The 60,948-nt window shown below is 46.8% G+C and overlaps 1 long non-coding RNA gene across 1 annotated transcript; it reads right to left on the reverse strand.

The window, feature by feature from the left end:
• Positions 1–36,923: 36,923 nt before the first annotated feature.
• On the reverse strand, positions 36,924–59,064 carry LOC309686662. Its single transcript, XR_014270560.1, has 3 exons — positions 58,960–59,064; positions 41,665–41,809; positions 36,924–36,971 (listed from the first exon to the last, which is right to left on the reverse strand). It is a non-coding gene; the product is annotated as an uncharacterized lncRNA (long non-coding RNA).
• Positions 59,065–60,948: the final 1,884 nt, after the last annotated feature.

Here is a 60,948-nt window from a genome sequence, read left to right on the forward strand (position 1 = left end):
CTCTCCACAAGGCCCCTTTTAACCTCTACAACAACTGGCTCGGTTCAAACAGTAATCTTGCTGATGGTCTCCTGAGGACTCCCAGCTGATGGACTTATTTCCATTTAGATACCCAAGCAGTAAAGCATCTATGAACTTCATAATCCTGATCATCTTCAGCCCAGGGAGCCAGAGACAATTGTTTCCATTAAGGCAAAAAAAAACCACTTGAAACACCAATATGGGGAAAAACAGTTAACTCTTTAAACTGCCTGCCAATGTCCAATGGCAGCTGTCATGTTTCACACACTCTGTTTTTAGAAACAATAGGTTGAAAGGTACTTTTTTAGTGTAGGAACAAGTGGACCTGCTGAAGCACTGAACCAAGAAACCTTTAATTTCATGTATACAGGACATGGAAGAAAAAACAAAGGGTGCACTTGACAGCCCTGGTCACCCCAAGAAGCTCCAATAACCTCCCATGGCATGGAAGCCTTCCTCCATCCCCATGTCTCCCCGAAGCATGTTCCCAACAGTGTCCTGGTGTACAGCTTTAGTCCCTACAGAAGTTGTGTGAAACAAAGCAGTGTTTTGTAGTCTGTGCTGTGGACTACTCATGTCATGTCACATCAGCCATTGCTAATGAAGTGATTGAAGCTACTGGAAGCTTAACTAACTCCATACTTGGGATCCAGAGGCTCCGACTTACTAGGGACCCTTCCACCCACAGCCCTGAGCTAAACAATCACACTAATATCTCTCTTTCACAGACAAATGAGAACTAGAGCAACTATATGACCAGCCCCAAAAGTGCAGCCTGGGGCCCGGATCTGAACCCCAGGCATGTTCCTTCACCATGGGATCCTCCTCTCTGCCTGGCTCTCCCTTACTCACAGATGCTATAACTCAACTAGTTCTGCTGGATTTTGAGACCAGATGCCCCACAACAGCATTTGGCTCTAGGGTTCGATTTTCCGGATTAGCAAAGAGCCCAGTGTGAGTCACCATACAGACCAGACAGTACAGACCTGGAGTGTCATCGTGGGGTATTTTTCCAGACACAGTTGTCAGACAAGCTCTTAGAAGCCTAAAGAGTCAACGTGTACAGCACCTACATGCATATTTTTGGTATCTAATAAAAGGTCTGACTTTTGGTATCTAATAAAGGTCTGAAAGCGGCTGAGCTGTCTCAGCTCTCATTAGCGTTCAAAAAAATCAAGTGAAAGTTGCGGGGGTGCTTGAATGGCTCATTTCTGCCTCCAAGTTTACACTCACGGGTGCTCAGTTTCAGACGCAGCAGTGGAGTTGGATGCATCAACACAAGGCGGCTTTGCAATATCTCAGCATCTCTTTATTCTACCCCTACAGCTGGGCCACCGTGCAACTTGTCGTTTAACGCTGTGCCTCGGCATTCTGAACAGTTACCTCCAGGTTAGCGGGAGTGTACCAGCTCCGTATTGATCATTTGTCAAATATCATGCAGCTGGTTAAGAAGCATTTCCTCTAAAAGTCAATATTTATTCATTAACAACCTTTTAGCTGGTTAATTGAAAGTGACAGGATGCATTTTGCCGAACAGATTGCATTTTACTGAGTAATTTCTAATTTACAGTAAATATGATTGAAAATACAAGTTCATTTCTGGTATCAGTTTAAAAATGGTTTGTGCTTCCAACAATTGTACCACAGGGAACTGCTGGGCACCAGTTTATTTGTGTGCGTGTGCATGTTTTTTAAATTGCAGCAACTTAGCCGAGTTTGTCTCTTAATTCTGGGTATCAGAGCAAAGGGACCTTGTGGTGAAGGTGACAGCAAATTGTGTTAAAGAGTGATTATTCTGCTATTTCACCTTCTGGCTCTTTTTTTAAGCAGGATTAGATATTTTTTTTTTTCCCCTCTCCCTCCCCGTGGCATCTCTTATACATTTAAAAACCTAAGTACCTAGGGGTTAATATGCTCCAGATAATACTATAACAGAGATTTAAAAAACAACTCAGATGCAGAGAACTCTGAACAACACCACTTGCATTGTGGAAACACTTATAAATGGGCACAGAAAGGAATAATAGGCACAAAGAGATTTTATTCCCTCAGTAACAAAGGCATGCGGCTTGTTAGCATGCTGAGCTCCTGCCTTCCCCTCGGCTCCTCTCACTCTTGCAGGTGAAGAGCACGATCCCTTTTGCTTGAAGTGTGTATTACAGAGCAGAAGAGAGACTGAAGCCTCCCAGTCTGTATCCCCAGCTCAGCCAGACTCCCGTGGGGTGTGGGAGCTGCTACGAAGGCTGACTCTGTAAAGGTACCCTCATGAACTCCATTTTATTATCATCCCAAAAAGTTACACCCAATGTGCTCCATTTCCAAATAAATCAATAAGGGAGGGTCTCCTCTCCCCCTACCAACCACCTTACAAATTCATCCTCAGTTTTGGATGTCCACTGGATTATGTACCGAGGAACAAGAAAGCGCCCAAGGCTTGAGCTCAGGAAACACACCCGCCGAGGGGGCAGGCACCGGCCGAGAGCCCGCTCACTCCCCGGCTGGGAGCAGGATGGGCTCGGCAGGGTGCAGCCCATCTACCCTAATTTAAGTACCCAAAACTCCAACTGAGACATATTCACCCTCGGCCTCATTTACAGCCGACGGTGAGACGGGAAGTGATCTCATCCTAAAATAAGCATCTAAGAGAGGTCAGAAGAACTGCCCTCTAGAAAGGGATGTTTTTCTCCACCGAGAAAATGTAAAAGGATCCTGGAGTGATTGTTCCAGTGAACATAAAAGAAACCCACAATTGCCAACTTTAAACTTAAGCACCTCTAAACTTTGCCATCGAGAGCATATCTAAAGCAGATTAAATGACTCCTGCTTCTAATTGGTCAGTTATCCCACTGAAGTCCTTTGATCCTGAGCATATATTCATCAGGCAGCTCCCGTACGAGGCTGAGCCGCAGAGGCAGGAGCTGCCCCCAGCTGATGGAGTGGGCAGATGTACCTCCGATTACAGGTAGTTAGCAGATCAGCGCAACAAAAAGATTATATTTTTTAACTGAGATATTCCTCTGAGTCTGAGCCATGCTTTTTAATCTCCATAGGAATGGATAATTAACTAGGAAGATAATCCATGCACAACGTTTAAATACCAGGCAGAATTGTTATGCAATTTAATTAATAACCACTTCGTGGGGTGGGAGGGAAGGTATATCACAATTGCAATAGCCTTACATTTCAGCAGAGATTGCTTAGGAATCACTTTTTGGCAATATTACCCATGCTAAGACAGCAAGCATGGATGGACCAGGGAACCTGAGGGAGCTAGTCCTTTACGGGACAGTTTGTCCCCTGTTTTCTGGACGGGTTTCTAGGATTTCCCTTTACTTCCAAGGAACAGAACCAGAGAGATAAGGTTGTGCTATGCAAATCCTAGGAGCATTTTACCCCTCCATATCCACTCCCTTATCCCCATCACATAACCAGTAACATAGGAAATGTATCATAACAAGTACTTTCCATGTATCAATCCTAAAACGGAGTAACATTTACCAAGCAGAGTTTCTTCTTTCTTTATCCAGGACCTATTAGGTTTCACCATAAATCTCTGTGATTTTATGGCGGATTTGTCAATAAGTAAAATTATAAAAGCCAATATACATTTTTTTCTTTATTTTTTCATTTCGGACCATTTGATTTCCTCAATGATTTTATTTTTTTTTTTAAGACAATCATAGAATCATCAAATATCTCAAACTGGAAGGGATCCATAAGGATCATCAAGTCCAACTCCCTGCTCCTCAAGGACTACCTAAAACTAAACTATATGACTAAGAGTGTCATCCAGATGTTCCTTGAACTCTGATAGGCAACGTTTTCATTGGTTGTGATCTCAAAAGAAAAAAGAATCATATTGTCATTCAGTCCAAGTTATCTCTTTTCCTTCTACTCCAGTCACTCATTTACACCAACAGAAAAGAAAAATCAACTCTTCATCTGGCTGCAACCCACATGCAGCCACAGTTCACATTTCCTACACTAGAGCTGATGTGTTCACCCTTCACCTAAGAAATAACCGCCCATCAAGGTGCTGTTATAAATGGATGGAGGAAAGAGCCAGATGCTCCTCCCTTGACATTTTGGGGCCTTACAGAGGAAGAAGACGAAGTACCAGCACTCCAAACCTTTAGTACAACTCTCTCAGGACCTTCAATAACGGATAGGAACCCATAGTTGTTTATCCCGTAGTGTTGTTTATCCAAAATTTTTTGTGACCATTACTAGGGCTGACTGTCCAGTTACCTGCTCTTCCACAGATACCCAGAATGTATCTTCTGCCCTTTCACCAGCTCTACCCATCGCAAAGCCAACACTAGAGGTGTCCACTCCAGGTAGCAAGGGACATATGTCAGCTTTTGGGGATGAAAATGTGTGCCTCCTAAGGCACCAAAGAAATCCTTCCCTCCTCCTGGGCATCCAACCCTTTCAATTCACCTCTTAACTTATGACCCTAGTTAATATAATACTGCAACAGTAACAGGGACAAATATGTCAGTCCTATAACCAACTTAACAGCAGTTTTCAATGGTTTTTGCTTCAATAACGAGGGTTCTATTTCAACATTTTGCTTCCTGAACCATCCCCCTGAAATCCTCATAATGCTCACAGGACAAAGTCCAAGGTGGACTAATAACCTCATTCAAGGACACTGGTAGCTTGAATAGCTCATCCAGTATCTTTTACGGATCAGGAGACAAGAAATGCCATCCTTCCAGCATGACATTACAGGGAGGGGAGCAGTATGTTAAAACAGCACGTTGGGCTCAGTGGAGTGTAGTATCGCTGCCAAGTATCACAGCTCAGCCTGGAGACAGACCACTTTTGTTTTAAACCTCTCTGGCTACACTTCCTTTGGGATGATGCAATCCTCAAAGCAAATTAGTGTACACAGGAATCTCCATTGCACTGGAATATGTCATTAGAAATAACTATTTTTAATGGCGTTTTACCGGGGCTATGACGGACTCAGCGAGTCATCTGAATACAGAGATGTTGCTCCTCTGCAGTAGCTCAAGCACTGCCAGAAATCCAGACCCTGTGAATAGTCTTTGAGTCCTTGTTGTTCTTTAAATGCCCCCAGTTTGAAAGTGGGGGAAAAAGAGGGGGAAAAGAGAAAGAAAAAAAAAAAAAAGCTATTCTTATTGCAGACCAATCTGAGTTGGAGGTTACTGTTATTTTTGCCCTGCTTGTACTGGTCCCATTGCGCAAGAAAGATTTACCTCCATAGCCTTTAAGGAGGTTTGAAGAAGTGAGGTTTTGCTCTTGGAAATCCCTACCTCTCCTCTCTCCCGTTCCTACAGAAGAAACTACCGATAATCCCCTGTTTAGGGCACTACCATGGGAGTCGGGAGACCAGAGTTCAGTTGTCACTGCCACAGATGTCTTGGGTGACCCTTGGCAAGGCATTTAGGCTGGCTTTTTTAAGGTTGATATCAACTGGAGAATATGTCTGAAGACTTGAGCTTCAGCTGATGCCTCAGCTGGTAATCTCCAAACGCCTTCTACTTTCTCTGGCTGCAAAAAGTATAATTTCAACATAGTGCAAAAAACAGTCATGTGATGGTCAGGTAAGAAGCAACCTCAGTGGGGACACCAGTGGCTGATGCAGACTTTGAACGCATCAAGATAAGGAGAACAGTAGACGTGTGAGCTGTCAGCTGATGAGAGGTGGTAATTCACTCTGGTTTGTGTCTAAAGGACCCTCCGCGGAGTTTCCTTAAACAGGACAAACTGCTTCCCCAGCAAGCAGCCAAAAAGGCTGCTTTTCCTCCTGATATTGATTGCTGTCTCTAGAGCTAAGAGACGAGACATCATATCCAGAGGAAATTAGAGGGAGGTGGGAATGTGTTGTCAACAGAGCTGTAAGAAATTAGGAAAAACTGCCTGGGGAAACAAGCTGGCTTGTATTTCTTCTTAGAAAGGTCATCAAGATTAGGAGTCTTGGGAAAGCTTCATTAAAGTCAGTAGAAAAAATTACAAGCGGGGAAATTAATTTGGGCAGCAAGAAATTAAACATACACGGAAAGAGACCTTGAAGTCAGTCAAAAAGGCTCCAAGAGAGAGATGCTGATACTATTCACCCCAGATACGGTAGTGCAAGAAGTCAAGGGCAGTGAAGGTCTCCGTTACACAGAATAACGAGGTGCGCGCCCTCGCTGCTGGCGCACATCCTCTCGCCCTGCAGACGTGTGGCTTGCAGTGCTTGGAAATGAACCTGCAGATCAGGAACCAGGGGAAGGCAACCCTGCCCCATAGTTAGGACCAGGTGTGCATTGCTTAATTGGACACTGCGAGTCAAGGCTGGTTGCAAACAGATCTTGCCAAGACATGCAGCAGCATACGTGGAGGATAAATCTCTCTCCTAGAGTGGGGCTACACAAGATGGCTTGGAAGCAGAGCTGCAGCAAGTTGGTCAAGGTACAAGTCTTGTCCGGCGCAGCTCATCGAAGAAAAGACACAGTGAAAGACCCCTGCTCAGGGGAAGTAGGCTGGTGAAAATATAAACTTTTAACCTGGGAAAGAACTGTCTGCATTGAATGACAGAGTGGGGGGTTGTTTAAAAGTCAGAGAGACCAAACAAAGGCTGACTGACTTGCTCTTCTTCATCAAACTACTGAAAAAGCCGGAGGGTAGGATGCTGGGCTCGTGACACCTCACAACCCAGAGCAGGTCTCGAAGGCAATCCTTGCAGGTCCAAGCCAAGTATCTTACACGTATTATTGCTTAGTTGGCAGGAGTCGGTATCCACATGTCCCTTTCCTATTTTCTATCACTCTTACATTGAGAAACTTACCCTTCAAAAGTCTCACTGAGGCATATTTGTTTCTGGGATAAACTTGCTTTTGAAAGATGTGTGTTTCCTGAGTGGAAATTTCTTTGGAAGATTACAATTAAGATCAAATCATAACAGAAGTGGAGAAGTAACTGCATTTTTAAAGCATAAATCCACTGCGTGCCTTCAAAGAGAACCCCTGAAGATGCATCTTTCTTCTGGGTTTTCACTGCACAAAGTGAGCCAGGACTGAAACTTGAACCAATGCACCACTGTGTGTTACTAAGGTCCCATTTCAGCTGGATTTCAGCTTTGCTGCCTAAGCCTATAGTAGCTTCATTATCCTAGGTGAAGCTTAAAACAGCAAAAAATGTAAGAATAGAAAATGACCTTAGGTTTCTCCTGATCATTTTCTCGAGGGATTATCAGTTATAAATAGAGCATCCCTACTAGGAAATACCAAAGAGGCCTCTTCTCCTGAGAAGGGCAGAAAACGACCTTCTGCTCATCCCAGGGCAGGACCAGGCTGGCACGGGGTGACTGACACCAGTGGAGCTGGCTTATACCAGCTTCTGAGCCACGGCCGTGTGATCCTCTAAGAAAAGGCACAGGTCAGACGACTCCCCTCTTTTCATCTTTGTGATTTCTAGCACTACCTAAAAAAGAGCTTGACACCAAAGAGGTGTGAGACAGCACGTCAGAAGTGAGGCTAATTTAGGACAATTTGGGGCTGTTTTCTGCATATTCAGAAAAACAAAAGTTAAAAATAGAAAAGAAGAGACATCTTGGCCTGTTAAAGTTTATAGGTAGCTCTGTTTTGGCAGGGGACTATAAATCACCCAGCACCTAAGCGCAGTGCAGGGAAAGCACTGCCTTCTCAACGCCCTCTCCACCACTCAGCAGGACCAAAGAGCCATGTGCTCTGTCACCTTCCATTTCCACATTCACGTACCCAGAAATGAAGGGGCAAAGCTGGCAGAATAAACTAAAGTCTCCACGTGCACCGCAGACTTGATAGTTTCCTCTAAAGAGATGCCAGCTCTCTTTCTTGGGCAACTCGGTTACTTTCTCAAATGCTTTTTCTACATCTTTGCCACCCCTATGCACGGAAAACGATGCCTATGAACACGCACAGTTAGGAGCGGACACTAAAAGTCTTTCCCTCCAGGGCTTGGGTATTGCATCATTTCTTTGGCCTGACTCCTACCTGCCTTGTGCTCTCCGGCCAGCCCGTACCGCTGTGGAGGCGCAGGAGAGTGGCCAGGCATCTCCTCTATGCTCGTAGCAATATGAAGCTCTGGTCCAGGGGACGTACAAGGCACAGGGAGCTGTGCCCTCTCTTTCGCAGGGCACGGAGAAACCCAAGTCGTACAGAGCTGGGTGACATAGTGTCTTGCCAGTTCCTCCACGTGCTGCAGAGTGATTAGGAAGACAAAAATACAGGTACCTTTGTCTAAAAAAGAGAACAAACAAGCAAAACTGTTTGAAAAAGCTACCTTTGTCATGAAAGAGGAACATAATTAACGGCCTTTTATGTGGCACTAAATATGGAGAGTAAATGAGCACCTTCTGATCTCCAGACTTTTGTGTTTATTTCTCTATTTTGCTATTGCTGGGGGACAAGAGTTGCCTTTTCCCAACAAGCAGGGCCTCTCACAATAGCAGGTAATTAGTCAAGGGGCCCAAAGGGATCGAACCTTGTCAAGGGAAACTCATTTATACCATCAGGTGATTAAGCCACATGATTGCAGCTGAACACTGCAGTAGCCTATTGAGATACAACTGCATGCTTGTCACATGCCCTCGGTCGCGTTGGGAAATCGCTATTTTCAGACAACCCCTTTCCCCTGCAAGCAACCAGAAAGTGCAGCGATAAGTTTGGGTACCCAGACAGGAATTGCATGCTGGGGCAGGGGTGGGATGGGGACACTGGTACTCGCCTGCTGCAGGGGAGCGATGCTGCACAGTCCAGGAAAGGGTTTGTGTAGTGTCGGTCCCCATAATGGCTCTCGCAGTAACCACCATAACGCGCCTCGCTTTAAGAACCCTTTTCCTGGGAAGATTGTGGGTCTGTTTATAAATATTACCTATAAATAAGCCTCATTCTACCTCATGTGAGCCACTCGAGAGCTATAATTAGGGCTGTGATGAACCCACATTGTTATGGACGCGCCGGACACCAGATATCAGGCCTTAAATTTCCATGGATGCCAAATATGAATGTGGCAGATCAGACACCCTATCCCATTTGTTGAAAATAAATGTCTCATTTACATTGCCCTGGTTGTAATCTCTATCCCCAAGCCACTATTATTAACTAACACGAGTTTTCTCGCTGAGCGGCATCGGATAGCCAAGCAGGAGACAAAGATCTTTGGGGGGGCAGGAATGTCACGGGAGAGGCAGGATTAGGAGCACGCTTTACTCAGAGAATTATTTCCAAAGCCTGTGGACATTTAGGCCTTTATGATCTCCCTAAGGGCAGCACGGCCTCTCTCTGCCTCTAGACACCGAGGTGTGACCAGCTGCTTTTGCAGCATAATTCCCCGTACGCGGAAAGCGTAGGCAGTTTTCCTGTGCTGAAACGGGGAGGATATTCTGCAGCACCCAGCACTGATATAACTCTCTTCCTCCCATGCCCCGCTGGTCCATCTCCATCACCTCTGAGTCCACCCTCCAGTCCAGGTCCACCCAGCGCTGGTCTGGTTTGCACTTAAGCTCTGCTCCAGAGGGCTCTGGCAGGGGAAGAGCATAAACCCAAAACCCCATCCATGGACGCTGGCTAAAGTAAAACCAAGCTCAGCTTTCCTTAAGCACCATGGAGGTGTTGAACTCAAGCCACCAACCACTGGTGATATGGACTGGTCAGAAGAGTCAGGAGTATTGTCACAGCTGGTAGCTGCCCATGGGTCTGAGCATCGTCTCACAACGCAGCCCTGAGCTGTGCCCTGGGGCAGAAGTGAGGGTAATTTTGAGCATTGCCTAAGAGCCACCCCGAGCTTTTACCTGCTGACATCGGGAGCCAAAGCTGCAGCATCAAATGAGGAGCCGGAATTCATGCTGCAGGCACCTTCCCCCTGTGTGCCGAAGAGGCTTTCCTCTGGAGTAATTTAAAACTCAAGGCTGATTATTCTTTGCTTTGGGAACCATCCCAATTAAAATGGTCTATCTGAAACTAAGCTATGAGCTTAAAGCCTTTCCATCTGGGGCCACGGCATGATCTCTTCCTTGCAAACACAGGTCCCAGGGAAGCTTTCCTGGCCAGGGGAGAGTACTGCTAAGTACAGTCATAAAGATGGAGAAAGCCAGGGTTGAACTCGCCTTTGCCGTTGTGTCTGCAAAACGCCTAACTGCATGCATAAGCACCTTGTTTGCGCAGGCAAATATGGATTTAACATGCACAGCCAGGCTCCATGAAGTAATTTTACAGTCAGTATGTACGTGCCAACCTCTGAAAATTTGTCCTCAAACATCCTTTAGATTCCAGAGTTTATCCGTCCAGGAGTCAAAGCAACTTCTATATTTGCACTTGTCATGAAGTGCCTCCTCGGCAGAAATGAGGCAGAACCAATTTCAACCTTTCCTTTTTATTGGACTGGACTTGGGAAAGCGTAGAGCTGGAAACGCTGGTCACCCGGGAGCTCCGCGCAGCCCTTGAGCGCTGGGATGAAATGTTGCTCAGACACACACGCAGACGACAGCCGAGTAGCTTTGAGAAGCTGACTGAAAACCTGCCTCGCCAGCCCAGGGCTCTGTCGGCAGCTGGAGGTATGAAGGTATGCTGGTGGGACGTGCAGAAATGTAGGGTATCACAAGCCCCGTGTGCTGGGGGATGGCGGGTCAGGATGAGGGCACGGGGAAGGCTTTCTCCATTGCTCATTTTTAAAATCCCTTGTCATGCACAACCAGCCTCTAGCTGTAGTGATAAGTTCCCAGAGGCCACAAGAGGCCAAGGCAGCAGGTGGGTATTTAGGTTAAACCTACACGGCATGTTTTCGTAAAGTCTGCACTTCTGTCCTTTATGGTGTCCCCTTTCCTTCCTGTAACCTTCCTCCCACTCTCACCATCCTCTGTCCCACTGGGATCACCGGAGAGGCTCGCGGGGCTGTAGGATGTATTTCTTCATCTCACCTCCTACTTTCCCAGCTGCCTCAAAGAGTCAGAGACCAAGAACCCCAAATGCAGTTTGAGTTGCCCTTGCAGTGATACTGCTGAGCCAAAGGCAGCAACCTCACCGTGGAGGCTATTGGGCACAAAAGTCCACTCCTGGGGACCAGTGGTCTGACTCGTGGCTGCTGTAGTGCAACTCCACTGACTTCTGTGCAAGCAGACCATGGCCTCCAACATAAAGGTCACGCAAATATATGTATATTCTCCCATGCTAAAAAAGAAGAGGAGAAAGAGACAGCGGATCTTAGCATGGACATGTATTCATGACCGGTTATTGACACCGAGACACTGACATCATCAGAGCATGTTATTTAGGATACGCGAGCTCTGGATAACTAGCAAAAGGGATGGTAATAGCCCATTCTGAATTGATACAGTCTGTCCGGTCAATGCTAACATAAAGCCAAATTCAATAAAGCTGCTTTCTTCAGCATGACAAAAGCTTACATCAGGCAAGGTATTAAACACTGAAAAGTAAAACACCCGGGATACAAAGGGTAGATAAATTTGGCTGGCCTGAGTTGTTACATTGACAGACTGCGTATGCTGCTCCGGGCTTGGCCCAGCTTCAGATCCTAGCTGGAGACTGCAGTCAGCCGACGGGACAGAATCCAGCAGCCCAGGGAAGTCCTCACCCCCACTGAAGTCACTTAATGTTAGTAAAGGTAGGATTTCACCCAGCTTCTCCTAAGGGCTGCACAAATTATTCACAGTCAGCTGCTGAAAATCTCCTCATATAGATTTAAGTTTTCAACTGCTGGAGTTGGGGCAATCCAGCCTGAAGCATCTAGAGGTGATTTGATCTCCAGAAAGCACAAAACACCTCTCCTGGGACAGGGCCTTTAACAGGTCATCCTAAAATTAATACCACTCTGAAATTACTAACCACCACGGACCACGTTTTCCATAACTCTTCTTAGATCGACTGCCCAATTTGCAGGAAATGATCCAAATCTAGAGGAAACCAGCACATTTTTCTCCTTCCCTTGAAGATCATACAGCCCATGTTCAAACTGCGGCTGGTGGGAGTTTTCGCGTTTAAAAATACACGTCCCCATCCTCTCTCACATACGTGCACGGCTTGCGCGTGACGATCATTTATTAAAACTCCTCACTCAGAGGCGAGTGGCTGTTCCAGACGAATTGTTGCAGGAGAGCTGGCGACGGAGGAGGTGAGCGCATACCCACGCCATCGTCAGAGGTGTCTGCTGAGCTGTGCACGGCGGGTGGGCTTTCTCTCCCTCCTGGGTCCCCATTTCTCGGAGCGGGAGCAGGAGGAACCTCACTGGAGCCCCGTCGTGGTCCTTATGTTCTTCCTCCCAGTTGCTGTCTTATTTGCTCATGTTATTCTGCCTCTTAGTTAATGATGAGCTCTGATGCGATTAAACACTGACACAGCCAGTGATACTGACGACAGTGATATATTTTTATTATTTCTTTTGTACAGCGCTTCATTTACAGTGGTTCATATTATACCAGGAATCAGTTTTCAACACACTCCAGGGTCTCTTCTTCCTATTCACTGCATCCCATTAATGCATCCTGAAAGGGATTCGCGCATGCACACACTTTCTGTGGTTACTATTTTCTACCCTTTCTTCCCTTTACCAATCTGCATCTCTCCATCCTGCCGGGGGATTAGGGCCATTGTTGCTATTTAAAACAGCATCGCTTTGGTCTGTGCTCTGAAGGCTGGACGCTGGCCTGTCACTTTCCCACCTGCTTGGACAGTCTCTGCTTGGGACTGAAATACTGAAATCCCTCATTATGTCCTTCACTTCAATGACATGAATCTGCCGGGGAATCAGGGCCATAAATAATAGGCAGTCCGTGTGGTCCTGCCTCCACAAGTACCAAATCAGTGCAGCCTTTGAACTGATCCAGTTGGCCCAATGAAACTGAGAAATGATGGCTTTGTCTCCACCATTGCGCAGAGGGTGGGCTTGTCTTCTCTTGCTTACAGCATCAGTCCTGAACCACACGGGTACAAAGAGATGCGAGTCCATTGATTGAACCACATCTCCACTTCCAGCTGCGCTCACCACGGTGCAAGATCTGGGATGGGACTTTGAGGGTTGAGGGGGTAAGAAAAGAGCAATCAAGAGAAGAGTTCAAGCCTTCTTATATACCTACACACCATATATATAAGATACGGGGAGGAAACCAGCTTCTGTGCAAGTTCAGCAAGAGTAACCTCCACCAGCTGTGACTCCTCTTGCGTTCATCTCCCTCCAGCCTGCACACAGAGGAGATACAAGTAGGGGCTGCCTCATCTTTATGCCACCTTAACATTAAGATGACAAGCCAATCTCTGACTGCAAGACTAACGCAGCTCTCCATCCTTTTACTGTTGCTGGAGCAGTTTAAGAGATGGATCTAGGTGCTTGGGTCCAGCCCATTACGTTCAATGGAGCTGCATCCATTTGCAGCCGTGCTACGTTTGACTCCTGTAAAACACATCGACATGGGGAATAAATGAGTTTCTATAGGTCCTGGAGTTGTACACAAATGCACAATGATCTCAGATCCATCTGCTCCCCAAGGCCTGAAAGTGAAATCTGCTTCCAATCTAATGTTTTATGCTTATTGCTGTCATGCTGTTTATACACCCGAATGCTGCACATTCTCGTTTTGTTTAACATAAACAACAACTATGCACCGTCTGCTGAAACTTTGTCAACTGCCTTTTCCTTCTGTCTGGATAATGAAAAGACACAATCTAACAAATGCATCTTATTCGAACTGTTTGCTTCCAGACATAATACATCAAGCCCGAACATAAGAAGCAAGGGGAAAAAATTAGATGGATTTGGTTTCAGTAGATGTATTCAGCTTAGCGTCATGCAAGTCAGTAGAACAACACCAAGAGAGCAACAGCCAACAAGCGAAACCAGTGCTGTGTCCTTTTTAATCCCATCCCAGAGCTTGCCAACATGCCAAGCCAGAGTGGTCCACTACTGGGTTTGTGCCTCATGTACAGATGTTCAATTTATTGGGACAATGTTCACTTTTAAGATGGTAAAGCAAAACCTACATGTGGGAGAGCCTTCCCACATCTACAGTGTTAGACCTTCCCCTGACATATCCAGTTGTGTGCTGCATGGATCTTGTCCAGTGTAGAAATATAGGATAATGTGAACCTTTTAGCTATGGGATGGTTGAAGATTTGAATCCACGTAGTTATTCTGCCCATGATACATCCAGTCAACACATCTGCACTAGCCAACACCTCCAGGGGAGCTGAAGCTATTGTTCTTCACAGTCTCCCTTTCATCCAAATGTGCCATGCACTGTGCTAGGCATTCTGCTCCTCCTAATTAGACTTAGCTGTGGTAATTCCTCTCTGAAAGTGAATCCTCTTCGAAATGAATGCTCTTACAGTCACAGCCAGGATTTGAGAAGTGATGTACAGAAAAAAAAAAACCACAAACCTATCTGGCTGTCATTTTCTTCTGGACACCCGAAATGCAAGAATGTCAGCCCTATCCAAACAAAATGTCATTGCTGTTCCCTCAACAAAACGACATCTAGTTCCTCAGCTGAAGCACTTTCATGAAGAACAACAGAAAATACAGAGAAAGAGAAAAGAGAAAGGAGAAGAGACGTTGATCAACTGACTTTAAACTTACAATGTGCACTACTGTTATAAAACATATGTATCATCTTAGCTTCTGTCATGCTAACTGTGCCAAAATCGGGGGGGGGGGGGGGGGGGGGGGGGGAGGGAGGATCCACTAAAAAGCTCAGCAAAGCCCCGTCCAAAAATACAGAGCCTGAAACTTATGATTTGTTTTTTTTTTTTTTCTGTTTCTGAACTCATATAGCTGTATAGTCGCAACAAAATCAGTTCCCTAAAATTATTTCCACATATTCTAATGGCTGACATTTGCAAAAGGACATGGATTTATGCAGGTCCCCTCCTTTACTCACCCACAACCTTCTTTCCTGCAGGATTTCCTCTGAAGCTGCCCTCTGTTGTCAACGACCATCCCTTAGGTCTCAGGTTCCCCCCGCTAGAGCCTGCCCATCGCGCTACGCTGTATTCGTGAGCCCTAGCATCCCTAGCCCAAAAATCAGAGCACCTCTGTGACCAGAGGTATTCACCTAAAGGACATAAGGATGCTCCCTGGTAGCTGAGCATGAGTCAAATGCACACCTTCACCGAGGCAGGGTAAGAGCAAACTTGGTGCCTCACCGCCGCAGCATCCCCAGTACCACCTCGGTGCACAGATCCGGATTCCTGCTCTGCCAGTGCACTGCACAAACCACTGTCTTTGGCTCCCCACAGCCTCTAGGCAGATTGCAGCAGAATTTAAAACATCCTCAAGGGGTGGAAAACAAACAGCAATAGGCTGTCAAAATGTTTCGCAAATATAGAAAGACTCAAGAGTGATGGGGAAAGCATCAGCAAAAAGAGTCATAGTAATAATAATTATGTTATCGGTATCTACTAAATTATCAGTAAAAAACACAGCATTACACATAGATCTTGTCTGAGCTGTTTGATCATTTCATTTCCATTTTTGAATAAAGAAAAGCTTATTTTGCTATTTCAGCTTCTGAACCAATCCAAGACATATGCAGGGATGCCACACACGAAACAAAACACACACACACATCCTCCACTAGAGACAACCCGACATTTTCCAAACCTAAAAAAAAAAAAAAAAAACCAAACCGTGAGTTTACCCTGAACGTGGGCGAGTTCTCATTTCATGGAGACAACTTTCTGGTGAAGATAGCTAAATAATCAACTTGGAAACTCAAGCCACTAAAAATCAGCTCACTGAAGGATTTCTGAGGCCCTCGATCTGACATAATGCACAATTTGTCCATGCAGTTCACTGCTCTGGTACGTCTCTACAAGCCACATGTTCCAGGCAGCACTGGACATTTCAATAATAAGAGCAGCAAGAGCAATAAAAGCAAGAAGTTAAAAAAGCCCTAGCCGTTCAGCAGGGATATAAACCCCCTCGCTTGGAGGGATGGGGGAAGAAGCAGAAGGCGAAAGAAGGATTTTGTAGAAAAGTTTCTCTCTGAGTAACTTATTCCATAACAGCAGAATTCTTACCAGCTGCCCCGAATCAGAAAGGACCAGTCAGGTTGTGGGACGGGTATTAAGCTGGAGCGGAGGAGAGATGGGATATTCAGTTTGCTGCCTTCCACAAGAAATGCATATTCATCTCAAAAGAGAAAAGAAAAGAAGCTGGAAGACAGGAGACTGACTCTCAGTCCTTCCGCTCCTAGTTCCAGGTACGTGTAAGAGTTGACCATTATTTTGACTAAAACCTGTGTCTGCTGAGACCACTAAGGAAGGTGGACACATGGCACGGATTTGGGCATGCAAGGACAGGCTGATAGGAGGTTTCACGAAAGATGCGCTCACCAGGCTGCTAAGGTTTTACAACAACCGGTGCTGTGCACGCACGTTCCCTGTGCCCCACATTTTGAGTTCAAAATGAGGAAACGGTGAGGTCAGTTCCTGAGACGGCAGCCACGGGGCTGGAAAAGAAGCGGCAATAGCAGAGCTGATGTTGTCATAAAAGCTCCTGTTGAGGGCCGTGTCTGCTGGCAGCAGCCCGGTTGCATTGCTCACGTCTGGGAGTGTTGGGAATGACAAATTTTCTGCTTTGAAAACGCAGCCTGAGCCAACATGCAGAAGCAAGAGAGGGGCTACAGGTCCAGTCTGACAGCTGAGCCACATGGAGAAGACCTCGACTCAATGCCAGAGTCCACAGAACAGAGTGTGGGATGTGATAATCAGACCCCTATATGACAAAAAGAAGCATTTGGGGCAATTGATGCACTGAGACAAAGCGGACGTGAGATAAAAGAACCCAGGTCACCCTTTCCCTGTGCGTTACGAGGAGCAAGAGGCTGACCAAGGTGAGAACGTGAGTGTGGAGGGAGGAAGGAAATGCACCGTGGGAGCCTCACTGGAGCGAGCCGGCGTCAGCGTGTTATCTGGGGTGAAGCGATCGCTGAAAACTCCCCTGTGTTTGTGGCATTTTGTCACAATGAATATTTAATTAGGCCAAAGTGTGCCTGACGGTTTGCAGACACGTTCCCCCAGCCATGGGGCTGCCTGAAAGCCTCCATCAAGACAGGGGTGATGCGCAAAGAAGTCTGCAACCTCAGGCCACCATTTCCACCCTAGGTCCCCACTGTAGGCAGATAAATCCTTGATCTCCCACCTAAATACTTGACTTACTGGTCAGAAATGCTACACGCACCAAGTGAGTAGCCAAAGCAGCAAGAGCTTCCTTATGCCTGAGCATTGCCAAGACTCAGAAATATCTTTTTTTTTTTTTTGGCTGAAACAAGGATGTCAGTGCCCATTTTAGATGTGAAAGGTCTCTGTGAATGTATGTCCGGAAGCATGAAGTCTGGGACACTGCTTGCTCTTGAAGAAAGCCCTCAGAAAGCTTCATTACACTGAAAACCTCATTGGTCCTTCTGGTCCCACAGAGGGGAAGGTGGCACCCAGTGCAGAGCCAAGGTTAACATTGTCATGCAGAACTAGATGTGGCTCTGGGGACAAAACATTAATATTTCCAGTAGTCAGAATCCAAATCTGATTTTGCCTCCAAGGCATTAATGACAGCTTTTCACGTCCATCAGCAGCATCCAGCCTTTTCAAATCAGGATCTTCTGAAACATTAGTCTCTCGTTGTCCTCCTGCAGTCCTGAAACGCACCCAGCACTAGGAAGGGCAAACAGCACATGTCTGCAGCCAGCAAGATTGCATCTGCCAACACCAGCCAGGCTGAATCCTGTGCCAAGGGCAGCCACCACCCCAAGAATGGTGGGCTTGACAATTCTGCTGGGACCTAAACATGGTCTAGGCTTCCTGAGAAATTCGCTCATAGCAAATCAGGCAGGGCAGGATGGATAATTTGACTCCAGTTGATTGCAATCAATCACTCTTGGGGATCACCACCTTCAGACCAGCTCCCATAGAGGGGTAAATTTTAGGCTGCCCTTTTGCTTTCTCTCATCCCTTATCTGGTATTAGAGATGAAGGGAAGCACCTTCTTCAGTGAAAAAAACATATTAAAAAATAGGCTTGATCTCTTTCTCTTGGGCTCGCTTCTTTCCCATGAGCACATAAACCTCAATCATTGTGACATTTTCATTGATTCCAATGAAAGGACAAATTAAAAGCTGATCATTAATTCACAGGCTCCCTCTGCCCCTCTCCCACAGAGGAACGTTGGTTTATTTATGTCAAATATTCACTTTGTGCTCCATTCCCAAACGTGCCATTATGCCCCAGAGTTTAAGAAAACCTTCCAAAATGCGGGGGCTTATTTGGGAATTACCTGCACTACAACAGATCCTGCTGGAGGCCTCCCGTCCACCACCCTGTGATCACCGTCATAATGAATCTCTATTTTTCCAAACATTTTACCCTATGATGTCCCTTCATGCCACTTTGGCACAGTTTTGAATTCACAACAGGTTTCCAAAGGAGGAAAACAGCCTTGGGACCCTTTGACTCAAGTTTGCCTGCTATAACTCATCAAGATTTAATTTACTTTTCAGTGGATGAACCATCAGTTTGCCTCCACCCCATGCAAAACAGTTTCCCTGCAGCGATAGGCCTGGCAGAGGGATGGCTTGAAAACTGCCTTTGCCCCAAAGAGACCTCAGCCTAGCTGGGGCTTCAACAGATACATGGACATGCAACCACATCGCAAACCACTCCAGTAAATGTGTCTAGCAAGTATGAATCTTGACATAGGACAACAGCTCATGATCCAAAACGTCTTGCTACCGGTACCTTAACTGCTTTCCAAGCCTTCACTTGGCCAGCAAGGGGGAAAAAACCTGGAGTGGGCCAAACTCCTGACTCATTCGGCTTTGGAGGCTGCATCTTAAAGGTACCTTCCAACCTTAACAATTCTGTGATTCTATGATCTTCTTGTGCACAGCCCTTCACACACTCCACCACCTCAGCACAATGCTGTCTGAGCTTTCCACCGCGACTTCATCTGCTAGGAGTTGGAGTAATAAACAGCCTCCCCTCTCCAACCCAGACCTTGCAACTTGGGCTATGGCTTTGCTTTTGCATGGGTTTTGCAGGCAGAAAACATGGCATGTGCTAAAGACCCCAGAGCTGTAGCAGGAGGAGGTCAAGTAACTTTGACAAAGTCACAGAGGAAGTCAGGAGAAGAGCAGCTAAGAGAGGCCGTGGTCCATCTGAGGCCTCCCAGCCCTGTGCATTAACCACAGCTGTCCTTCTGCTTACATCTCGTTTTATCCGCTAAATGCTGGAGGCTGTTTAGTGTCTTTTTTTTTCCTTTTTTTTTCCTTTTTTTTTTTTTTTTTTCTGTTCAAACATTTTACTAGCTGCACTGAAAAGAGAGCTACAAACAGTAGGGGAGAATCTCTCATGGCCGGAATACAATGAAGCGCGTAAGTGTGAGGGATTGCTCCTTACAATGCTTGAATCAAAGATAAACATGAAAAGAGCTGCCTCCTTAGAGCATAAAACAGAGGAAGACACCATTTCCGAGGGGAACAGTAATGTCTTTAAAAAATAAACCAGCCACCTCAGAGGTCAGAGCAATGAAGAATATTTTTTTACCCGACAACTCACCTGAATTTCAAATCCAGGCAACTTGCTGGCAAACAGCTTTTGGGAACAACACCAGGATGCGGGACATGCTGCAGACAGAGCACCTCTTCCAAGGACCCCAAAGCCCTACATGGTCTTCAATAAAGGAAACTTCGCAACATTGCTAGGTGCCGGCTAGAAACCTCTTGTCCTTAAAATAACATCATGCCTGTAATTGAGCTGATAGATCACTCCTGGGCAGCTGTGGGCACAGTGCGCTCCTCAGCCCCTCTTTCCCAACCTGGAGTTGCCTTCCCAAGTTGGAGGCCACCATGGCAGCCAGCCCTGGCTGTATCCTGGGAAAGTGGGCAGACTCATTCCCCAAAGCAGGGGCTGTCCTGGATGTCTCCTGGCAGACCCTCTGAAGGGCAGGAGAAAGGCAGCATTTTCAGTTGCTTTAGGAAACTGAGCGCTCAAAATATTAAAGATCCCTAAAACACACAATCTCATGAAATTAAGAGCCATGGAGACAGGGACAAGCATTCGTAAATCACTAAGGCCAAATATAAAGCCCCCGTGATGTCCCTCCAAGGGATGCCAGTGTCCCAGGTGGATCTCACTGTGCCAGCCTGGGACAACCCCAGTCAAAGGCCCCACAGCAGCACAGTGCAGCATCCAGGAGAGGAGAACAACCCAACTCACAATTCACTTCTGCAAGCCCTGGTGGCTCCTCACTTCCTCTGGGGTCTGCATCAGCATCCCCAGGCCTTGGAGTCAGCCACACAGAAGTCACCCTTCAGCCCTTGGATTGGGGTGAAGGTGTTGTCTGAGAGCACGGCTTTAGGAGGGGACTGCTGACCGCTACCGGAGCTGCAAGAGGCTGAGGTCTTTGCTCCGCATGAATTTTCCAGCCAAGTTATCCAAGTGGTGAGACACTGGCATGAGGAAAAGAAAAGCAAGCTTGAGGTGTCTTCAAAATGAATCCCCTCCTCTTCTGCCTGCCTGCAGAGAAGGAGCAACATGTTTCACACAAGTCTGCCTGATAAATCCGTGCAACATCCCAAAATATAGGTGTTTTTGTTCAGCCATGGGGAAAAGAGAAACCAGCATTATAGGGGTTAAACCCCAGGCTGAGATGGAGTGGCATAATGTGCAAACAGGTACGTACAGTGTACTGAATGCATCAGGGCACTTTTGGAGCCCACCTCGTTTGTTGTCAGCCACCGGAGCGAATTGTTGCCATGTCCAGGGGAGATGGAGGGCTGCTGAATACTTATCGCCCTTTGAGAAAAGCTGCCCATCGCTGACTGGTCCTATATACCGTCTCAGGGATCTGCCATCATCAGTTGTAGATGTCAAATTATTCTACACTTACACCTAGCGTATAGCTCTGCAACTGCCCTCCAGCAGGGTCTACACGCTTGGACTCTGTTGCTGCTATTGATAATTTTAAAAAAAAAAAAAAAAAACAACAAACCCAAGAATGATCAGAGAGGAAGCAAGCATGAGAAATAAAATGAGCATACACAGAAGGACTGAAACAAAGCAGAGCTCCTTTCACTGGTATTCCCCTAGCACCCGGTGGCAGCCAAAAAGTTGGGGGGAAGAGGGTGGTGGTGTCTTTCAGTGACTAATCCTTTGAGGGAGAAAATCAAATTGATGTATTGCCCAGGGAAAATAGGAGCCCACCACCAGCACCAGAGGAATTTGATCGTAGGAGGGCTAAGGGAAGAAAACGCTTTTATTTTTTACTTGAAGACACGTCTTTTCCTGAAAAAGGGAGGGAGACCCTGTTGCTGTTACATCAGTGCTCTCCTCGAGTCCTGTGAAAGCCTCCTGCTGACATCCATGACCTTGGGAACGGGTCGTTTGGGGTATGTCACAGCCAAGGAGAGCTCCCCCTGCCGGATATGTGCCAGAGAGGGTTGGGTGCCCCACAGAAAACTTGCGCTCGGTGTTTTGAGTCTGAGAAGGCTCAGCCTGCACGGTTACCATGCAGTTATTTTAGACAATTAGTTATCTTTTTGTGGAAAGGGGACTCTTCTTGTCTTGCTCCCAGAGCGGGAGCAGCCTTCGCTCTTTGGCATATCCCCGGACACCTCGGCAGTTTTTTCTCAGCGCTCCGTCCCTGCATGTGTTACAATTTACTGTTTATATTTCCTCTGATATGTGATGCTCGAAGTGTGTAACAGTCCGGTTTCACCAAGGTGTATAACACAGTTACTCTAGTTAGCGCAAGAAACACACTGCTTTCGACAAGAGCAAGAAAACACCTGTGTATTTTCACCTGCCCCAAACTCCAGCTTTTAAAACAAATGGCAGACAGCAACGGATAACCTTTAGCAGTGGCTGGCCTGCCTGGAAAACAACTCCATTTCCACCTGGTGCCAGCGGAAAGCTGCTTCTGAACCTCGCTTTTGCAATATGGACAAGTAACATGACAGAAACCCGAACAGCACCGAGATGTGGTCCAAGGGCTGAGGTCTCAAGAAGCGGTAAAAGAGTCGTTTGGGTCCACTGTCACTGGACTGATACGAGTCCATGGAAATGGCTGCAAAGATGATTTAAGGCAGCCCACCAGACCACTCATCTCTTTCCCCATGCTTCTTTACCCTCAAGAGATAGAGAAAGAAAACACCAGTTTAACTATATTTATGACAAATTCGTGGCTCTTGTGAGATCTTTAGCAGCCCAACAGGCCACGCACAGGCAACCCTTACCCCTGGCTAAAACATAAAGCCACCGCAGGTGAAACTTGCTCCTTGCATCCCCCGAGACTAGATTTTCATGCAAGCGCTCTGCCGAGTGTTTGGTCCCAAGAAGAAATAAATTGTCTCTGCGTCCTTTCCATTAGGATACACCCCACTGGGATGAGGGGAGCTGCTGGGTCAGAAGTTTTCATATTCTGGCTCAGAATTCAGTTTTGCTTAAATGGGTCCATTTTAAAGGCAACCTGGGACCGAGCACATGTCACAGGCACATTTTTAGTGATGGCATCATTGTTCCCAAAGAGCACTGGGGAGACTTGGCCACAAAACACTCATTCACCCAATGTCAAGGGTGCCCAATATTAAAAGCAAAGCAGCTCCCAAAAGGCAGCAAACTCAGTTGCCGGAGGCCACCCATTTGGGCTGCTCCAGGCAGCCAGATTCCCAAGCAAACAAGCACGGGGCTGGGGGAGTAGAAAGGATTTTGCACGGTTCATGTGTCAGACGCAGCCCAGAGAGGTCAATCAGTTTTGCAGCGGGAGCCAAAGGAGAGGGAAAACTGCGGCTGATTAGGAGGAAGGGGGGAAGGGGAGAAGGAATCTGTGGCCGTGCCAAAACCTTTGTAAACAAACTTCACTGCAATGTTGCAGATGAAAGAGCAGCGCCCAGCGAGCGGGATCCAGTTCTTAGGCATAAATCAGGACCCGCTCCAGCAGAATCAAGGAAGTCACGCTGGCACAAGCGGGAGGAGAATCACCCCCTCCTGCTCCCAAACAATAGCCCTGGGCCCCCAAACACAATTCCCCCCTCCCGCGGAGGAGCAGCTCGCTTGGGTGGCAGCACGGCCGAGCGCCTCCGGGTGACGGAGGAGAGTCGAGCCCCCAGACGCCAGTCCCTGCCTGGGTTTGGGAAGCCAGGGTGCATCCACCGAGCCACAGCCGGTCCAGGAGCAGAGGTCGGCGGTTTCACCTCCAGCTTCTGGATTTCCTTTGTTCCTTCCTCGTGGCGGGTCTCTCCAACGAACGTGTGCGCGCACGCGGGCGGCTGCTCTCCCAAGAAGGGAAAAGGCGGCTCTCCGGAAAGGAGATGAGCAGTGACACGGACCACAGATCACTGACAACACACTGAGCCACAAACCACTTTTTACACCCTTTTACAATAAATATTAGCTGGAGGGGGCACTGCTTTTCCCACTCTCCCGCCAGCAAGGCCTCTTATTGTTTACTCTCCCCAGCGGTCCGGGTGCTCTTGTTAATGTGCTGTGATTGAGTACTTTGGAGAGGACGGGTTTGGGGTTAGCTCCCGGCTCCCTTTGGAGAGCTGTTTACTCTTTAGTGGTGCCTACGGCCGCCGAAGACAGTGCTCCTTCACCCCTGCTGGGTCCATCTGCTTTGTCTGCCTGTTTTCCTGCTGCCACCGGCAGGCAGCTGGCCTGCGCATTTCAGCTAGCTGTTCGTAAACCCCTGGAGGAAAAAATAAAATTAACCCCGTAAAGAAGGGGGCTGGGAAGGATGGGGAGGAACGAGAGAGCGGAGTGGCTCTGCCCTCCCCATGCCGCTCCCACTCCGCAGCCACCGGCTGTCCTCCCGCGCAGGCAACGCCTGCAAGGACAGGAACCGGCACGGGGCCAAGCCCCGGCTGATGTCAGGATGCTGTTGGCACCGGGTGAGGACTTGGATGGGGTTTTTGTCTTGTTTTTTGTTTTTCACCTGGAGCAAACAGCACGCGTGCAAAGGATTTTAGCTCTTCTCGGGTCCTGACATCTCTGCCCCACAGCGTGGGCAAGTCAAGAGGGCTTCAGACCCCATTTCTCCTGGTCTTGATGCGTGCCATGGGCCTTCACTAGCTCCCCAGCTCCTGATACTCCTTGGCAACATCTGGACCATGCCACCAGCAGACACAGTCTCCATCCTTCCCCGCCATAGAGCCTAAAGCAAGAACATGACTATCAGACACCATGATCATGGCCATGGGGCCAGGTCTGCTCCCCCACACTGTAAACCTGCCTGTGCCTCTGTCATTGCCCTGCCAAAATGCTGCATGTGGGTTGCAGGTAGTGGTCCCCGGAAACCCACATTTGGTGTCAGGGCTCCAAAAGAGGTTTCAGGAGAGCTTTGACCAGAGCCAGAGCTGGCATGATCCATGGGGTCACAGTCCATGAGAAGAGAGTTATGCTGATCCATGCCTTCTGAAAATTTGGCTTCACATCCTCCTGTAAACCAGACCCTTTGCAGTTCAGGTGAGGGCCAAGGTGTCTTCAGGGTTTGCAGCATCACCAGGCACACAAGTGCTCCCAGTCTCCTCAGGAGCACATGCTGCCAGCAGTCTCAGAGGTCTTCCACTGACCTGTGGGGACTCTCCATGGCAGAGCGAAGGATCACACAGAGTCACCGGCTACATCCTGACCCTACGCGGAATGAAGGAGACATCTGGCATAAAGCTGGAGCATTGCCTGGAGAGCCCAACCTCCCATGAGGGTCCTGACCTCGGCCAAGGGGCCGGGCTCTGGGCTCATCCCTCTGGCCACCATAGCCTCTGCTACCAGAGTATCCAAACCCTTTGGTCTACCCCAAAACCCTCCGAGACAGTTCTCGCTTCTGCACAGACTGACCCAATTTGGGAAGTATTTAGCCACTGAAAAGTACAAATGATAAGCGAGCTAACAGGTTAACATGCTGGCTGCACGCGGGTAGATGCAAACACATACCTGCATCCACACTCCCACCATGCAAACACAGCAACAGTGTGCATAAATGTACGTACGCCTGTGTTTCACAGGCATACACACGCTCCCGCAGCGCTCACCCGCCGGGGGTTATTCATGTGGAGTTTTCCCCCAAACCCCCCAGCTCTGAGAGGAGCCGTTCCTGGTTCGCCTTTGTCCTCCCGCGGATCTGCGGGCGTAAACGCAATCTGCTTCTCTTCACACACAACGCTGCCGGCTAATAGGAAAAGTAAGTGGAACCAGAAGTTAGCTACAGTTGTCAAGCCAATATTATATGCTGGGGAAACCAGCAAGAGTCGCTAATCTCCAGGGAAAACTGCAAGCCCCCGTGCACACAGACTCCTATGGATAAATAGGTATATAGGATCTAGCATCCCCCAGAGACCTCAGCTACTAAGCCTGCTCCCTGGGGAGTCTTCAAAGCATCTTTTCTTCTCCTTCACGCCACCCACTAAATCCACTGAACGCAGCGGCGTTAGTCACTGCTCAGTGACACCTCTCCCGCGCGGCGAGCCAGCCCTGGCAGGGGGAGCGGGCGGCGCGGCGCTTGGCACAGGTAGAGCAGATGCCAGGTGCACAGCAGCGGGGGATCGCGCCTCCAGATCTCACGTGTGCCCACCGCTGCTCGCCGGAGCCGCGACCAAACCCCTTTGCAAAGCTTGCCCACCCTCCCGCCCCCCCCCTCTCCGCATCGCCCATGCCATCTCCGCAGCAGCAGCTGGGCAAGCGAAGCTGCACTGCCTGTCTGACACGTTTCCCCTTATATCCCTCTCTCCAGGTGTGCGTAGCTCTTGCTAACATTAAAAAGAGACGCTCCGGTGCCTTTAACAGAAAATAGATGCCCCTCATCGTTTGAGACTGTATTTATAATAGTCAAAGCCTCTGTAAATTACAATTACGTGGATGTTCTGCTGTTGGTCTGGGTCCATTAGAGACACTTATTTTTCTTACCCTCATTTCCTCTCTCTTCTTCCAAGTAATAGGCTTTGCCGGTGCCGGTTCCATACTGTTGCCCACTGGAAATAGCTGCAGGCGGGAGATGCTGAGGATATTCGTTCCCCAAAACCTTTGACTGTACAGCAAGGAGAGAAAATGCCACCTGTTACCTGACGGGGAGTAATTTCCTACTAGGAAAAACTGGTTGCTAAACATCTGGCCTGACAGGCTAGCGAGATGATATCCAGCAGAGCTGGAGAAGGCAGCAGAATATGCATGCGCTGGACTGGAGACCCTGGCCACAGTTCAGCAGTACCAGGCTGCCCGTGGCGATAGCAACAACAACAACAAAACTGATTTATCCTAAACCTCTGGTTACCAGAATCCTCTGCAAACTGTCCAGGGAGAACAACCGTGCCTTTATGTAAGGGAATATACCACCACAAACAGCATTTTGTGCAAATCGGGACCTCAAGCTCCAGAGAATCGCAAGAGTTTAGCCTGCTCCCACCTACCAGGTGCATGTGCCTAGATTAACCAGTAGATATACTGGTTCCCCCATAACCAGTATAGTAACAGCCACTCATACCACTGACCTGGGGAGGAGGTACTCTGAATTTTCCTTCTTCCCTCTGCAGCCCTTGGAATGCTGACAACCTAGCAGGGTTACTGGTTCCCTTCTAGTGTAGGATTTGGGGTCCTACTTTCACCCCAGGCTCTGTCCAGGCCGTTCCTGGAAGCCCTGGCCAGTTGTCTGATCCCACACAGCAAAGGGCACCCAAGCAGCCAGGGATTTGTGAGCTGAGATGATGAAATAGCTGAGAAAGAAAATGCACCTTTTGTATTCTGGGGAGTCCTGGGGGAAAGGAGAGAAACTTCAGTTTTGAAATGGTGGGGAAGTGTCCAGGGAACAGAAACCCCAGCTGTGATGGGACATACCGGAAAACTGCAGAGTAGGGCTGTTATGTAGATCCCATAGCATCGCGTTAGTCTGTATTTTGCAATGCAGCTTCATAGTGAGAAATGAATTATCTTGAATTATGAATTATTTTTTGTAAGCAGTAAATTGCGAGGAGACACTTTAGGAGAGAGGGAAGATAACGGAGCTCTGTACGTGGCCATGGAAGGAAGTGAGCCAGCAGGAGGACCCCGTGGTGTCGCATCTCAGGCTCCTGCCCCTATTTCTTTTTCTAAGGCACAGCATCGTAGCTAGAGACATAACCTCTATCCAAACTTCGAAGACCAATCTGATTTTGTTCATTCTTTGGTATTTGGATAAAACTGAATGAGCTTTTTTAGCAGTCTGACAAGAGAGGCTTGGCATTGTCACCATGAAGCATGAGAAAAACCATGAGCCAGGTTTGGAAATCATGAGATTGGCTTGAAAAGCAGAAGATTTTTTTATTATTATTTTTGCATCTGTTTAGAAACAATACACATTCTTTGTGTTCAGTTCCAGTTCTCTGAAATGTCAGGGTCTGGGCTTTTAAGGAAATTTATCTTTTTCAGCCAGAAGGAATAAGAACCTCTTTTTTTTTTTTCTTGTTAGCGATTCTTGTGCGATTGCATGACACTAAACTACGGGCTTTGGGGCGGGGGAAGAAAGCTCCCAGCGACTTTCACGGGGCTCACTGTCAAATTAATCAGAGAGATGGCTGGTCATTGGCATGCATGTAAATGCACGGCTGACTCGTGTTCCCACCACGTGTGCGTGTCCACTCGCAGAGTTCACCTCCCAGGCTGCGTGGCTACGTGAGCCAAGAGCATCCACCCAGCTGCAAGCACACACACCGCACGCGTGAAAATCGGGGTTTGCCTTCCTATCTGCCTGCAGCTTACAGTAAGTGAGGTTATCCCCCTGCCCACCACAAATTTCTGCTAAGGTTTGGCAAACCTGAGCCTTCAGACATGAGCACCTGACCAAGGTGCTCGACAGTTTCAAACACGAGGTGGTAAAAACCTTCTCGTTGCTTTGATGCAAGTCTCATGGCTGAGTCTTCACAGTGAAATGCATTGAGTCATGCAAAAACTAAACCCAAAACATTTCTCTGCCCGAGATAAACCCCACTGTGGTTCTGGCGTTAGGCAGAGCCTGTCCCCTGATGCCAGCTCTTGCATGTCTGGTGCAAGACAAAACAGAGTCAGGCCCTTTATCAAAGAAATGGGCCGTTTTCCCCAAGACTTGCAGTTAAAAAAAATGGCCATCAGTTTGCATTAAAAAGAAAACGCAAACTTCGTATGAAGCATTCAGCCATGGAAACGTGCTTATGTGGCTCTCGGGATCCCTTTCTTTTCATCAGGATTCACATAAAAAGCCCCCTTGCCGCTTCCCGTGTCAGCATTAACTCTTCCGAAATGATTGGCATCAAAGGTAGCAAACACTCCCTCCTGACAAAAGTCCTCCCCCGCATCCCCTCGCCGCCTCCCTCCGGCAGCCCCTCACCCGCCACCGTCCCGCTCCCCACCGCTGACAGGTCCCTTTGTGCCTCCCTCCCAAAGGGGCTGTGCAGTGAACAAAGACATCAAGGCGCAGGGGCCGGGGCTTGTGGAAGTGGTGGAAGGAAACACAAGCAAAGGAGAAGAGTGGAGCTGAAGGGAAGGGAGCAACAGCCGTTGGTTGACGAGCGCGCTCGGGAACACGCAAAAAGCAGCTGAAACCTGAAGGCTTTCTGCAAACGTACCTGCACGGGCATTTCTGCCTCTGATTATCCACCACGCTGGGCCTCCAATAGCATCGAAATCGCAAAGCTAATTGCGCTGTAAAAGTAACGGCCTATGAAATTTTTAATGGAGCAGATTGCACTTATAATTTTTTTCCTCTGTGGTTCAATATACTTCTATATCTTTCCTCTCTTGCAGCATTTGATTCAGGCTCACAGTGGATTTATCCAATTGCCTTTCTCCTTGCCATAAAGACTGAACCACAGGACAGCACTGGTCCATTTTCCAGCTGGGTCTGGGCAGCCAAGGGATACTCAAATATTTTAAGGAACATCTGAAAATACATCCTCACCACCAAATCACCAGTGCATTGATATGTGGAGTGATCGCTTATCACCAGTCACAGACTTTTGGCATCCCTTTGCCATGGTGTAGCACAGGGTGAGGACAAGAGGCAGTGGTCCTCTCACAGGAAGACATGGCTACTGGGCCTCTACTGCTCCTCCAGGGGAAATATAACTGGGAAAGAGAAAAGCAGAAAATATTTGAAGACTTAGTGTCAAGTATGGAAGTAAAGCAGCATTTAAGGTAGGTTGAGGACAAGTTGTAAAGGCAACATGCACCATTGTGCTCAAATGCAGTGATAAAAGTACTGGTGGGGGCCAAACTCAAGGGAAGACTGCAGGCATCAGGCATCTTTCTGTACATCATTTAGGTCCAAAGCTGTCACATCTTACAACCACTTCCAACCCACAAAGCTGAAAAGAAACTGCCATTGGCAGGTTCATGTCTTGCAGTTGCACCTCTTGAGCAGAAATGGATTGTCCTCTGTTGATGGTGATGTCCAAGAAAGCAAGAGACATCCAGCTACAATCAGATCCTACAAACCCATCTTACCCACTGCCACCTTCGTGGAATGGAGGATATAAGCATCCATCTCCTTCTGAAGTTCGTCAGTCATCCAGGAACCAGGCATCCCACTGCCCAGGTCCCCCGACAGACACACTCCATGATCAATGCTTGCCTAATGCATGCCAAAGGCAACAAGTCCTGCAAAAAGCAAAGCTCTCAGGGTCACATCAGTACAAAAACACGGCTAATGGAGGAGAAGAAGGAAGAGAGTAAGGTGATGTAGTAGAACTCTGCATATGGAGCCGGAAGAGCCAAGCAGCACAGAGATCCACAGATGTTTTTCATAAGACATCAAAATGAAACATCATCTCAGCTGTTTTCATATCAATATCATGAAATTCCTATTTCCTCAGAGATAACAAAATGGTCCATTTTCCACACTGCCTCAGAAAATTCCTGGGTGAAAAATTCCAGATCCAGCTAGTCCTAAATATTGGCAGACAGGCTGTGAAGTGTCTACAGACCACAGCTCCACTGGGTTAAATCCCCTTAGAAGAGACGGGATCCCCCCTGTGGAGTGTCACATGAGATAAAGAGCACAGAGAAAGAGCAAACAGAAGAAATAGGGAAATATGCCCGCGCCCACAAATTAACAAGCACCCCAAGGTGCCAAAAATAACTTGATTTCCTGAGTGAGCACACCCTAAAAATGATCAGCCACAGTCTGCGCTGAACAAATCATCATCAGATGAAGAAACCACCAGTGCTACACTGATGCCACCCGCTTTCACATCTGCAGAGAGTATCAATTTTAACAGCATTAGTGGGAAGTTGCGTTGTTAGCTCACGCAAACACATGCACGATTTAGATATATTCTAACAGACAGCTCTGGCCCATGACATTCCTGCAGGTCGGAATTAAAATAAAAGGCAGAGACGAGGCGTGCACCTCTGGTTAGACTGTTGGCTGGCTCGGCGCAGAAGCAGCCTGCAGTTAATCAGCCTTCTTTCTCCACTAACTGTCACTGCAAACAAAGGAATTAGCAGAAGGTCTGTAGGGAGCATTGAGATAATTTGGCTGGCTGAAGAAAAGAGAAAGAAAAGAAAAGCAAAACAAAATTACTGAGAAATTTACTCGCGCTGACCTCTCCATAAATATTTAGATATAATCATCATTACCTTGGAGTAAATTAAGTTATAAACAGTCTCCACAATTGCACATGATGAATGCGTATCGGCATCAGAGAGCACTTTATTGCAAGTTAATGTGGAAACAGAGCACCTCAATCAATCAGGATGCAGAAATGCTGTCTGATGATATCAGCCTATCTCAACCTATTCATACTGGACACCGTACACTCACTCACCCACCCACGCCCGCCCCCCGTTCTTATTATATTAACAAATACGTATCGAACTGTGGTAGATGGTAAGAGCTGGAATAATGAGGGACGTACAGTACGTGGCCTCAGTCGTGCTATTAGTGTTATTTATATTACGGTAACATCTACAGTGACTGAGGATATGCCCCCCCTGTGCTGAGCTCTGTATACAAACACAGCCAAAAGCCATCTGGGTAGGATTCATCCGACTAGACAGCCACAACAAGGGACGTTGAGCTAATCACCGTCAGCTCCTTTCACAGCCAACAGAGAAAAATCGGCACTTTCTGAGCACAACTTTCCAGACCTATTTTAGACATCTCGTTTAAGAAATGAATCATGCCCTGGACTCCTTCAACTGCCTTGGCTCAATCTCCGCAGACCCTTCGGGAGCCCCGGGTGACTACTGCTGAAGTCAGCATCTACACTGCGGATGCCAATTTGACGAGACGAGTCCCATCCGCTCTGACCGAGAGACTTGAGGGCTTAGGAAAAGCAGACAACCGCATGGCAAGCGAAAAGGAATTGTATCTGAACTGCATTTTTGGATGTGAAACCCAGGTAGCCTCCCAGGACTGATGACTTCTCTGGCTGTAGAGCTCGGCTGTTGAAGAGGAGAGCAGAAGGGGGAGCATGTCGCAGAGACTCGTACCGCTCGCACCTCGTCAGCCCCTTCACTCTCAATGGGAGAGCTGAGAGATCCTATTGCCTTCCCTTCAAACCACAAAGGCTCATTCCCTGCCCTGTCCGGCCCTTCACCTCAACCTCCTGCCCACCCCAAGCTGGGGCAGTTGCAAGTGCACGGCAGGTTATCCAGTAAGCTCTGTCACCGCACTGAGTAAGGACAGGCTTTAGGAATTGGCTTCTTCACGACACCTACCAATCACCCATACTACTGCCACCACCCAACACATCCAAAACTTAGACATGCTGCACACACAAGACTAATAGGGGGGTTCCATGCTGCAAAGGAAGGAAGGAAGGAAGGTGGTCTAATGACACAACCAATGATGAAAGTGTTTCTAAAAAAAGGAGCATGATCAGAGATTTTATTAAGGCTCATAACTTCAGCAAGGTCGTGAATCTTGCAAGAGAGCAAAGATTTTAGCTGGAGGGTACGCGTGCCTAAACCTCTTAAGAAAGTCACTGAAATAGGCCCTAATACTGTAAAGCACTGGACTTGGGTCAATTTAAGATATCAGTGCATCATGCTGTGCTAATGGTCTTAGGAAAAACTGTCTTCATCCAGATTTTCACTTCAGGGTTTTCTCTTATGGAGAAAACTTTAATATGCATTTTGCCACATAAACTGGGACGTCCAGTTCACAGTGATGCTCAACTTGAATTTACCATTAGAAACAACAACAACAATACACAATTCAACAGATGAAAAGTGCCAGACAGAGAAAATAATTAAAATGCAAACCAAGTGGGCTGAGAAGATCCTTCTTGCAAGCAGGTATTTATAGCAAGAGGTGAAAGAGAGACAACATAGCACTGACTGTCTCTACCCTGTTACAAGGTGAAATAAAAATATTCTGTGTCTTACCCTCCTTGGATATAGCCTAAATAGAGTAAAATAAATCTCACAGCCTGTACCTGCCTTGTTCCCTAAACTGTGGGACCTTTCAAAAAGAGGTTTCACAGATGCCTTTGCCACTTCTGCACCAGCCATGCCAGTTTCTTCTGACAAGACCCTATCTTCTGTCAGTGCCTCCCCTCACTGCTACAACACTGACCCTTAATCCGATAATTACCCGGCCGAGTAAATTATTGCAATTAAGCCCACTTCCCAGCTGCAGCCAAGGACAGCCCCCGACGGGGCTCCTACTGCCTCGACACAGCCCAGCAGAGCGACAAAGCCCATTTTGCCAAACGGTGTCTCATCCCTACCGAGCCTTAGTCTGAAGGGAAAGAAAGAAACCGCTAAATCTTTCGACACAAGCTGAAGATTTCTATAGATACTGAAAAAATCTATTGACGGGCTCAGATCAAGGGCTTTTTAATTGAGTGAAGAACGTTAATTAGTAAATCTACTGACTTCTAAACACAGCAAGACCTAGGGCTTTGGATTACCATTGTGCAAGGACAAAGCAGCTTTCAAGGTCTGGAGAGCGTTTTCCCTTTGCTGCTTTACCCCCGAACACCAAAATCTATTGCAGCTAATTGTGGAGATGTTTGGATGGTGTGGTGGCAATCAGACATTGCTTCTCTTTAGCTGAGGGAAGCGCTCAAAGGAGTCATCAGGGATGGTTATCTCTGAAAGGTGAAGAAGTCTGAAAAAACACAAGGTGTTGTTAGAAAAACAGAAAGATCAAAGTTAAAAGCATTTGGATGGATAAAATGGTTGCAAAGATTATTACTTCTTAACATATAAATTACTCAAATTGCTCCCATCTGTCTGCCTCCATGGCCATATGAAAGAGGAGACCAAAGGCTTAGCTCCCAATACATTAAATCCTAATAAATCCACCCATGTTTTAAGTTGTAATACATGAAGCACTTTTCCTGGAAAAACGGTCTGCAGACCAGCAGCAAAGGCTTTAAAACATGTTTGTTATGGAATCAGAAAAAGAAGGGATCAAACTGCAGCAGCTCAGCAGTGAAGGATTGCTGGAAAAGCAGAAACTAAAAATGTAATAATGGGAAGATGAAGACAGGAGGAAGCAGCTTACCAAAGGGAGCAGCCTTGCTGGGGAAAGGCAGCAGAGTTTATGGCCCCACTCTTTATTAGCTGAGGAAATCAACGCAGGCTTCTGAGGAGGAAAAAAAACCCAAAACACAATAGGAAAGGAAATAAAAAGGAGCTTAAGATCATTTAAATGATTTGAGGCCAGATTCATAGTGGACCTGAGTTGTGTCTGGGGAATCTCACCTATATTTATAGCGTTCCCTCATGTTTTCCCATGAAATGATGGCTGGGAGGCTGACGAGCACCGTGTTTCTCCTGTGCCGCTCTACATCCTTTGCCATGCACCCGCTCCCCTGCCAACCAACGAGATCCCTCCAGTAGCACCCAGAAAATGTCCAAACCATCCTCCGCTTTCACGGGTCCTGACCCACTTTCCAGAGATGTGAGCAGCCCTTTTCCCAGCTGGTCACCGCAGCAGATGTCACATGGTGGCTATTCTTATAAGCCACATTTCCCTGCCCAGAGACAACGCTTTGGTCAAACTGTGGTGCCTTTGTGGAGCAGGGGCGGTGCAGGGACACATTTTCCCAGCCCGCCTTGGAAGCCAGCTGCAATTTTTGACCAGATGTGCAAAATAGGAGAAGGCTGGGAGCATGCAAGGAGGCTGGGGAGGGGGAATGGGGACTTCAGCCACGATGCCACACACATACACTGCTAGACAGCTTCCCTGGGAGGAACAGGGTGATATTTTGGGGAGGGTTTAGCACCCAGGGAGAGCTACAAATTACCCACCGTCAATAGGTAGCTTCTGTCCAAGTGCAGCAACATCCAGCTTAACACAGTTTGCGCACATCTGTCCAGAAGAGGCCAGGAGTATCTGGACATGAAACTCGCACAGGGATGTGGATAGGTGGGGGCCATGTTTCAGCATCTAACCACGGATAACAGCAGCCTGGGAATCTTTAATACTCTCAAATGGTGAGAAAACTTTTGCGTGTCACTTCGTAGACGTGCAATAGAGCAGGACACTTGGCAAGTTACTTGCCTACATTTCTTTGCATGGCTTAAGCATATTAGGCTCCTGGTCCCTGCAAGTTCAGCATTTACAGAGCAAAGGGAACAACATGACAGTCCCGCAGTGACACCTGCCCTATATGTAGCTCTTGCAGCAACCCGTGTTCGCCTTGGTAAAGTCAAACCCGAAGCTAAGTCAAGATACCTCCTAAGTTATGGATAATATGCAGGCTCTGGTGGGATATCACCAAGACAGGTCCCTTCCAACCTAAACCATTCTACGATTCTGTGATTTTATTTAAATTCTTCTTACAGGGGTTTATTCTCTTGACCAGAAGAACAGACACTGGTACAGCAAAAGGTTCTGCTGGCCTGCTTAGCATAATCTAGAGTTAAAACATAGAGGCAGTATTTCCTACGTTGGCTCACTGCTTCAAATCTTACCTGACATCCTGCATCATGTATGAGACATCTGCGCTACACGCTGGTGGAACAAATCTGTCAGCAGAACGAACGTGCAGGGACAAATCCATCCCTGTTGCAACAGCAATGGTGTTAACCCAGGGGACCGTTTTTGGCCCGCTAGAATCAAATGGGATTCAGAGCAAGTAGGTCCCTATATGCATCTTGGAAGACAAATGAATGACTAAAATAGCATTAGTGGAAGCAGGAGCGCCTGTTCAGTATGCTGAGATACACTGGCTCGACCGCGGCTGTGGCAGTCACACTACGTTTGGATTCAAATTACCACCAATCAGTTATGCCCTATACAAATCCGTCCCTTAGTTAAAAAAAAAAAAAAAAAAAAAAATTCTTAAAACCTATCTTGTGTTATGCCTTCAGGGCAAATTTGCTTTTATGAGCATGAATAATTCATGCGTGTTCATTTATTATTAATTAATATTCCATGAACATGCATGGTTTATTCACCCAAACAAAGCACTGCACCTCGCATGCTCTCCCGGCAGCCTGGCATTAGCTACTCGCCGCAGTCCGGCTGACCAAGACATAAGATCTGTATCATTTATCACTTCTTTCTCCCCAGAAGCTACTGAGGACATTTTGACCCTTCTTGCTGGTCACTGGCTTTCTCCATTTCCAGGGCTGAAAGCGGGCAATTCAACTCTATTGAGCTTAAACATTTGGGAGAATTTGAAAATGTGGTTGCAAGAGAGAGGCAAAAGGAGTTTGCCTTTTTTTGGTGGGCCATGGCAGGCTGCACCCATTTCCATTTCAGAGAAGCAACACCAGGCACTCTGTGAAATGCTGGTCTCCCCAGGTCATCACGTGGGTCACTGGTCAGCAGGGCTGTTGGGGGGACTCATTTCTCATTCAGTGCCATGTCGCCAACACCCACAGCAGCATTTCCCACATGGAAGTATCTCCTATCAATCAGAGAGACTTCGTGGCTTATGGCAGAGCCCGTGCCAACTACATTTCCCTGCTGTGCAGGCAGTTCGCTGAAAGCACACGGGGATTCCCCAGCAAAGCCAAGAAACTAATGAAAAGCTTTTCCATCTCAATATGGACCCTCCTGTACATTGATTCCGGCATCAGTCCAGACCATGGAGGGGCAGCTGGATTTCTCTTCTCAGCATCCATCCTCTGATGGATTTTCTCCCAGCCCTGGATCTGCGCCCAACACATGAGCAATGCCCACAGAGCCAGTACAAATCACAATCTACCACCATTCATAAGCAGCTCCAGAGGAACACCAGCTGAGACCCTTCAAGCAAGGTCAGACCTGCCACTCATAGCTCTCTGCAGCCATCAGTGCCTAAAGACTAGCAAAGCTCCATAGTTTTACAGGATGGGCAGAGCAGGACTACCCATTTCTGCGTAAAAACATCACCCACAACACCATCCTCATCATTATCTCCACACAGGCCCAGGAGGACTTCAGGTGCAAGCAGACTCACTTGGGTCAAATCACCACCTGGATCTTCTTTGCCCTCCCAAATGGTGCCCACAAAACCCCCCACAAAGGGATGTTTAGCTCTTGAATCTTCACCTGGTAGGAGCAGCCCTGTCACAACACACTCCCGAATGCTCTGTTCATGTCCCACCTCACCTGTATCCTCTGTTACAGTCATAAGGATGCAGGACCAAGAGCTGGATTTTCTTTATTTGGACTAAAACATCACAATCTCTTTATATGGTCATACGTGAGTCCTGATTTCAAGCTCAGGAATGTTGAGAGAAGATAGTAGAAAACTCCCTGGGCGTTAGACGCTGGAACAGCTTCAAATCAGGAGTTAGCTGAAGCAAACAGAGGAGACACAATTTGGTATTTAGCAAGGGTTGAAGTACAGTGCACAGAGAGAGGGGGAGAAGAAAGCATCACTTACAGGGGATGTTCACATGGTGCTCAGCACAATGGGGTACCAACCAGACCAACGGCAGGTCCCTTGATATTGCTGAAGTGGCACACAGAGGAAGAGTGAAATGAAATGCAACAGCAATCTATTCGGTTTTAAATAGCGATGGGTCCGAATCACAGGTCTAAAGCCAGATAACTCCATCTGTGAGAGCCTGGAGAGAAGGGTGGAGAACAGGGCGTGAAGCACGCCATTTTCCTTTTTTCTCTGTAGTAGTTTGAACCAAAGGACTGCGTCCAAACTCCCCCAACCGTGGTGTGTTTCAGATCTGGACCTGAAGTGCCTGATTCCAGTAAATACCCCGGGCACCCTCCTATTGCCTCAAATTGTTTTACAAATAGAGATAAGTTCAGAAACACTTAGAGAGTTACAGACAATTTAACACGCAGGGGCTGCTCTGGGAAAACTTAAAACTGTCATAATTCATCCTCCCCTTCCCCAGTCCAGAAATGAAAGATTAAACGTAGGAAGATTTATTAAACTGACATTTTAATAGAATTTTTAGACTTTCCATGTTAATAGTTTAAATATAATTGAATTCCATGAAAGGGAGGAATACAGGATGGAGCCGGTGTCCCCCAACAATAAGAATGTTTTAAACACTGGGGCATATCACTAATGCATAATTTAGTCTTATTTGCATGGCCCTTAGAACTGGGAGTAACGAAAACACAAATCTAATTAACAGAGTGAAAGAAATGCCTCCACCAGCAAACTTCATTGCAAGCTCCGCTACCACACACCCACCCTCCCCAAGTTACAAACATGAAACAGATGGCAAGGAGGAGAAAAAAATAAAAGACATCACACGTCAGCTCTTGGAGAGGAAGGGGTGGGGGGAGGAATGAGAGAGAAAGCAGAAGGGACAGGATGGATAACTATGCTACTTGACGATGCAGCAATTAACTTGCTGAGGGTGGAATAATTCTTGCAGTGCCTCTCTGGTCAGAACACTCTCCCAACTTAGCTAAGGAGTAGATGTATTGAGTGCAGTGGAGAGTAAACCAGTTTTCATAAATCCCAGCAGGAGTCCGTTTCGCTTTATGAGATTCGTGTGAAAAATTGAAAATTCAGGTTTTTCCAAATGCATCTGTAATCAGCAGCCTGAGCTGCGCAGGTCCCCAGAGGTAAGTGATCACAGCACAAAGTAGGGTTTCACAATCACACTCAGCTTCTCCGCTGCATTTTTAAAGGTTAGACATTAATTCCTGATCAATACAAGGAACAGCAGGCTATCCCCTACCCCCACTCCCAGAATTGTCTTACATTATTAACTGAGCCTTGGCTTTGTCCTAGAATTACTTCAAATCACAACTTGATGCTATAAGACACAGAGTCCCTCCAGATCCAGAGCAGAGGAGGATGAGAAAGGCCCTCCCCAATACCTTCTTCCCCCGTGCAGAGACAAATCCACCCTGTCCTAGTTCTGACTGGAATTTACATTTTTTTCTCTAGCCCCCTTTTATTTTTTTATCTCCCCATTAGCAAATTTGCTAAAGAAAACCACTGGGCTGGGTATGATCCTCCCTCACTGATCAGGGACGAAACCTGCTCCGGGTTGACCCAGGTTGCTGGTGGCTTTTGACTTCCTTACTCCGGAGGTATTTCTCTCACTGGACAGTTGAAGGCAAACAAGGCTCGTTGTGCTTGGCATGGCCCAGGCTGTCATCTGGTTAAACAGGGGCAGCAATGAAGACCTCTAGAGCTCAGCCATTCACCACAGCCCTCCTAGTCAGCATTAAAACCCCCATGAAACTGAGAGCACAATGCATCCTGGTCTAAAAGAAATGGGTAAGTTGAATCAGATTAATCACCCCAAAAAAGGTCTATATTTCTGTCCATTGCTGATACAGTTGGACCAAACATTGGGAAGCTTTCTAATTCAGCCCCCAGAGTACATACACACAAAGGCATGCACATCCATGCACGCATACTTCATATTTTGCATATTTCAAAAATAAAAACTCCAGAATTTGAAATTTCTCCTTGTCTAGTTGGACTATGTAGAAACAAGTCATTCCAAATTAGTCTTCATGGACAAGTATCTCTCCCTTAACAATGTGCTGTGCCACACTAAACTTATTTTTGCTGCGTTCCTCTGTGCCATTACCATTATGAATTTCATTGACATCAAGGCAACCCCCTTGAGCTCCAAAAACAAACCCTGTGTGTCCCAAGCATCAAGTTTTCCAGCAGCATTTAAAAAAAAAAAAAAAAAAAGTAAAAAATCCAGGCTACTCAACAGCCTTTAGAGATGGAAAAGTATCTGGTCTTCTCCACACTTGCACATTGGGCTGTCATCTGCTTTCCATTCACACGATAGGTGTTGCCTGCTCTTACGTGAAGACCTGATGCAGTTTGACGTGGTCTAGGACAGTAGCAGGAGGGATGTAAGCCGGTCAGTCAATCAGATTTAGGATTGATTTTTGATTGTTGGTCATGCATGTTGGTTCCTCCCCTGCCCCTCTTTCCCTAGTTGGTAGCACTCCTGCAGCTTTGAAGTCTTCAGCTACTAACTGGAAGAGATTCCTGGACTTCAGGCAGCATTTTGGGCAGTTTTTGGAAATCTTCACAGTGAGGCAGGCCTGGGTTCATTAGCATGCACTTGTGGTCTCGTATTTTTTTACTGCCTCTCTTCAGGGCTCATTTATTCCACTGAAATCAAACACAAGAATTCCCCCAAGGCATCCTTGTCAGATATGAAGTGACTGGGCTACACGACACGCTCTTTCCAGGTACTGCAGCAGGTACAGGAAGGCTTACAATGGTTTTCGTTGTTGTATCAATTCATTATCAAAGGGAAATTGATGAATATCCACTTTTGCTGAGTTAGAGAGTCTCCTGATAGTTAACGAGCGTGAATAAAACGTTATGGAAATTAGTGGCTGAGAAGGGAATTCTGGAACTGAACTTGAATATGAAATAGGTCATTAATACAACACATTTTTAACATCTGTTGATTGTTTCCAGTGTTATGGTGGTGGCGAAAATATCTCTGTTAAGATTCAGTGAGAAGAACGAAAGATGATCCCGCAGTCGTGCACGCAGCCCTCTGAACCCCCTGCCACACTCAGTGTGAAAAACCAGGAGCGATTCTGGAAACCCAAACAGGTCCCTACTCCTGGTGAGGAAGCACAATTTATAGTCTCGATTACTATTTGTTCACCTGTTCAGGACACCTCGGTATTGTGTGTGCTTAGCTGGCTGTGCAGAGTTTCTCATAAAATATGAATACTTCTTCCAGATACAGATGGTGCTTAACTTGCGTTTACTGTATGAACAGTTATAGGGTTTTATTATTATTTATAAGCCTACAGTGTGAGAAGCTTTTCTCTAATGCTCAAGAAGAGGCAGCTTCTCTCTTGCCAAGGACAGACAGACAAGATGACACAGCAAGAGGAAGGCGAACAACAAACAAGACGTGTAGACAAGGCAAACTAGATTTTCTGTAAGCCGTACAGGCCGTCTAGGTGTTTAAAAACAATTAAAATTGGAATGGATTTGGGCTTTGTGGGGTTGGTAGTGTAAGGTACGGTCTTATCCTGTTGGTACAATCCAGTCTGTCCAGGTTCCTGCACGTGGGGTTGCTTTGGGGTTTTTTTCCAGGTTGAAGAACAAGTGATAAAAGCCAGCAGGTAAAACAGGAAAAACCCATTTTCTTTGAAGATAATCTATGGTACTCATAGCTGCCCCAAAGGGTCTCCAACACATCACAGGAGAGGAGTGGCAAATTGATATTTTGAGTGTGTCGATGGTCTTTAAAAATGAAAAATGAGTAACATGACCAAAAAAAAAAAAAAAAAAGAGCAGAATAACTGAAGTGTCCCTTTGTGGGAAACAGGCATTGGGATACACAGACATACTCACACACCTCACCTGCCCTGCGGCAGGATCGGGACCTCCCCGGAGGGCTAGGTCTGGGTGGGAAATGGTGATCGTTACAGGGAAATTTTACATCTGGTTCTGCAAAGCAGCAACCTTACAGTCTTGCACACACTCAAAGGGGAGAGGGAAGGAGGGACAAAAGAAAGGAAATCTCTTTCCTACCTTCTCCCGACCCAATGGTTATTGAATTACCCATATAGAGTAGAAAAGGTCCAAGAGGAGAAAAACAACCCATCTGCAATAGCCAACAAACTGTGAGCTGGGCAATACCCACAGGACGCAACACAGTGAGTTTCAAGCCATGGTAGTGACACTAGCTTCAGTTTCTCCCTTCTGGGGCGACCACCAAACTCATCCCATCTTCAGGTACCTTAGATGAGGATATTTCTTTCTGGCCAGAAATTCTACCCTTCCAACATGAAGTTTCAGGGGGACAGAAAGGTGGTTTGGTTCCCCATCATTGCTTTAGATCCAGCACTTCATTCACAGTCATTGCTTACAAAAAGAAAAGGCAAACCAAGCCTCTGGCCAACAGGCAATAAAAGCTGGCACAAGTGGCCCATCCAAGCCATGGTCTAGAGTTTTGCTCAGCAGTATGAGGAGAGAAAAATACAATGATACTTCTAGTTGAGGCACATAACCAAGGATAACATAATCAGGGCAACACTGCAAAACAAGACCAGGACGTGCTTCTTCAGAGACAAAGGCATGGAATAGCAGGATGACAGGAGTACTGTCTAAAATTTAAGGGAGGAGAAATGAAACAGTACAACATTTCTAAACTCTCTGTTGAAGTGTTCTGCTCATCCCAGCCAGGCTGTGTGTAGTGTTTGCGCTTGCTTGTTACATATGAAACCGCAGCCACTGCCTGATATAGGAACTTTGATCCAATAGATTGGTGTCTCAGGTGGTGCAACGTGCCAAAGCCTACTGTCTCACAAGATAAGGATCACTAAACATACCCTTTACCAGAGCAAGCCAGAGGGCAGAAGAATAGCAGTGCAAGTACTCAGAGTTCTCCAAGCAGAGAAGGACTCGGGTTGTAGACATCCTCATCAAAATCCAGGGTGGTGATTTCAAAGACCTCCTTCCAGATCAGAGCCACCTCTATAAACAAGGGGCAAGAAAAGATAGTAACAGAGTTTCTCCATCCAACGTGCATTGCAACCCTCTAGATTGAAACTCTGAGTTGTTGTAAGGAATGAAAAGTCACGATGGGGTAACGAACCCTGGAAGTCATGCAGCCTAACCACAGCCCAGGGATTGTGGGTGCCTAGGCATCAGGCTACCAAGACCAAGAGTCACCTAATTTCTTGAATGAGGACCCACAGCCAAGTTTAAATGATCCTTACCAGGCCCCTGTATCTCATTCATTGCCTGCTCATAAGTGCTGGCAGCCATCTCAGCAGCTTCACCTCCATTCTGCAAACCAGACTAGTGGACTACTATATTATCACAATTAACCACCTCTGATTAGTTCAACTAATTACTGGGTGCTAGCAATTACTCACTGACAGGCCTCCTCAGAGGCTTTAATAGCTGTTCCCACAAGATCAAACAGGTGAAGGCCAAAAGAAGAAAGCAAAACAATGAAATAAGTGGGAAATGAGGGAAAGAATTAAGAAATCCCTGAACAGACCCAGGTCCATTGAGACCCAGAGTAGCAAACAGCCCAGCTAATTAGCATGCCTGTTGCCTTGCCAGCATGCATGGAAATTTTCCCTCCAGCCCTTTTTCTTGCAGAAGTTCATGATTTGGGATTCCTCCACAATACAAGAACAAGACAAGATGCACTTGCACATTCTCATTTCAACACTGCAATGGCCCTCCAAAACACTAAATTATGTCTGGGCGATTGTGTTTAGAGGGTGAATTTTGGATCCTAGGCCTCCAAGTGGAGGAACTTTCTTTGCAGCTGACTGAAGACCTCTGACAGTGGGTGGGATTAGGGGAGAATGGAAATGCTGACAAAGGGATAGCCTTAACTGATGGGGAACATGCTTCTTTTATGGATCTCCGAGGCAAAAATCCTTAGGAGGATGCTTTATATGTTGCAATAGCCACAGTGCATTTTATGTTTCAGATCCTGTCAACAGAACTGAATAGAAAAGAAATTGTTAGAGACATTCATAGAAGTGATCTTGAGAAGTATTAAATTGTACAGGATGCTGCAAAAAAATCCATAGAATTGTATCTGTTGCTTAGAGAACTCTCTTGCTCCCGTTGCCATTGAATTTTATGGAATTTCCCTAAACAGGAGAGCATCCAAAAAGTATCTTTGTTTCCAGGTGTGTCTTTTGCACCTGTGGTGGGGTTTTCAGGTGGCTGGTGAGGTCAGATGAGGTGCCAGCACTATCTTTACCTCTGGCTTAAGGTAGTCTTATTTGAACACACTTGTCCATGGTAAACACAGACATGACAGTTTCTTCCTTGTGATGGAGATGTTTCCTTTTCCCAGCTGTGTGCTCACTTGGATCAGAGCAGGTCTGGTTAAAGGCAGAGTTTCTGAAGAATGAAACAGTTCGTTCTCTTTTCTCTGCCTCTTCTCCCTCCTGGCTCCCCACTTGGCTGCATGCTCCACTGCTGTGGCTATAGCACTTGGAAGACGTCTGCTTCCAGACATCCTACTCCAAAGCCTTTTGTCTTGAATAATACTGATCTGACAAGTTTTAAGGGAGGATTTCAGGGCGTCCATAAAGCACTTGTGTTGGCTTCCAGGTGGCTTTTTAACCAGCTAGCTACAGACAACATGGCCATAGATCCTGAAGCACCTCAGCATCCCAGAACCAGCTTCCAAGCACAGCTGACACCTTCTGAGGAAGACTCTAATCCCGGGGGACCTGCTAGAGAACAGACATTGAGCAGCTTGACATACGATAAGCTCGGTTCAGTGCCTTGGTTCAGTGCTTCCAAACACAGTTTTCCGAAATGATGAATGATTGTTTTGCAGGTGATGGTTTTGCATTAGAAACACACATTATTTCCTGCTTTGCCTCTCCAACCTGGAAAGACTGCTGCCAGCACAGGGGACCGTGGCCAACACTTTGAGCCTAGCTGTGCCACAGGTGGTGATGGGAGGACTGGAAGGCTGACATGGGACAGGTTGTCTGAAGGAGACTGGTGGAAAACATGACCCTCCTGCAGCTATCAAGCTTCCTGAGCAGAGCCCTTGTCTCTGGGGGAGGGAGTCGGGTATCTGTGTGGGGTGGGATGAATCCCTCTCAAAGCCAACAAAGGCTTTGATCATCTGCAGACCGTGGATGGAAGAAACACCTGTCCCACATGGACATAACATTATTAGCCGACTGCACTCCCTGCTTGAGTGGGAAAGGACAGCGAGCGTGATCGGGAGACCTCTGACAAACAGCACCGCACAGGTCCTTTCCCTTTTTGAAGAAAAACGAGGGGGGGAGGAGGGGAGGGTACAGCTAAAGCTAAATTGTCCCATAAAACATTTTACTACAGCAAACCGATTAACATTTGACTCTGCTATAGAACCCGAACAATGCTAAAGGCTGCAAAATGCCTGCCTGAAAAGGCGATGCAAAACAATACGGACGCACAAAGAGCCGTTGCGGAGGCGGGAAGGGCCCCCGCGCAGCCCCCCTGCCCCGTCGCCGGGTGCTTTCACGCCCATGCTAGCTGCCCATGCTGAAAAGGCGCAGGAAAAGGTGTTTTGTTTCAAAGTAAAACCTTTCCAGACGAAGGAAGCGCGCGCTGCAGAAAGGCAGGGCGCACGTTGGCGTTCCCCTTTTACAGGAATGACAAGAGCCTTTTGGTCTTGCAGCTCAGCAATCGTCCGCAGGCCCCGCTCTGTGGGCTCACGGCGCTCCCCACTCATGCACGAGCCCCGACAGGCTCAGCCTGGGGGATCCCTCCTGTCCTGCTCCCGTGGAGATCGGGAGCGCGTGGGCACCGGAGCAACCAGCCACGCAGCCACCGCCAGAACTCCACAAAGCTATTGCTAACTGTAATTCTTCTCCATTTCTGCAGGAACATTCAACTTATTCAACTGACATTCTTCTACAGTACTGGATGAGTTTTCCAGACCTAATGAGATTATCATGTGAACTGGATTAGAGAAGACTAAGTTTTAATTCATATGCTTTTGCTAATAAATTCAACGCTGGAAATCAGCTGAGGTTCAAGCAGCCATGAGCATCTCTAAGCTTCGATTTGATACTTTTAGTCAGCCATAAGCAAGACTTTCTCCTACAGACACACATGCACATAACACATTTCTTTCCTTAAGGCTCTATTCATACCCTCTTTTTTTAATTCTTTTCTGCTTGCTTTTTATGATCAGAACTGCCAGAACATCTCCCTGCAGAAAGGCTTTGGGAGACCTCAAGAGCAATATCTCACAGGGCCGACCCCTGCACAGGTCATGCAGGCGCCTCCGGCAGTAGAAGCAGAGCTGCAAGTGGCCTCCAACATTTGGGGACCCGTCAGGAAAGCGACAGGAGCTGATGCACTGCCATCCCACCCACCCTCCGAAGTTTCAGCGTCCCAGGCCCAAAGACAAGCAGGACTGATATGCAGGAGCAACAAGCTGTGGCCTGAGGAAGGTGAGTACAGGAATTTCCAAGAGCGGCAGTTGTCAGAAAATTAACGTCAGTAAGGAGCCTGCTGGGTGGGAAAATGTCAGACCGACTTGCCAATCAGAGGACAACGGCTGACAAAGGCAAGTTTCCTGCTACGTCTTACGGGGGCTTTTTTTTCACCCGCAAGCAGAAATTCTGGCTCTCCCACATTCATGACAAGGCGCCTCTTGCAAAGCATCCTCCACGCTCCGCCAGGTAGGGAGCAACACAACAGCGGTCAGGTCCGACCTACCACTCCAGGTCCACCGAAAAGCCACCGCTGGCCATCGTGGGCAGGTCAAGCAGTGCCAGATGGGGGCCTGTTTTCAGGGCTGTGTGCCTGCAGGAGGGGGGTTCTATTGCTCAGAAGGGAGATTTGCCCGAGGGAAGCCCCGCCGCTCTCCTCCACCAGCCCCGAGGAACAGGTGGCCACAGCGTGAATATCCACCGTCGGTCTGGGACGTTTGATATCCATCAGAGAAGGAATTAAGGTGCGTGGGTCTGTGACTGCTTTACACGTTAACTCTGGACGGGATGAAAACGTAACCCGCTGGTTTTGCCTTAAGCAATACTTGGCTTATTCTGTTCCCGAGCTTGTCTCCTGTGCAGTGTATTTCTTTTGCTGATAAATATTTATGCTCCGTGATTTTGATTTATACAAGGGGCTTAAATATTGTAAAGCTGGATATAACCAGCGTAAACCAACATAAAACAAAGCACTAGTATCCAGAATGGGGTGGACTAAAAAGGCATGGCTCCTGCAGCGGCCAAATTTTACCCCAGAAATGACCTTTTCCCTCCCCCAGGACTGGCACAAATTGGCAGCTTCCCCTTCTCTGCTTTACAATTGAGATTCCCAAAGTGTGTGTATCAAACAGGAGAGGTGTTTGCGGTATTGCCAAGGTTACTAGAGTGAAAACATTGCAAATGGCATTTGCATGATTGTACTTTCAAATCCTAACTTGTAGCAACAGTGCATTTTAAATGAAGGTGATTTATAACCCAAACCAGAACACTAATCATATTCTGGAGTAATAGGATTTATTTGTTGGTTGTTTGGTGGTTGTGTTTTTTTTTCGGCTCAGAGACAACAAGCTACGTTCATGAAAAGGGAGATGGCTGGGCTTAAACCCTACTCCAACAACATTTTGAAAGGATTAGAAAACAAACACAAATGTGCTCCATTTTCAATATGCAGTTCAGAGTCTGTGTAGTTTTTAATGCTTCCCTGCTAAGAGAACATCCTAAATTGCTAAGCAAGTTCAGACAATTGCCATTTTAAATGAAAAACTCAGATTAGCACCAAAAAAAGGAGTCGTCTGGGGATCAGGAATGGATGTTTAACAGCGCCCAGCTGTTCTCCAGCTATGAAACTCCTTACCCAAAGCACACTGGGCACGTTATGAAGCAATGCTCAGTCCTCCACCAAGAGTAGGATTTACAGCCCAATATCTTGACCAACTAAAGCTGGAAGCAGTTGCCATGTTCCCCACGACATTGGTTTTCTGGGATTGACTGTGAAGGTCCTGGGGCACCTAACTTCAAGTCATGCAATATTTATGGGGAGAAAGAGCTCGTTTAGGCTGTAATTTAGGAGGCGCACTAAATCTCATGGCCCATACCCTTACATGGAATAAATGGATTAAGTCAATATACACCACCCAAAGAGCTTGATTTTAACCTCCACGCCCTGTGCACACCAGACTTATGGGAACAGAGGTGCTCCGTAAGGGATTGAGGGTTACCAGGAGTAGTTCCAACAAATTCCCTTATTTTTTTTTAACAAAAAGAACTTTTCCAGACGTTTCTGAAATATTTCCGTAAAGCACACATTAAAGCCACCTTCTAGGGCTTGTTTTAATACAACTGTTCTCAGTGGTGGCCTGTTAAGCTAACCTGTCAGATGTGGGAAACCAGGAGTGCTCGTGTGCTCTGTTACTGCAGCCATCTGAAGAGACGATAAACTTCATCTGGCTGGTGGGAACTTCATATAACACCCACTAACCTGGTCACTTAAATTGCATGCTCATATACTTGCTGGCGATTGGCACCTAGAAACAGCACCTAAAATCTCTAGTTGTGCTTGGAAATTTTGGCTTTAGATATGTTCGTACACACACTGATTTTATACAGTGTGTGTATATATGTATGTATAATTTCACAGGCACATATACATATGTCTATAAATGAAAAAATTAATCTAAAATATGTCGCCCTGCAATCTGTCAAATAAAGCTGATATAATAAATATGTCACTTTATTTAACAACTGATGCTGAAGAGAACTAGGCAGAATGAAAGAAATCAAGACATGGCTTAGTAAAAACACTGAGGAAGGCAGAAATTAAAGCAATCAATCACATTCTCGTGGAACGTCTACACCACTCGAAATAATATTTTATTGTCTGCTATTGATTGGATGCCACTGAACAAAATTGCAAACAATGAATCTGGTGTTATAAACAAGAATCACAATAAGAATAACTTATTTCAAAGCCTCAGCCGCACAACAGTTTGCGCTCTGCAGAGCCAGGCGTGGAGCACTGGACATCTACTTGCTCTACCACCGTAACCTAAGAAAACATCCCTGCTCATTAACAACAGAAAGGTTGGCAGGCAACAGTGCCCAAAATAAGAGCACCCTCCCCTTTTGCCCTCCTTTTCATTTTCAGCATGAGCATTTAAAGCTTGCAAACTTTGGTAGGACTGGAAGGCAGGACAAAGGTAGACAAGTGGCACTGTTTGTTCAAACAGTGAGATCTCAGTTCAGGAAGGAGGAGGAGAACACCTTGAATTTTAATCTCCCAGTAAAATACTGAGAAAAATCAAAGAAATTATGCTAAATCAGAGAGCAAAGCATGACTGTAGCGCCCGGCAGCCAAACCCAGGTAACTTGGTGGAAAAGAAAAGAAAATTTCCACAGGCCCTTCATCAGCCACTGGCCCCAAGTCTCCTCCCAGGTGCTTTGCCCTCTCTCAGATGGGACACTGTCACCTTGATCTGTTCAGGGACAAGAGAGATGGGTCAGGACCCAAGCTGAGCCTGACAGAGAGAAGAGAGTGCAGGACAAGTCATGAGAGGTTACGTCCTGTTGCTGCTAACCAAACCACAACTTCCTCATCAAACACTTCGACTAACACCACCGGGACAACCTGAGAAGCAAGGTGCTGCTCATGCTGAGCATGTAGGTTCACCTCTAGAAAGGACGAGTTGCCACAATACAGTGCTTTACAGCCGCGAGGAGTAGGACCCACAGCTGGTACCCAAACCCCCCTGAGCTTGGTTTGTTGTAAGAAGCAATCGATACCTGGCAGGGCTTTTTGGTGCCACTGGGGGAAAGTCCCGCTTCTTCCTCGCCCCTCTAAAGCCCAGAGGACAATAAAACAGAGCACTAGTAACATCTCTAGGAAAATCAGATGGAATGGTGATCAGATGAACCAGCCATTCCTGACAATATCCAGACTCTAAAATAAAAGTGGGCAACTATGAATGCAAAAGGCTGAATAAGGAGCAAGCAGCCAGGATGGATTAGAGGACACAGCTCTTCCTGGGTTGTCCTGTGATGCCACCAGGTTGTCACACATTAGCCATTTATACATATGTGCAAATGGCATGAAAATACTGGGCCAAATCCATCCACGGTGCAAATTCGTTAAGTTCCAGCAGTTCTACACTGGGTGCTAATTTGGCTCATTATGCATAACTGAATGCAATTCTAATTGACAGTTTTGATTATGCCTCACATCACTTCAGCTCTAATTTATCCACACGGGGCAAGAAAGAGGTAATACACAGATTGAGGTCTGGCTCTGAGGGTGACAGCAACAGGAAGAAGGAGGAAAATCACCCCCGGACCTGTGCACGGTGGCCAGGGGTGGAGCTGGAGGCATTCCCCCACTGAAGAAACATTTACCCTGCTGGTATTCAGGAATCAGGTTGTTTCTAATTTACCGTGTACGTGCCCAATAATTGGCTACCCACCCCTGCAATATCCAGTCTCTACTATTACTACAGATTTTATGGAGTGGGAGTCCCTTTAGGCATTTTGGGGGTAAAAACTCTGCTTGGTATGTGAGACAGAGTGTTTGTGCATGGGCAGGATTACAGTTTGGGGGATTTGGAGTTTATAATTATTTTCTCCCATCTGTCTCGTATACTCCCCCTTCTCACACAGACTCTTTGTGTCTCACATTAGAAGACAATTTCAAACCTGCAGGGATCAGCAGTGCCAGCCCCACCTTCCTGGGAAGAAGAGGTATTTCTTCCAAGGGCTTTCAGTTAATGTGGATGAGTCTGGTATAGTGGATACACCCATCAACCAGTTGATAAGCAAAAGCTCTTGTCCTAATGAATTATAATTACTTCAGAAAGGTCAACCTAGACCCCTGCCAGGATGGGAACATCCTCAGAGGACTGGGACTGCACAATAGTGTCCATGGCAGATCTATGGATCTTGGTGAATTTGTACTATGGATGCTTTGGTCCCAGGAAGCCCAGCCGATAGCCCCGGGCTGTAGGAAAAGCTAAGGAGGAAAGGGCACAACTGGTTGAAAGACAGCATGCAAAGTGGTCAGCTGTGGGTCAGGTCACTCCCAAACCTGCAGAAGCTTGCCTCAGGTCTCAGTCTGGCCAATGTCTTGATCGATGCCTTTGATGAAGAGTCAAGAACGTGCTTGTGAAAGGTATGGTGGGACCAAGCCTGAAAGGGGCACGAGTGCTTGAAAGAAGAGGAGCGTAATTCAGACGGACCACGACCCGAAATGCAACTCTGAAATAAACAAGGAAATCCAGAGACATGAGTTCAGCCCTCAGGAAGGACAACTCCAGAGCACAGGCACAACAGGAGGTGTTTATGGTCCAGGGAGGCAAAGCACAGGCAAAAGGGCCACAAAGAGCCAGCAATGAGAGCAGCATCCCAGAGCTGCAGTTGTGGGATGTGCTGAGTGGAGGGACTACACAAGAGGCACACGAACCCACCACAGCAGGGGGGAGATAACCCCCAACCTTCCTGCTGGTGGGGCTGAAGGAATCTGCCCTCATTCCAGCCTCTGGGGTCCCTATCCAAGACCAGAGACCCTTCCTGCTACCAGGTCAAGGCATGTCCCACAATTAACCCGATTTTCTCTTTGGTCACAGCTGAATTTCAAGAAACAGCTCTGGCTTTGGGATCAAGCCAGCCAGTGCGCAGAGGAGGATACCACATGTCTGTGGCATGGATTTTGGGGTGTTCAGTGCCCTGCCACCTAGTTAGCAGAAGGCTCTGCACGTACAATGAACATTTAAAGTGGTGGAAGGAGCCATTGAGAGGTACAAAGCCAAATCTGTCCAAACCTGCACGAAAGAAGGCAGCGGTGTGGAGGAAAGCAATCTGGCACCCTCTAGTGTGATGCTCTGAGAAAAGCTCGTCCCTCCCGCACCCTTCGCCGCATCTTTCCTCACAACCACGCAGGCCGTCCGTGCCCGCAGGCTCAGTCTCATCAACCCCCTTTAATTGCCATCCACTGTAGCAAGACACGAAACTCATTAGCGTGAGCAGCATCGCGTCACGGTGAGCCTCTCGGGCCATTTCCCTCCCAAGACTTTAACCAGACACAAACCTGATCTGCCGGAGATGCACAGCCCAGAGAGGCTTTAAAAGAGATTTTTCAATGTTTTGAGAACCTGGTGTGGCTGAGACGGACGAAGTGCCAGTGGCAGGACGCCGGGGCCACGGTCGCACTCAGCACTGCGTGTACGGGGTTGAACTTGAAGGCAGACGTGTCCCAGGGCACGCGTTGGGAAATGATTCATCGCTGTTTGACAGCATTGAGCTGAGAGAGAGCAGATTCAGGCAAATGTGTGACATGTGGGGTGAGACATTTGTATCAAGAGAGGCTGAATTACAAAAAAAAAAAAAACCAAGGACCAGCCAGGGTCTCCCAGCCCAGCCCGCCCCCAGTGGCACACGCACATCTACAGCTGCCTGAGAACATTTTGCCTTTTATGACTTGGCTCTCAAGCCATTGGAAGAAAAATAACTTTCTTCCTTTCCTAATCACCTTCACCGTCCTCCAGTGAACTTTTGGATAATGTATGCTGTGTCATCAGAGCAGCGCCGCTCCACGAATGGTAAACAGGCGCCTGTATATTTCTCAGGACGACAGTTCACATTATCATTGAACCTGAGGAGCCAACGCAGAGCACAGGCAGGAGGACATGAAATACCCCCAACCCAGAGAGCACCATCCCCTCCCAGAAGCTGGGACCACTTCTACAAATGCTACTGAACAAAACCTCCTCCTTTCCCAGGGCTTTGAAAGCAAAAGGCAGTTTGGGTCAGCCATGGGACATCGGTTGGTGGCCTGACCTTCAGTACCTGGGTTGGTCTAGGTGGGACGGCTGTCCCAACATTGACTGCTGCCTCTGTCAGCTGTCAGAGACAGGACAATGCTGAGCCTCAAAAGACCACGATAGATACTGTTACTGGTACTGCAAACACATTAACGTGAGTGTCCCTGTCAACCCTGGAGAGCTGGCATCTAACCAACCTTTGTGCCACTGAAGGTCACCCCTTCTTGTCGCATCATTGTCGGCATTTTTACGTGTTGGAGGTTTCTATGATCTGCATTGAGATGGGTGTTCTGTGTTTGGTTTAGGGCAAGCTTGTCACCCCAAAACAGTCCTCTGTCCTCATCCCTCATGCTCTTCCTTGTCGTTTTAGTCCAATACCAAAGGATGTTGCTCAGGGCCACGTGTCTCCTGCATCACCTCTTACATCCCCCACTGCCCCCCTCCAGGTCCTGTGCTCCTCTGCATTGGCCAGATATTTCCCATGAAAAACAGCTGCCGGTAATGCAAGCCATGGATCTGGCGCAGCTCTGGTTAAAGCTGGATCCAATTTTACAAAACCCATCTCACAAGCAAGTTTATCTCCTATAAATAAACACAAAACCTGGGACTTTTGCCTGGCCCCTGAAACAAAAGGATTTTTGCTACACAGCTTAAATTTTTATTGCTAGTTAGTGTAAGAGAGGGTGAAACACAAAAATGCACACTGAGCCAGGACCTACGCAAGCTTTTGCAGGCAGATTAGCCAGTGTATCCCCTTAATGACCTTTAAAATGCCTCTTGCCTGTCATGCTAAATTGCATGGTCATTTTGTGATGTGGACACATGTTCAGAGAAGACTAAGCTGAGACCATCCATGACACAGATTGCTCACAATTTATATACGTATTCTAAAAAGTGTGATTCTTCTCCCTTGAAGATGCAAGATTCCTTCTTAAAATCAACTTATATTTTCAAACCATACTCTCCAAAAAAGAATATACTGAATTCAGCGAGCTAAAGTTATGAGAGAGGTCGCTGGAGCTATGATCAAGACACTAGAGTCACGACCAGATCACCAGCCCCCATCAGAAGCAGCAACTTTTTTGGAGGCCGGGGAGGAGGATAAAGGTTAAAGCAACTCCCTTACACTGGCCTGTCCACTTGCAAATCACGGCTTCCTTGACGCGTGCAATGCTTGAAGCTTTTTGGAAAACCACAGAAAGACACAGCTTTGCCAAAAAAAAAAAGTTAGAGAAGATGTGTTATGCAACATCACTTTAAAAGCAGGTCTTGGCAAAATGCAATGAGGATAAGTACTGCCCTCCCCACTGCAAACCAGGCTGGTGCTGCTCTGTGTCCTGCCTGCCACAGGAGGTGAAGTAGCAAAGAGTGTATCTACACTCAGAGTGTAGACTCTGAGCGTATAAAATTGCATTGCATTTTCTAGTTATGCACTTACAGAAGACACAAAAGGAAGAGAAACGGGGGACCAAGCACAAAACTTGAGCTATGTACAACAGTGCAACATCGCGCGGGTCCATGCCTAGAGCTGGTAAGTGCTACTGCAGTAGGAAAACTAATACAATAATGCCCAAATCGCTTGCAATGTGTTTTGAGTCCCTCCACACCCTCCCTAAAACTTGTGAATAAGAACCATTAAACGAAAGCCGGAGGGCAGGTCATTGCTCAAGGTCAATTGATGTACCTCCCTCATGGTCAGTGAAGTTGCATCTGGCAAGGGCTCGGCCACAGGATCTCAGGAAGGTTTGGGCAGGGGCTCTGTTGGTGAGAGCAGAGTGTGACAATGAGAGAAACAGCCCGAGCTATTGTAAAACTAAGGAACTGAAACCATATATTAACTAGAAATAGAATAGAACAGACTATTTCAGTTGGAAGGGAGCTACAGTGATCACGTAGTCCCACTGCCTGACCAATTCAGCGCTGACCAACAGTTAAAGTACATTACTAAGAGCAATGTCCAAACACCTCTTAAACACTGACAGGCTGAGGGCATCAACCACCTCTCTAGGAAGACTGTTTCAGTGTTCAACCACCCTTTCAGTAAAGAAATGCTTCCTAATGTCCCATCTAAACTCCCCCGGCGCAGCTTTGAACCCTTCCTACTCATCCTGTCGCTGGATCCCTGGGAGAAGAGCCCTGCATCTCCCTCTCCACCTCCCCTCCTCAGGAAGCTGCAGAGAGCAATCAGGTCCCCCCTCAGCCTCCTTTTCTCCAAATGAGACAAGCCCTAACTCCTCAGCCACTCCTCATAGGACATTCCTTCCATCCCCGTCACCAGCTTTGTTGCCCTTCTCTGGACTCATTCAAGAACCTGAACATCCTTCTTAAATTGTGGGGCCCAGAACTGCACACAGCTCTCCAGCTGAGGCTGCACCAATGCTGAATGCAGCGGGATGATCACCTCTCTTGACAGTGTTTGGTGCACCCCGGGATGCGGTTTGCCCTCTTGGCTGCCAGGGGCCCTCTGCTGACTCCTGTTGAGCCTGCTCCTACCAGCACCCCACTGTCCCTACTTCTCGGCTGGGAAAAGAGAGGAGTGCACAAGCAAAGGCACATATCTGCATTTGTGCCATTAGGGAAAAAAGCTTTAAAGTTAACATATTATTGCTTGGTTTCCAACAAGTAGTGCAACAGAGAGAGATTTTTCTCAATATCCTTATTAACTTATTTTTCTTGTTTGTTTTTTAGCCATTACTTAGTTCAATTCAAACTTACTCTTAAATGTACTCCCATCAATGCCGGCCAACAAAGCATTTCGGCACGTACTTAACTCAAAGCAGATAACTAAGGCACATTCAGCAAAACTCACCCATACGCCTCACTTTCTTTTTTTTTTTTTTCCTCTGAATAGGGGCCCTCCATCGTTTTAAAAGCTGTATTTCTTTTCAGCATAAAGTACTGTGGCTGCAAAAATCAATGCACTATGCTCCATCAGTGTGCATCTGTCACTCAGCTCCCAGCATGGGAAAAAGAAGACGCACACACAGAAAACACTCACCCAGTCCCTTTCCTTTAAGAACAGCCAAGAGTAAAAAGATACATAATTTAGCAGAACAGTTTTATTTGTGTATCGGGTTATTTTAAACGTCAGCTAAGGTTATGTTCTTGTCATCGGTTGCTGCTGGGTGTTGCTTCAAAGTCATTTTGAGTCACTGCTCTCCATCTTCATCTGCTGATGAGCCCCCAGGTAGAGATGGAGACATAACTTCCCTTGACACGGGTAACCTCCAATAAAGAAGCAACTTCCCTTTTGACATGCTGATTAGAATAAACGAGGGGAGGCGGAAGGGAAGAGGAAGGGGACTGTAGCTCTTGAAAAGCAAAGAAAATGGGTCACATCCTGCACTCCGTTTCTGTGGCATCAGATTCACTCCAAGCTATTTGTAAAGCAGCAAGAAACTCATTAGACTGCTGCTAGGGCTATTGATGGGAATGCAAATCTTTACCTACAGTACCTTATTCCACAGCAAATGAACAGCAGGCTGGGGAAAACCAGAAAGCTGTAGTCTGGGGTCCGGGAGTCCAGCAGACTGAAGTATCATATCTCTTTTTCTGATGTCAGTCCAAAAAAACCCCAAGGTCTGACTTCACTCAGATTTTCCATTAGTTGCATCAACACCGACTTTAAAGAAATTCCTCCAGGTTTCCATGAGCCTGAATAAGGCGAGGATCGGAGCCTGAGCGTTCAGTAAATCAGCCTGGGTCCGGCGCAATATGAAAGGGTTGCGCTCAGAGGGATACAGTCTGACTGGCGCTTTGCGAGACCGAGGGAAGTCTCCTCTGGAGTCGGGCTTTTGTTTTGGCCTGACACAAGACTTGCCAGAGCCAGTAATTCTTTCCATTATCTTCCATGGGCTTTGGATTAAGTTGCTTATAGTGAATTCAGCTTTGACTGCCCAAAGTGATACTTCATGAGATCATCTAGCTCAGAAACCAAGGTAAAAGGTTTCCAGAAAAATCCTGCCCTGGTCTTCCAAGGGATCCTGCTGCAACGACGACTAAGCCATTGCACTGGTCCCAGTAACACTACCTGCAACTGGCTCACACAGCCAGGGTCTTCTGCTCTCTAAGAAAGAGCAATAACACCCCCCGTCTCGACCCCTCAGTAGGGTCTGCACTCGCTGTCACATGCACATTTTCCATAGAGCACCAAACATTGTCATTTACACCCATAAAAAGCTGAATTCAGCACTCTTTCCATAAAACGGATCGTGAACCCTCAACACCACTTGCCTCTCCTTGGAATAATAAATTATGAGGACAAATGGCAGAATCATTATCAGTTTCAATATCCAGTCATAAATAGTCTTGTAAGAACACTCAAATGATGGTGTTTTATTGCGTTAGATATCACTTGCCATTAATTACAGCATGAAACTTTTGTACTTTGATGAAAAGCATTTTAGCCAGCTCAGATATAAATTTAAAACAGTCTTAAAACAAAAGTCACCTCAAGTTGTGGGTTGGTTTTTTTTTTTTTTTTCCGTCTACAGATCTGAACACAAAACAGCATTTTAAGCTTGGAATGACAAAAAAGCAAGGTTTTAGAAAAGCTGTTTTATTGCACACACATTCAGCTTCAGCGCCTACAGCAAACTAAGAGTACCCATGGCCGTTTTTTACTGTAACATTGTTGGCAGCTAGATTTCAGTGCTGCAGATACCTCATAGTTCGTTTGGTTTAGTAGGGGTTTTCTTACTAAGGGTGAAGCGCTGTTATGAATCAACGCGATCCGGTTTACGTTTCTGCCCTGTTTCTTTTGTCTGGATCATTTCTCCTTCCTTCTGTCAGTGTAAGTCACCACACAGGACAGACACACTTGCTGCAGAGCAAGCCTGGCGTCAACAGGAGCCGGTGGGTTCAGCCTCTCGCAAACCTGGGATACCCACAGGACCTCCCATACAGAAGTCAACTTCAGCCTAACTTTAGTGGGACGACCCACAGGAGTGAAGCCAAGATCTACATTTTCAAGCAATTGTGAGATTAGCCATCAAATTTGCAGGCTGAAGGGATTCGGGTTGTGGCAATTTAAGTTGCTGCTCCTGGGGGGAGCAGGGTGTCAGCCCATGGCAATGATCCCATTTTGCATTTGTTTGCAAAAGGGATTATTCCACCCCTGCTCTGGACACGGTAACATTACAGCCACCGCAGCCAAATCTCCCAGAGACCAGGATTCAGAGCCTCTGCTGAGCTGATCAGCAGTACATCTATTATTAAATCCAGAGGGATTGCTAACATCCATACATGAATGTACAGTCCTAAATGCAGATGCACAGCACCAGCAGTACTGGCTCCCATAGACTTTTTAAGTAGATTTGGAGAAGACATTTTACTTTGCTTTCCCAACCCTCCAGGAGGAATTATGGGTGGCTCAGTTTTTAAATTATTCTCATGAAACCTGGGAGAGCAAGGTTGGGCTCTTGTCCAGCCAAAGGCTCTCGCTTTGCCCAGGGACACAGGAAAAACACTCAGCTTCTCAGCGGGATGGTGGGAATCTGCTCAAGCTTAAGACTTCTAAGTTTAGGAGTCAAATTCCCATGACAGTCAATGGAGATCTGGTCCCTGTGTTCAGCAGTGACTTCCTGTCCTCATGTCCCTGGAAGTGGCCCCCAGGAAGATTTGCTCTGTAACCTTCCTGGAGACAGAGGTGAAGCTGACCAGTTTGCAGTTTTCTTTAACCCTCCTTACCCTCTTTGAGGATGAACCCAAGATTAGCCTCTTCCCAGTCATTGGGGTCCTCCCACAATCATCACTACCTTTCCGAGATGATAGAGAGCGGTTACACAATGACATCAACCAGCTTCCTCAGCACCCTTGAATACATCCCACTTGGTCTCACACACTCATGTATGCCATTTTGCTTCAGTAGTCCCTAAATTGTTTCTCCCCTACTATAGGCAGCACCTATCTCCCCTAAATTCTGCCACCAGGCAGCGAGATAAAGAGGCTTGACAGCAGACCTTGCCAGTAACAACAATGGAAAAGAGGACCTCAGCTTTCTCCATGCCCTTTGTCATTAGGTTGGCCAATTCATTTGGCAGCAAATCAATATTTTCCCCCATTTTCCTTTTTCTTGCGATTTACCTATAGAAATCCTATTCTTGCCCCTCACCAGTTTCATCTCACTTTTGCCTTTTTAAATTTCATCCATGTTGGAGCATATCTGAGATCCAAGGACAAGTGACATTTCCCAGGACTCATCAGCACCTGTAAAAACAGATGTCACTGTCGCAACTCAACTGTTGCTTGAAATGGTGACCATTTGCTTTTTGACACAAAAGTGAGAAATTGAAGAAAAACAGTCTAATTGCTCATTTAAGGCAGCCTGTTCTTTCCCTTCTGCTTAGCCAGTTAAAACCTCCTTTGACAATCTGAGAGTTTAGCTCCCAGTGCTCTTGCTTAAAATATAACAGATGGCCTCTAATAAGTAAATTGAAAAGTGCAAATAAGGTTAAAACAATTTTTCTTTATTGAATATCATTAACTTCAAGGCTGTCCACTTTAAAATGCTAATTAAACCTCTCTTCCTTTTGCGGGGTTCTAGGGAAGAAAGATTGCCATGGGGTAAATTCCTCTTGTTTGTAGGGGACTAGCCCAGCAAACCGACAGCAAACCGGGCTATTACACGTCTCGAGCTTAAGAAGTAGAGTTGGAAGCTTTCCATTTATTTGCCCCTTCCATATTAGTTCCTTCCCACAAACCAAACACAGTCAAGAAGGAAATTCAAAAGGAGCCAAGTGTGAAACACCGCTCTGTCCACGTGGCAAATGACCGTTTCTCTGAAGGTCACTACTAGTCCAAACCGAATGCAGTTTTCAGCACAGGATTTCTGACACCGCGTTGTAGCCCTGCAAAACGCCATGCTGCAGGTACGGGGCTCTGCATTCCTGGCACCACACACAGAGTACACGAGGTGCTTCAGCACCTCGCCCCCACCTCATTCCTAATTTCCAGTTCAAATTTATTCCCAATTAGTATGTGCCAACATTGTTCTTTGGCTTAAAGAGCTTTCCCCCTGCTCTTTACCCCCAGCCTGAAGGATTTATACTGAACGATGGTATCACCTCCCAGCTTCCACCTGCTAGGCGAAGCAAGCTAAGCTTTCAATCTCCTCTCCTAGGACAGCCTTTCCCTTCCCCTGATGATCAATGTATGAACCATCTTCCTCAACTCTTCCAGGTTTAATTCTTCTTTCCTGAACACAAGACAGCAGATTTGCAAACGCCCCCCCCAGCCCAGATCTCACCACAGCCTTGCGCAAGGCAATGCTCCCATCTCAACTGGAAAGGCACACAGGTACGCTCAAGGAGAACCTTTACCTTCTTCACGGCCAGGTCATACTCACAGTTTCTAGTCGCTGCATGTTGAAATCTTTCACTTCCTCTACCCCTGCTAAAGGTTGAGCTCCCAGTTCGATGCAGGTCCAAAAGGCACCACAACTCAGCCCCCAAAGACAGCCTCATGCTCAATGAAAAGCAGCGGGTGTGAAGCAGATATAGCTTTTTGGTCAATGGCCTCAGGACGACAGCACATCACCGGGAGCAGGGAGCTCCCTTGCCTGGTGGGTTTGGCGCCAGGTCCCAGTTTGCAGGGCAGCGTCGGTAGGCTGGAGGAAGCTCAGGGAGGGAGCAGTTTCCGTGTCTCCCATGATCTTGGCCTGCTGTAGAGGAAAAAAGCAAGAGGCATCAGGCTAGAAGGAGCGCCTGACCAAGTACCTGGGTCCCCTCCCCAAGTGATTCCTCACTTTAGAGGGAGAATGCATCTCAACACATGATTCTCACTCATTTGTGAAAGTTAATTTACTTCATCACTTAAAAACTCAAGGTATAACTTACAAAATGCCGAACTTGATATAAATTACCTGGCCAGTCTCACCTCAGTGATTTCTCACCTAGACAATCTGGCTGAACATCAGCAACCCTCACCTCAAAATACTCATGCTATGGACAATCCAACACTGCCTGTCCAGTGACTCTGACTTACCGCAACATTTCTGGGACAAGAGAGAAGGGAAAGAGTTTCTTCACATTTACTTTGGCCGTTACAGGAAACACTTGCCCCATGGCGGCTCATCTCTTTTGCTATAGAACCCCATGAACGATGAGGGTTGAGTACCAACAGGCAGGGGAAGTTGTTAGCTACACTTGTTTAACTGGTCTATTTATAAAGCGTGCCAAAACCACACACACCACAGATCCAAAAGAAAAAAATCTGTATTCACTGGGCAAATAGCAAAATGAGTCTATGCTGAAAGGTTTTTGGTAGAGTCTGCCACGCTGCAAACATGGTGAGATGGAATCACATGAAACATCACGGCCATGTCATCTGAGCCAAGAGTCACTCTGAGAAAAAAAAAAAAAATGCTTTGACAGCAAGGCAGGTCTTGAAACGCAGCTGATTTGCATATTCATTCAGTTGAACTGTCTGACTAAATCACATATTGGATTAGCTTCATGCGATGTCTTCTCTTCCTGCTGCTTGAGTAGGCATTTCTTCTAAGGGACAACAATGGCAGGGACCAGAATAATTAGGCTGAGAAATGGAAATTGGAAAAGCCTATTGTCGCCTTTCAACAACATCTTTCTTGATCAAAAGGGTATTTCTGCTATATGCAACTGTCCTCAAGTAGGGCAGGAATCTAGCAAAGAAATGATACCAGGAGTGACAGGGGAATGTCCCATCCTAACCTAACAAGCTGTGGCAGCAGTGTGAAGAGATGCTCTCAGGAGGCATAAGCTGTGATATCAAAGTTCTGTGAGAAACCTTTGCTTCTTATTTGGTTTTTTTGCAACATGTTTATTTTAAGATAGAAGTCCTCAGCTAAGAAGCAGTTCCGTTTCTGCTCTGTTTCTCTGTCTAAGCCCTTCTGTTATACAGCATGGCTTAGACTATTTTTCAAGGAGAATTCCATCTTCCAATACACCAGTATTTATCAGATGTGGAAGAGAGTTGAGGTTTCAAGAGGGTAGTGCATACATGTCAGTCAGAGAGTAAATATTGTCTCCAAACAGCAAGTTGAACAGACCTTTGTTTTCCTGCGCAACGCTTGTCTCAGTCTTAAGGGAGCTGTCTTTCACTGAACCGGGGCACTGAGCTCGCAGGCATAACACAAACGCCCGAAAGAGTCCAGCTTGAAGGGATAAACTCAAGCAGGGGCATGCAACAAAAGGACAAAAAGCAAGAATGTAAGTAACAAAGCTCCCGACCTATGTTTGCTGGATATCTCCACCCAGGTGGATGGAGAGTACTGTCTGAAGGGAGTTGGGGAGGTCCATCTCATTGATTTGACAGTAAAAACAGAGCAGTCCCAGAACAAGACAGCTTTCTAGTTGGG

Source organism: Vanellus vanellus, assembly GCF_965231255.1.
Source record: "Vanellus vanellus genome assembly, chromosome: 2".
Classification (NCBI taxonomy): domain Eukaryota; kingdom Metazoa; phylum Chordata; class Aves; order Charadriiformes; family Charadriidae; genus Vanellus; species Vanellus vanellus.